General features: G+C 38.2%; 1 protein-coding gene across 1 annotated transcript; it reads left to right on the top strand.

Annotated features, from left to right (window-relative positions):
- The first annotated feature begins 11,733 nt into the window (after positions 1-11,733).
- On the top strand, positions 11,734-56,412 carry SI (sucrase-isomaltase). Its single transcript, XM_026045251.1, has 47 exons — positions 11,734-11,857; positions 13,199-13,275; positions 16,566-16,686; positions 16,772-16,881; positions 17,232-17,383; positions 20,338-20,509; positions 22,017-22,116; positions 22,465-22,577; positions 23,190-23,315; positions 23,997-24,128; positions 24,302-24,421; positions 25,294-25,407; positions 26,924-27,008; positions 27,598-27,715; positions 28,643-28,814; positions 29,661-29,777; positions 30,213-30,367; positions 30,958-31,042; positions 32,068-32,124; positions 32,601-32,725; positions 32,980-33,068; positions 35,676-35,725; positions 35,953-36,123; positions 36,997-37,146; positions 38,620-38,829; positions 39,922-40,076; positions 40,315-40,483; positions 41,449-41,545; positions 41,652-41,764; positions 41,868-41,993; positions 42,338-42,466; positions 42,581-42,688; positions 42,956-43,018; positions 43,182-43,316; positions 44,578-44,662; positions 45,711-45,849; positions 48,169-48,302; positions 48,512-48,546; positions 48,642-48,758; positions 49,941-50,089; positions 50,508-50,592; positions 50,706-50,762; positions 51,267-51,391; positions 51,826-51,914; positions 53,306-53,355; positions 55,250-55,420; positions 56,058-56,412. The coding sequence occupies exons 1-47, from the start codon at positions 11,734-11,736 to the stop codon at positions 56,118-56,120; spliced, it is 5,439 nt and encodes a 1,812-aa protein (XP_025901036.1). The 3' UTR covers positions 56,121-56,412.
- The last annotated feature ends 15,677 nt before the right edge of the window (positions 56,413-72,089 follow it).

Here is a 72,089-nt window from a genome sequence, read left to right as displayed (position 1 = left end):
AAAAAAAAAAGAAAAAAAGCCAAGATATTCTCCCATTTGTTAATAAAGCAGAAACACTTTTAGAATAAACTTGGAACATGCATTTATGTCCTTTATCATAATCAAGATACACATATCTTGAATTTTTAATTTGTTTCTAAGAAATTCTAGTAGACAGGTTTCCACCTTTAATTCAGTTGATTTTACTCCCAATACTTATTTCAAATGCCAACCCATCAAATAACTATTTTTCATGAAGTATTTCCTTGGGCTTTCCCCACTTTCTTGCTTAAAGAGCGAGCTTTAGAGGTGGAAATATATATCAAAAATGATTTTAAGATTTTCTTCTCCAAAGCTTTTCTTCCCAGTCTACGTAAGTCTTCTCCTAACCCCACTGCTTAAGTTGCATTATTTTCATGCCCCCCGTGTGAGTCACCAGCAAGTTCAAGCATCCCCAGCTCCAGGCCAATCAGGTTGCCCAGGCTTTGCATGTGGCCGGCCAATTAGAATTCAAATAAACAACCTCCTAATTAGGGTGGGATCTGGCTTGGCTCTTAGTGAGCAGAAGGAGGGCGTGTCAGGTCCTGAAGTTGAAAAACAGAACAGAAAAAGCAAAAGTCCTCCTAAGAAGTGTTCATTCTGAGGTGGCCACCAACAGAGCACAAGGATGGGCTTGTTTGGGATAGGTGATAGGATTGCTGTGAGTATCCTCAGACTCTTTTAAATTGCAGTGCTCACCACCCATGGGATAAAGTCCTCTGGGTATCCCCAATCACAGGATTACCAGTGGTGCCTTTTCTCTCAAAGCTCAGTTCTTGCGCTGCTTGTGTTCAACCTGCAGCTCAATTGAAGGCTCAAACATGGGAGGGATTCTTCCTTTCAGAACAAGGACTGTGTTGGCACTGTCTGAAATCCTTGCTTGCCATAAAAGCTGCCCCTATATCTCTTCAAGGGTAACTTTTTGGAATTAAAGTTCTGGAGAAGGATATTGGAGGGTTTACATCSAAGGTTTGGTTTAAGGGATGGGTCCCACTGGTCTGGTATGAGTTTTCTGATAGGTCCCACTGGTCTGGTGTGAGTTTTCTCTGGTTCTTCAATCTTATATTGACTAACATGAGGCAACTTAAATGATCATAGATTTTTTTTTTTTTTTTGATATTTTTCTTTACTAACAAAGCTGTCTCTTCAGAAGTTTCTTTGCATGCCAGTCCAAAGGCAGATGAGGGTAATCTCCAAGTTCATCAATAGCTATTACTCCTATGAGCTATTACTTTATGTCACACTGAGATATTTTTATTTTGAWTTTTTTTGGTAGGACTAGATTCTGACCTTCTTCATCTCACAGGTTTTCCAAATTTCGTGGCTACTTCTATACCATTGCAGAGAGCTGATTGTAACAGGAGGTGTAAAACTACTCCAGCATCGCACAAGAAGCAGAGGGTACATTTCTTTTCTTCCTAAATCTCCTTTCCAAAAGTAATTGTAGACATCCCATCAATTGTTTTTAAGTTGGAAGGTTATTCCGCTTTGGCATATTTTCTATAAATAAGCATAGCCAAACATGCTATCTATTTTTGTGTGCCAAATTATAGAAATTTCATATTAAGCACTCAAACCTCTGAAGATGCATAAAATACTGCTATTAAAAATATGTGAATTTAATGAATGAAAATTTGGGCAGTGTTTGGTTTTGATAAAGCTATAAATAGGCTAATTTACATGGTGATTTACTCATGTTTAATTATATATTTTTTCTTTTTTCTTTTTCTATTTTTTAATTTTTTTTTTTGGAATGATTGTAACTTGAAGGGATGCTGGGACATCTTGGAAGTTCTGCTGGAAATAGATAGCAGTTCAAAGAGAAAATGAACATACAGCTGTGTGTTTCCTCAAATACAGCCCTGGAGGAATTCAGCAATGTTCTCAGGTCATTTGTACAGAAGTGTACAGATATTAGCATAAAATTTGATAGGGAGCAGTGTGGTAGCTGGCACGCAAATGAACGTGTAGAGGAATGCCCTAGTTTGAACAAAGYACACTGTAATATTCTGTGCTTTTTAAAGGCAGTTCATGTTATCTGATAGTAACGGGAATGTCTCCACTTCATTCTCCACTTAGAGAAGCCTCTACTTCATTCCTGAGCGATATTTACCCTTTTCTGATCTGTTGCTCCAGCTTCTAGACCTTCAATTTTAAGGTTTATATAGCTAGTGAATAGTATGGACCTGGTGAAAACTTGAGCTTTTGACTCAGACCCAGGTACTTGTAGTGTGCAGTATCGTATCAAAAACGACAATTTTCCTCTCTATTGAGAGCATTTTCCTCTCTATTGCTTCAACTTGACACAGATTCATGTGTCATACGACCAATATGTTTTAAACTGGATGCTCTAAATAAATTAGAGCTTTCCTAGCTTCAGGGGATGGGAAAGTGGGTTATTTCTGAGTCATGATGGTCTAAAACTGGACCGTTGTCCTTTGCTTTTCAGCTTTCCGCTCTCACGGTGTTACGTACACCTCGGCATCAGCCCTTCCTTTTGAGGCATTTAAGCTTCTGTAGGACAGTGTTTACCACAGTAGTGTCTCTTCCTCTCCCACTCATCATCCTCACATCTCCACCTGAACATGTGTGACTCATTTGCAATGATCCCAAGACGTTCCCTTATGAATGGACAATCATTTTTTCCTATCAATAGGATATCATCAACTTTAGCTTTTTTTACTCCTTACTATGCTTCYGTTAAGACTTTTTTTGCACCCATCTCACCACCACATGCATCCTTTAAGATGTGTTGGGTACTTGATACCATTGCAGCTCCATCACGATTCCACTGCAGCTGCTTTTGGAAGGCGTTTTTATCCCCCCACATTCTCTGCTGCCTTCTGTGGTGGCCGTGGTGTATGTTTTGGGAGAACACCACCACAAAGAAGCACTGAGAGAGACATGAAAACTGACCCTACATACTTTGGAGTTTATATTTCATTCCCTGCTGTAGAAAATGATATATAACAAATACAAAGACTTAACTCACCATACATACATATATGTATGAACTAATATAGTCAACGTTTGCGAGCAAGGCTTACTTTCCTAGTGGTGTGGATGAAAAATGAATCTTTTCTGTTTTAATGCATTTCTGCTCAATGTGTTCTGCCAACAAGTGCTCTGGGGTTTGGGGCTCCAGCAATGAGGCAGTCTGGGAATATTCAGCAGTTAATTCCTTCTTTTTAGACCGCATCCCTTCCCTAAGCCTTTGTCTGGTCTATTTTTCATCTTAAAATTGAGCCAAAAAAAACTTGTGCTACTGTGCTTGGCTAAAAGTTAGTAATTGAATAACGAATAACTAGTGTTTGATCTGGAGACCTAAAGAGTAGTGTCTTGCATTGTGTGCTTTTGAGGGTGCAGCACAATATCTACTTTATGTATATAGGAAAAAAAAATGACTACACTTCTTAAGAGAGATTTTTGGTGATGCATCAGGCTGAAAAAGGTCACACTGCATTGTTACTCTTGAAAATTATTCTGGTAAAATTTCCTGTTTATGGGGTTCTGGATTACAGAAATGGCATTTCACTAACTATTACAAAATAGCCTTCTCAAACTAAAATTAAGTAAAATCACTCCTTTGTGAAAAGATGTTCATGTACTGAATTCATTAGCTTTCTTATTTCCTTCAATATAAATTAGGAATGTTATGCATCTTCTTAGCAGTAGTAACTGGTTAGGTTGCTTGAATTTCCCGTGCCTTTGTTTATTTTAAAGTGTAGTTAATTATGCACATTCACAAAGGTGCATGCAAATAGTGGGGCTGTTATCAACTGAAATGAAATCTGTTAGTCAAAAGTACTCAGCTTTATAGACAGTATTAAAGTTATCCTGTAACCAGGTCATTCCTTCCTGTTTTTCTGAGAATATTAGTAAATATTGCTCTGTAGTGTTAAAAGATTGAACCAGTTTATCTGGGAAAAGAAGTAATATCTGCCTCTTGCTTCAATAACTTTAGYGGCAATGGCTGCAGTCAAGGAATTTAATGTTAAAATGGTTTGCAATGCTAACAAGGAGGTTGSACTCTCAAGGAAGTGTTCATGGAGAGCACTTTGTATGAAAGAGTGTCTACAAAAGAAAATTAAGTGGCCACGGSATACTACACATGCTTTGAGATTTGTCATGTAGAGAGACAAACCTTAAGAATGAGGTTAAAAAGAAAGAATTTATATCAATGGGGCAGAGCTGAAATTCACAGAGCTAAACTCCGTGGTGGCAGTGGTAGTGGAGGACCTCAAATGAGCTGCAAAATGTTTTGCTGCTGATGAGCTTTTGCTTTGCTCAAAGCCAGATGGTATTACATATTTTTATCCATGGAACTATTTTGAATAGGATCTTTAAGGCTCTGTAAGGTTAAAATGTTTTTTTTTTTTTTTAAATAGGACATCTATGTTGATTATTATCACTCCAAGATTTTTATTTTTATTGCCAAAATTGGGAAGCTGAGCAATATACAAGAATCAAATACCTAACTAACTAACTAAAAAGCTGGCTAGGAGTCAGTTGGTGACAATGGTGGCCTTGCTTTTGTTTCCTGCTCGGTAGCAGCAAGAAGCACCGGTGCTGCCGGGAGGACCATCTGCAGCAAGGACAACGAAAGTCACAGGAGCAGCCAGCACACAGAAAATCCACAAAAGATGCAAAGGGTCAACGCAGCGATTTCATTAAGCAGGCGCTTTCAGAAATAGCTCTTCCTCGCTCCAAAAGCAGGGAGACAATCTGTCATTTCAGCTCTCGGTCAATAATGACCTGCAAAAATGCAATGGGTTAGAAATTATGGATGTCGAAATTAAGACTTAGTAAACCTGTTTGGAGTGTTATTTACTGACTCTAGGTTTTTGCTGCTCTTAGGTTACTTTCAGTATTTCAGCTTCACTATTTCTCCTTAAAGTATTTGGTATTCTTCCAATTAAGTAAAAATATCAACCCTCATTTTAAAAGAGTAACTAATGTTTCTGGTCTTCTGGGTTGCAGAATATAATAAAAAAAGATGTATATATGCAATTCTAAGGAAAGAGCCCCCATGTTCTTTGTTTCCTTTGGTTTTGCAATCAGCATTTCCAAATCTGGAAGCATTTTGGAAATAGTGAGCATTAATCATAGTTTTGGACCTGCTTCGCTTATGATTTAAGATGCTCGGAGTTGACCTCTTGTGGGCTTCCTGGTGGTATGTACATATGTGTCTTCAAACTGTCCCAAATAGGTAGTCATGAGAGTYTTATTTTACACTGATGAGCATTTGGGCTGCCAGTAAATATCGGAATACTGACTTAAGCTCTTAAAGGCCAGGCTCTGTTTTGCTTGTATTTGAATTATTTCACCATACTGAYGGTGAGGAGAGGTTTGAATACCACAGCATTGAGCTGTGACCCACCTCCTCCTTCCCCTGCGTCGTCCAAGGGTGAATTGTCTCCTCCCRTGACCTGCTTGAAAATTATGGGACAAATAGGGAAAACTCCCTCCTACAACTCCTATGGCATGTTATGAYCATTTTCCCTTGTTGCATGTGCTTGTGTCAACTCGGACAGTGCTTCTCATCCTTACCTTTTTGTTCTTTCTTCAGACGGTGCTTGGGGTGTTTCTGTAATCAATCCTTGAATCTCTTCTTTATATGACAACTAAATGTCATATGAAGAAATGATTTTTTTCCCCCCCCAAAAAAAAGAAAGATTTAATTGAATGTTGTCCTTGACGTGTCCATGTTCAGCTGATGTCTCTGAGGGCTTCAGATTTCTCAGCAGAAGTGACATTTTCTCTCCACCAGAATGAGCACAATAAATCACATGAGATTTGAGATCTCAAGAGAATTAAGATTTGAGAGTGGAACAGAACAGCCGTTGCCAATAAGACTCCTGAAACGGCACCCACAGCAGACTCAGTGTATCATCTTATGATGTTCYTCATGAAAACAATTAATATCCTTCATTTTACCAAGTTCCAGCTCTTCCTCTATGCTTGCATTTCCCGAGAAGTCAGCATGTTTCTTTCAGAAAAACCTCTGAACTGAGTTAAAATAGCTTTGGTTGCTGACTCACACTGTGCATTCAGGTGTTAGAAAAGGAATAAACATTATCAAATCAGGCTTCTCTCCAGCACGGTGACTCTTGGTCCTTACATGCCTGTGGATGCCTTCAGTAGGCTTCAGAGTGAACATGGAGCAGCTTCCGGAAGGATTCGGCCAGGGGGTGGACATTGCTGTCCCATATGGAGCATCCTTGGGAGTAGCAGAGCATCCATGAGGACGCAGATGTGAGTTACTGGTAGCAAGCTATAGAGCTAGCAATTAGCTGGAAGCAAATATTAATTATTTTCCCCTCCTTTTTATAGGCAGAGAGGCTTATCCTAAATTAAACACTAGCACGATCAGCTACAAATGACAGAGTGAAATCATTTGCTGGCAGGGCACTTCTTATATCTTCAAATATTCCTAACACTATCCTTTTACAGTTTTAAAAACAAAAAAGCAAACAATTGATTTTGGTCATGTAGCACTGTCAAATATATTCTGGTATTTCCATGCTTTTAAGCATGAATGGCTAGAGAAAATATGCTTTCTTTCAAGTAAGTTTTTAATTGTTTTTTTCAGCTGAAAGGGTAGATAATAAATTTTTGGCAATACATAAGATTTAGATCTGCTAAGACGTATCGCTCGGTTGTCTTGAATAACAGCAGTTATTAATTTACAGGCATAACCAAGTGATTTACATTCATGATTATGGTTCAAACCGTAGTAACACTCATTCCTTCTGCATCAGACACCTTCTCAGTTCCTGCTTCCTCTCACTAGGCAGGAAAAAAAATCCCCATTTTTTCCTCAGAAGCTTTATTATAACATTTGTGCTCTGATACTGCGCCTTACAACTATCACATCATCACAAACCCCCAAGAGATGTCTACTGTATTAAGTACAGAGAGGCTTTCAGCAATGATTGCTATCTGTATGGATTCACGGCAAGTCATTTCCTCATTTGCACTGAAAACTGCAGAATTTCTTCCTCTTTCACAGAGTGTAGGTTTGGTGGGGAAGGTTATCATGATACCTGCTATCAGGGTTTGTACAGGGCTATTACTCAAAGCAATAAAACGTCGTAAATAACACTTAGATTCAATTTTGAACTATGTTCGTTAGCTTTGCTGTGATGCGTCGTAGAAATGCTGGTTGAGCCAGGAGAAGGGGCTGGGTTTTGGGTGCACAGATAAATATCTGTTTAGAAATCCCCAAATCAGGTTTATACAATGCCTAATGCCTTCAGGGAACTATAAGTATTTTGGAAATAAACGTGTAGCTTTTCCCTGACAATGAAATTATTCAGTTGAAATTCTTTCTGTGTCTACCTCGAAAACAAAAATGAACCTCTTTTGGCTGACAATTGCTGTAWAATGAAAGCTATTTTTGTTTGCAACTGAGCTAGTGAGCTGCGAGGTACTTCAGGAAACATAGACAACTTTCAAGAAATATAATAGTGATGATGCAGATGTTAAGTCCTTTGCAGGCTGAATTCAGCCCAGTTCATCGGATTTCGCTAGGCTTCCTGCTGGTCTGCCAAGGTTGCTGGATTTATCGAGGCTTCCCCTTATTCATGTGATAGATAAAGTCTGTAAAAATAACAATAGTAAATAAATTCCCTTAAGGGGAACTTAAATTTTCCTTTGCCTCTCTTAAAAAACAGAGCCATGACAGATTAATAATTCAATACTGATGGAACCAGAGAGAACATCAGACCAGGAGCCTTTCCAAAAGGAGTCATCTTCTGCTTCAGGACTCCGTGTTTTATTCACCATTTATGTAAATAGAAAAATAATCCTGGAAGCACCCAGTCCTCACCCAGTGCTCCAGGTGAATATTGCCATGCTGGAAGTGTCACCTGAGTTTCTCTTTGCYTCCTCTGTGTGCTGGGCTCCTTTCAGTGGCATTTCCAATACGCAGTTGGTTCCCAATGATGAGGAGTTGTACTTTGGTCCTTTGTGAGTTTTTCTTTCAGTTGATCACTGGGAAAAGTCTCCTGTCATTTCCATGTCAAAGAGGAAAGCTTGGGCGGCAGGAATATCATCCATGTGCTCTGCTCCCTGTGGGAATGTGGATTTCTACCAAGGGGTTCAGGAGTGCTGCTGAATTTGACTCCTGGGATTCCTGAGCCCAAGTTCCTCACTGATAACAGCTAAACTGTGGGGCTTTTACAGGGCTACAGCAGGAACAGATTGGGTTTTGGCCACCTACTTCATATCATATGGCATAGAATYTGTGATGCTGACCAAAATTTGACCCAATTAGACAACTTTTGCCTAACTAAGATATTGGTTCTAATATGAGGTAAAGTAACTTATTACTCAACTTATCCAGAAAGTATCATGCTCTAATTTATAATCAAAACATAGTTCATTTATATAACCTCACAATGAAATATGTGTTTTGTGGAGGTCCTGCAGTCTTCTATTTCCACCAAATTCATGCAAATTCTTCCAACTCTGCACTATTCAAGTGCTTAAAGTAACTTTGGCCCACCCAGAATATTCCTGCAGCCCTCTCCGAAGCTACATTTTTGGTTTGGGTGCCAACTTCGTGCCCACAGCTTTGTTCTTCTGTGGTTTCCTTCACATAAGGACCTCAGAAGTGTCATAGCCAGCAGACGGTCCATGGGAAGCTCTGTGTATCCCTGACAGTCCCTGACACTTGTCCCTCTGCCTCCATTAATCATTATTTCTCCTGCATGAACTGACTGCTGCTTCTGGCAGAAATTAACGGCTCCTTGGTGTAGTATAAAGACRATGTTTGTTACTGGTGTAGTGAAATAACAGATCTTGTGAAGCTCTGAGAAAAGCCTGAGCTTAACCTGCTTAACCGAAAGCACAACTCYCTGAGCAAATAAAGCCATTGCAAGTTGTGAAGCTTTAAAAGTTGTTCAGTCTTGTATACAATGTAATTAAAAATGGACCTTTTAAAAGCTTATATATCTATACATATATATATTTTTAACAATGCCTTATTTCCTAACTTATTTTTATCAGACTCCCCTCTGCAGTCTGGTCTAAACTTGGGCATTTCTCACTGTTCTTGCCGATTTTCAGGAAGATTTGCTTTTTAATGTCTCAAAAACAGGTGAGGACACAGTAGAGACTGARTTAATTCAGCTCTACATTTAATTGAGCTCCATTCCTGATTCTCCGTGTTCGATGTTGCAGTTGAGATTCGAGATGTGTTCCTTTTGGGATTCTATGCAGACTAATGAAAATACACTCACCAAGGAAACCTGCTGCTTAACTCTCTTGCAAGGCCTTTTTTTTTGGTGTTTTTAGCCTCCCTGGCTACATGTGAGACTGTTGTGGCTCGGTACAGCCAGGCAGCCGTATTTTTAGCAATTTTAATAATATTRCATTTCCAGAGCTTGCTTGCACACCTGGGCAAATGCATAATCACGGAGAGGGCAAGATCATCAAATATCATCGTTCATTAAAAAAAAAAAGTCCTTGAGAGCGGTGACATTCATCCGTATAGAGATGGCTGGTGGCAGGAGAGCCATGGAGCTGCATATGGATGATTGATTTTCTATCTTTAAGGGCTGGCTAGGGAAAAAAAGAGCCATTCCCATTGTACTCATAGGACGCAGTAAACTTGACTAAATTTRCAAAGAGTTCTACAAATGCAAGCGGTGCTTCTGAGCCACCTCCAAATTACTGCAGTGCAACTTGGAAAGGCTTTCTTTTTAACAGTATGGATTGAAGTTTCTCCTTTGGAAAATAAAGATTGAATTTTAAGGTTAGATTTGTTATGAGGAAAATGCAAAACTCAATTACTTTTCTTATTATTAAAGGCAGATCCCTGTAAAACCCCRTCCATGTTAATCTTTTATATTTTTTCTTCTGCTTTTGACATCTTATGAGACCCGCACGTACTGGCATTGAAATGAATAATTTATGCTCAAGTCCTGGAAGAAAGTTGTAATCATCATGCATTGGTTTCCTTCTTACAATGGTTTTAACAGCCCCATTCCACGTTTGGGAGCATTTAATGTCATCTTTGCTAATTAAAGGAGGACAGACATGCCAGGCAGGTTCTCTTATAGCACCTGATGCTGAAGCAAAGCATTATTAATTAACTAGCCCTGCCTTGGCTGCAAGAACAGCACCAATTCTCAGCTCAAAGTGTCTCTGCAATCCGCCTGTAATTCCGGCCCTAGCTGCCATTGGTAGCTGGCCCTGATAAGGGCACACATAAAGCTTGGGCTGGAAGTCAAGCCTAGCGACCAGGACCTGCGGATGACGGGCACCACGGGCCTGTAAGGTACGTAATTTCTCTGGCTGGCTTCAAATAATATTCCACTTTTCCCAGAATGAGTATTACTCCTTCGARTTGCTGGGGAATGTTCAGTGTCTAAGGGAACTCCAGGGAGGAACAACTGGAGTGTCATTGAAAAGAGCACTGAGAAGAGCAGCATTTAAAACATATTCTTTTCAGTATAACAACGCGATTGCAGATTTTAAGTACCATATTTCCTAAGAGAGTAACAACAGTTACAGTGTTAAAAGGGGATACAAACCTTGCTATTTATGGGAAACATATGAATAGTATTATTTATTAATGTTGCTCTATTAGTCACCACAATGCAAAGTACTTTTGCCTAGTTACTAGCTTTACTCTTCTGTAGTCTATTTTTATTATTATTATTGCTGTTATTATTATTATTATTATTATTATTATTATTATTGCTATTATTATTGCTTTTACTATGCATTCATCCACTCTCTCTGCTGGCCATGGGATTTCTTGAAGGAGAGCACAGCAGGGGCAATAAGGAGATGAGGATGTGCAACAGATTTAAACCATTCTACTAAAACAAAGCTTTTTTAAAGGTTTTCTTTTTTCCCTTCTGGATTATTGTCACAACATATGAAAGTGTTTTGATATGCAGAAATTTTTTTTTCCCTCTAAATTTAAACTAATCAGCACTAAATTAGTCATGCTTAAGGCCATTCCACAAGAGTCCTTAACCCAATGAAAAGCGCAGCTATTGCTGCCTATATAGATTGACAGGGGCACTGGAGATGCCTTTTGATGAGTTTCACCCCTGGTGTCCTGTCAAACATTAACGGTGCCGCATTGCCCCGCTCCCGACTTGGCCGTCGCTCCGGGTCCTGCATGGGTGCCGGACACCCCAGCGGTGCCAAAGCACTCGCCGTGATGCTGAGCGTGGCCAGGGGGAACGTTTCTGAGGTCTGTGCCAACGGAGAAAAGACAATCAGAGCGGGAGTGCAGTAATGAAAGCACCAAAGAGGGAAAAACCATGAGTTTTGCACTGCTGGTTAAGGCACTAATTTGTCCCAAATAATTTTACCTGTGATCTGACTATCTGTATTTTTTTTTTATTTAAATCAACGTCCTGCTTTATAAAACAGGAGTTAGGTTTTAGTTGACTTGGAGGAGGAAGGAAAGCTTGCAAAACCACAAAATAGGGGATTTGTTTCAGTAAAATGTAAGAATCATCGTAACTGAACTTGGATGAATTCTCTTTTTTTTKTGTGTGTGTGTGCATGCATATCTACACAAAGTTAGCAGAGAGCAAAATAAATTCCTCAGTAGTTGGGCAGAGGCGAAATAACGTAGCATAACAAGCTAAGGATCATCCCAAATGTGGGAATTATGGTCCCAAAGGAGCTGTTTGATTTTTCGCTCTCCGGTATTGGAGGATATGCTTTAAAGCTGCCTGTTCCTAGATGGGGAAGAGGAAGTTCAGCGGCTTGGAGGTGACCCTCATCGCCCTGTTCTGCCTGGTGGTCATCGTGGCCTGCGTCCTCATCGCCCTGCTAGCCACCGGCCAGTCAGGAGTCAAAAGTCCCCGTAAGTACCATGAAATGGCCCTCAGTTCTCTAAAATAGCCACAAATCCACCCAGGAGCTGGTGGCATGGGACTTTGCAAGGGGCTGGATGTCCAGGCGTGGAGGACCGTAAAAGTTTCCCAGTAAAACCCAGGGTTTTGCTGTGGCTACCAGTGTCACGTACTCTACTTTTGCCATTAGCAAAGGGTGAGTGCGGTCACTAATGTGAGCAGTGCTATCTGGTATCAATAGGAGGAATAAACAGAGGGAGCCATAATTCAGGGTCATAAAATACTTCTTTCCCTTCCTCCCAACACTGCACTTCATTTCGGTCTGTTTTCTAAGCATAGGGCTAGTAGGATGGCAGTATTTCTTCCTAGAGGATAACTATCCAGAACTGGTCATATTGCATGGGAAAATAGCCCTGTGTCCATAAAAGCTGCAACCRTTTCCTGCTAATGCATTGGATGAAAAACCACTCGTCTTTCAGCAATGCTAATGCAGAGCACCCTGCTTTACATCCTGCTTCCTACGAGCAAACATCTGCATGTGGAGGTTGAAGCAAACAGCTCGCAGGTGAAAATAGTGGTAAAACTGGAAAAAAAAATGTTAATACAAAGCAAACACTTGGGCACAGAATTGCTCGTGTGAACTAACATCTGTGTGCTTGCTGCCTGTTTCAATCTTGGTGGCTGAGCAAAAAATAGATGTGCCTATAGCGTTTAAAATGCAAAGATGCTTGTATTTGTGTGCATCTCAGCCCAAGACAGGATTTTCAGGCATCATAGTTCTCCCATCATTGGAAGCAACAGCCCTCAGGCATCCTCGTGTGAGCCGAAGCTGCTAGGAGGTCACCTTAAATTTAGTCCTGCAAACCTGAAATAAAACGGAAAATCTTGCTGGCCTTTGGATGCTTTTATCCAATGCTCCGATGCAAATACCGGTGGGTGAACTGTGTTGCAGGAGGAGGGACACACGTAAAAACAATAGTTCAATACCATATAATAAAGAAAAAGACTTTCCAGTTTYCATTTGATGTACATAATTAGCAGAAAGTAAATTGAGTTAGAGGACTTACTTAGAACTAGCTTATTGCAATGTTCAAAAATAAAATGAAAAGCATCACCTGTATGCTTAAAAAAGTGAAGCTTTCCTATCTTTATCGGGATTAGTCATGTGCAGTCTTTAAAGGTAAGAGAAATTCCACAGCAATATTTTGGGCTTTTTTAAATTAGTATTAGTGGCTGCATGGCTTCAAGGTTGTGAGAGACAGGCTGCAAAAATAGCTAATGACTTAAAAACTAATGAAGATATTCCTATAATTTGGGGATACTGATGATAACCCATGAATTTACTTCCCCAGAGGAATTTACTCCACAATGTCCAGTCGTAGCATCGGCAGAGAGGATTGACTGCATCCCGGATCGAGTAGCAACAAAGGTCTGGAAACATTATAGACAGAATTATAAAATAGGCATTATCCCATAAAGCCTTGTATTTATTTATGAAAACATAACTCGTCTTTACCACATCTGCTTTATTTATTTATTTATTTATTTATTTATTTATTTAATCTCTGAATGCTTGAATATTTGCAGAGAAACATAGCCCATTATTACTAATTTCAGCCCATTAAGAAGAGATTTGCCTTTTTTTTTAATGTCTGCTGTAATCATTTGCCTTCAGAGGTTGAAGGCCACCACCAAAGTCCATCCCATCAATCCTCCCTTGAGATAAGTGGGAACCAAATTAAACGTTTTGAAAAATTCATTCTCTATTTTTGATAGCTTTACTAAAATGGGGCTTTGTGGAACTGCCAAATATTAACATTTATAGTGAGGAATATCCTAGACTTAGCAAGTCAGGATGCACGTTTACAAGCCGGAACATCTTGTGCAGCATGGTAAGGTGCATCCTTCTCATCTCCAGGATCTGGAGGGAGACATTGCTTTAGTGTGGCCATGCATCACTCATCTGGAGCAAAAGCTGCTCTGTGGSTGGAAATATGGTTCGTGCCTTTCCCTTTGCACTCCAGATTGATGGCCTACATGTGCCTAGCACCGAGAGTTATTCAGAAGTTTAATATTTTGGCCTGCTTTTGTTCCTCGATGTGTTTCCAGGCTCTTTCCATTCCAGTGTGGATTGCACATCAGTGGCTCTGCTGTAGCCCAGGATCCCACTCATTTCTCCACTCACTCCTATACACGTTTTCTCCTGCAAAMCTTTTGCTTGTCCCTCTTTAGGCTTATTTTTAATACTGCCTGAGGCAGGGCTATGAAAACAACAGATACCTGCTTAGGAAAGAAGATAACTCKTCTGCAGTGGTTTGCAGTGCAAACTTGCAGGATAAACAGCAGTTGGGAAAATTATGATTTACCTAAGCCCTTCTAGTAGGTCGGTTAGTGCTTGTCTAGACTATTTCTTTTCCCTTCATTCAAAACATCCTAAAATAAGCCAGAAAATGAGCTTTCATAAGTAGAATTGCACAGGGTGGAAGTGCAGGAGGAAAATAAATATTTATTAGCCATTTGCAGGTTTGCGGAAGATAGAAACTCTGAAAGAAAGGGGGCATTTATTAACTCTTCCCTACAGGGGCAAACTGTAGGAAACTTCGCTTAGACAGGAGGAACATGCCAATAAAAATTCCTTCAAAGGGTTTTTTTGTTTTCYTCCCTTTTTTTTTCCAGCAACGCTCTGCTGGAGCAGGTGTCTCTGGTTCACATAAAGGGAATATTGCAGTTAAGCGCAAGGACGAGCTGCAGCCCTAGCCCTGGGTGCCGCGAACAAAGTCCAGGAGCTGTCCCACCACGCGTGCTGCCATAAACCCTATCTCTAATCACGTTTCAGCCTTCTCTCTCTGACTTTATGGGTATCTATCACTCTGCTATTATAGCTCCGAGGCTGTGGCCAGCTTTCGTCTTTATTTATGTTACATGATAGCTTTTATAGTGGCCTCTCCAGCACTCTTGGGATGAACTCTAGTCCCTCCTCAGTGGTGAGGGGTCTCCCACCCTACGTGTGTGCATGTTCCTCTGCCTTGAGCTTAAMTGCGCTGTGGTGGCTTAGAAACCTCCTGGAAATGGGGATATCTGGAAAAACATGATTTCTGCTGAAAAATGTTCAGGGAGTATTCGTTTGAAATAGCTGGAAAATGGAAAAGCCTGCCTATGAAGCAGGATACTTCAAATCTCAGGCTTTGGGATATTAACTGTTGGTCAAACTGTTCTACTTTGCATGGGATATTTAGCTAGTTGCTGATCTAGGAAGAGGTGATAACGTTGCAGTTAGGATAATCCCCAGCATTTGAGGGAAAGGGAGGGAAGAGCTGAGTTGTGCAAGACCTAGTCATTAATGCAACAAGAGGACTTCAGGAGAGTGCCCCAGGAACGGGTGTTTCTTAAGCTCTCTGGAAGAGCTTATCGCTTAAGATACAGATTGTAGCCCAACTATATCTCTTCTAGTGGAAACTGGAAAGGTGGGGAGTGGGCATGGGTGTTTCACAGTGTACTGATCTGTGAATGTTTGAGGGGAAAAYGAGTCACTGGTATCTTCTGTACAACCATTCTGCAGCATCTCCACCCTGTGTCCCCCAGGCTGGAAGTGATTGTCGCCAGGGCCAAAGCCCCAGCTGTAATACCCTGCAATATATCTAAAAATAAACCAAAAATATTCCATTTCCATCACAGATGGACCAAGGCAAAAGCTTTGGCAAAAACATTTTTTTTTGCAAAAACTTCAAGAGCTGCTGTGAGCTGGCAGGTGAAGGCCAAGGTCCTGGAGATCTGCAGGTGGACTTGGCACCTGTGATCACCCATGGATGGAGACAGCCCTTTGCTCCCAGTGAAGCCTCTTACGTTGCTGCTGCCCCTTGACCCTGGTCACAAGTTATTTCTGTAACAAGTGACCATGTGGGGACATTTACAAGTGATATATTACCCTAAATCTTACCCGTAGAGGTAAAGCTCACACAAAGAATGTGTGAACCGGTTAATATCTAACCACAAAGCAAGGGCACTCTAGTTTACCAGCCATGGGGTAAAGGTTGGTCCCATTGCCCTGATATATGTTTTTTAAGCAATAGATGTCATTACTTGAAGGAAGTAGAAAAAAAAAATGAAAACATTGATTTATATTTGGTTGAAACTATGCTATTTGGAAGTGTTTTTAGCCTTTATGATATGGCAACATCAGGTTAAAATGTGTATTATACCTATACCTAAATGTGTATTATAGATAATCAATGGAGAACATTGAAGGAAATTATTGCTTTGCTTAATAATGCAAATTATTATTTTGTAACTACTGAACTATTTAAACTATGTTTTAAACTATTATTAAAGTGTAATAACCATAACTTCCATCTGCTCTGTGCTGGGTGACTCTGGGTCAGATTGTACCATATCTGCCACAGCTCACATGATTCAATGACTTTGTAAAGAGTTTCATTTTCCCTGCAGATCTTGTGATTTTGAGAAAGAACAAATGCCCCAAATCCTTACTTTTTCCCAGYGCCAATAAGGAAGCTTCTACTCTAAAACCAGAAAACAACTTTCTGTTTATTCTTTGCTGACACATTCATCTGATTGATAGACTTTTCACAGAAGGGGTTGATGTGACTGCAAAGATGACACAGATTCCTGGGGTAAAATGCTGCTCTTGTGCATTTGGATTATCATAATGGAAGGAATGATTTGTGTACGATGCTCTCCTTTGTCCCTTTCTCACCCCAGAGCCTCTGCACCCTGCGTGGCTGTTGTTGGAGCCCGCAGAGTGACACCAGCGTGCCCTGGTGCTACTTCTCTTCCAACCATGGGTACCGAGTGGACGGATCCATACGGACAACCCCGGCAGGTAAGGGCAAGCCCAGCTCCCAGCCCACGGCACCCGGTGTCCCATCCAACGCGCTGACGCTGCAACTGGTGGTTTTCTCCCCAAGGGTTTCAGGCTACATTGACAAGGTTGTCATCACCGTCCCTCTTTGGAAATGATATTAACACTGTGCTCCTCACCGGAGAGAATCAGACACAGAATCGCTTCCACTTCAAGGTTATTTTTGTTGTTGTTGTTTTGTGTTGTGTTGTGTATGTATATATATATATATATATATATATATATATATATAAAAGGTTTGGGAAATCAACTGTGCAAATTCTGGTTAATGCAGAACTCAATGGGAAAAATCCTCTCAGATCAAGTGATAAAGAAAATATCCTAATAGAGGGATAAACAAAGGGGCTGCATAGTTTTACAAAGTCTTAATTCCACCATTTATTGACTTTGACCCTTGGCTGTCTTAATGATGTTTTCACCWTTTTTTTTTTTTTTTTTTTTTTTTGGCTGTTCATGCTGAAAGACATAAGAACTAGATATTAATTTCTAATTTCTAATATGTGCAGATCACTGATCCTAATGCACAGAGATTTGAAGTCCCCCATGAGCACGTGAGACCTTTTGAAGGATCTGCGGCCTCCAACTTAAAGTACAAAGTTGACATTAAGCACAATCCCTTTGGCATCATGGTGACCAGAGTGAGCAATGGGAAAGTCCTGTAAGTAACTTTGGTGCTTTTGATGAATAACACTGGCATGATTTGTTTTCTCTAAGTTTTCCTGTTGAGCATGACTGATATATGGCCAAGAGAGCATATATGTGGACATGTAATCTGCCTCTTTTCTTCTGAATAGTGAACATTTTGGAAAAACTGTGTTGAGGGCCCCCAAAATATCTSTTGCGGCATAGAGAGCTCTGGCTAATTGGTTTTAGGCCAAATGTAGTCTGGCTCTGGCCATACTAGACCTTTGTCCTCTATCCTCTTAMTGCCAGGGAAAATCTCCACGGATGCTTTCTTCGATCAGTTCAGGAAATCCTTAAATATTGACTGATTTCATCCACTTCATTTCCTACCGATAACTAAGCAGGACATGTCTACTTTGCAACTCACTGTCCAGCTTTCTGACCTGCCTGAAGGGGGAAGAGCTGGAAGTAATATGTTCCTTCAATCAATCAAGGCAAGATTGCCCATCACACTGCTAGGAGGAGTGGGATTGACGTGAACTCGTCACATTCAATTAACTAGCAATTACTTTTGCACTGTTATTAGTATCGTTTACCTAAAACACTCTGTAATGATTGATTTGCAATTATAGAGTTCAGTCTATAGAAGAACTTGGTATTCAGCAGTCTATGACTGATTAAATAGGTGTATGGAGGAGAGAATAAGCAATCTGGTTCAATAGGACCAGCTTGACCAGGGCTCTGATAGACTGCTTATAATGTCCTTAGATCTTTATTTAATTTGATAAAAACAGATGCGTTTTATGCCTTAAAAGATAAAAAAAAAAACACAGATATGTTTGGCAGTAGCTTTGTGAGTATCTAAAAACAAGGTAAGAGGATAAAAGTAGGCCCTCATATGTAAACCCTTGATAAATTTATTTACACAGGATGAGCCCCCTTCCCCAACAACAAACACTTCCAAAGAAAAGGGAGATTCCTTGCACAAGAAAAATGAGAATCAATATGTTATTGTAATTAATTGCAGAAGTCATAATTATCCAAATAGCTGTAGAACCTAATTCCATCATCATATGTTACCCTAGAATCTTCCCCCAGATTTTAACACTCTGATACACATGTGACCATCAACATTTGAAAGTAAACAGCAAAAATTCACAGTTTCATAGAAAGTATAAATTCTTTTCTTCTTCCCCACCAAAAATATCTAGCCTTAGCTCTTCTGTGAGCAGATGGGCAAGACAGTTCTTGGAAACATTAAAACTGAGCAAAAGTACATTAGATGATTTGACCCCCAAAACTTCTTTTTTTCTTTAATTATGTAAAGAAAAACAAAGAAAAAGAAGTAAAATGGATGGATTATAATTTTAGAAAGCCCTAAATCCTCTGCTTTTGTGGCTTGTTTTTGCATTTTTTTGCAATTGCTAACACACTTGGTATTTGCTTTAAAGACTTATTCTAGTAATAATAATGTATTTATAGTGAGCAATATAGATATATATAATGCAGTAATGCAAATACAGATACAGTAAACTAATCCATTCAGAGTGATAAAATCTCATTAAAATTAACGCAGGTGTGTTTGTATAAATTTAGGAGAATTTATATGACTCTCTTTTGCAGAGCTAACGTCTTCTAGGTTGTTAAATTAGTCACAAATATTATACAAAACTCAAATTGTAAAAATGGTTTCAATTAAAAATGCACAAAATGAGTAGCATATTGCTTTGGAACTGTGCATGACATTGAAACATTCCAGGTAGCACTTGCTTGCCCACTCCTAGACAGTCATTTTCTCTGCTTTTGGTGAGAGACTGTGTTCCTCTAGATCCCCATAAGCCTTCAGCTTAATAAAGCTGAAGATAACCTTCAAATCTGAGGATCAGCTTCGTTCCAATTGCTTTGAGCTTTAAATCTGGTTTAACTCATAATTGCATTCTATTTATGACTGTTTCATTTTAAAAAATGATGATTGAGGGGAAAATAAAACTACTTCTGGGTAGGAGTCAATTTTAATGCATTTCTCAATGGGGAATGCTAAAATTCTTAGGGAAAAACAGAGGAAAACTAACATCGATAAGTTCAAAATTAATGTCATTAAGTGTTTGGATTGATAGGAACTTTTTTTCTGTAATTTGTCATTTTATAAGGAAAAACAGAATAAATATTTCAAACTTCTTTCTTTTTTTTTTTTTTTTTTAAGTAAAGTTCCTCTGCAGCTGGCGAAGCCAATAAGGAGAGCAGCTTGTCCCATGCTAACGTCTCCACCAGGTCTCTAGTTCTGTCTGAAAAAACAAAGAAGGAAATTAGCTTTTTTCTTAAGTATATAAAGTTCTCCTAATCCAGAAGATTAGGAACTTGTCAGTGATGAAAGGGATTGCTGAAAGGTACAAAATTAAATTAACAGAAGATGCTTTATTAATAAAATTGGCTTTTACTATGTGCTTCGCTAAGACATGGAAACGAGTAATATTGATTTCCCTCTTGTTCCGTTTGGACAAACATATATTGAAAAAGGCTCTATATCTGTTTTCAACACCACCAATTTCCTGTTCCTAAAGTTAAAACCTCAGCAGTTGATTTATGCAAAGTTTCCCATGTAAAATATGATAGCCGTCTCCTGGGATTGGGCATGCTAAGGATTAAATAATTGCTGTAATCCATCCTCAAAGAGGCTCTTACCTCCTCTCCTGGTTTGCTGCAGCAGGGAGAGAAGACCAGTATGAGGCCATTAAGTTGCCAGTAATTACGAAAAATCTGATGAAAAGTCTATTATTTCTCTATTTCTTTCCATACATGGAAATCTTCCATCTTTGCAGCTCTGGTGCCTGGAGTCATGGGGAGACAACCCTGAAAAAAGCTCAGCCAAGATGTTTCTGCCCAACTTGCACCCAACCCAGCTCCATCAAGAACCTACTCCGCTCTAACAAAGAGGAGCAATTATTGCTAAAATGTTTTTTTCTTTTTTGATTTTTATTTCTTGATCAGGTTTGATACCACCATCGGGCCACTGCAGTACGCCGACCAGTACTTGCAGCTCTCCATCAAACTGCCCAGCATCAACATCTACGGTGTGGGCGAGCACGTGCACAAGCAGTACCGGCACGACGTCAACTGGAAAACCTGGCCCATGTTCAGCAGGGACATCGGCACCTCCGGGGTAAGGGCTCCTGTCATCCCGTGCACATCAGTTTGGGAATCCAGAAACGCTGTGCAGCAGACACGTTAATAACATCCATTGAGTTTCTCCCCAAAGACTTGTCAGGCGCCGCATGTTCCTGCTAAAAGCTGGATGCTGCTGATGAAAGTTTCTCTGAGGAATACGTTTTTACAAATGTTTTGATTTTTTTCTTCCCGATGCTCGTGTAAAGTGTTGAAAATCASTTGATAAACACTAATATATGAGTTTCTTCGGTTCCCACCAACACATAAAATAAATAACAACACGTTTGAATGCATCGCTGTGCACAGCGCGCAGTACGTGCGCTTGCAGATAACAGCTCTGGAGTCCCACAAATAACAGCACAATTCCACTTAACAGCTGTTTCCCTACAAGATAAAATATGTCTGTCAGCAGGTATTTGTTTTGAGCCTTCATGACKGTCTTCTTCAAAAATGAATTCCTGGGTACCCACTTTCCAGTGCTTATAAAAGGAGTCTTGCATGTGTACAGAGACTTGCATAGGTTTTGATCCAAATTGCTCCCAAGCAAGCAAGCAGTGATAAACCACATGGAAAAAGAGCACTTTTCATTTTCATTCCCTCTGGGGATTTGATTTCCCCATGGGGATTTGGTAGGTAATTGTAGAGACGGCAACTCCATCCTATATGTAGAGATGGCAACTCAGGGTGCAACTTGGACCAGTGAAATGCTTGAAGCTCAGTTTTGTTTTCAGAACTGAAATCTAAATTAGCTCGCATTTGTCTTGCTATAAACAAGCACTATTGTAGAAATCATCGCCTTGATTTCCCATCTCTACTGAATTTTCAGCTTATAAATCCTTTCCTTTTAATAATTAGCATGGAGAGGACTGAAGATGGTTCTTTTCTGAGTGGCTCCATTGAATGTAGACTAATTAAGTTAAACTAACAGTGAACAAAATTAAGTTAGACTAATTTCAAATAGCTAAGGTTAAATTCCTCATTAATTTGTTCTGAGTTTTGTTTTTCATGCAAAATAAGCAACTATGACAACAGCTGTTATCATTTATAAGGTTTTTGTTGCAAATAACAAGAGGAAAAAGCAATAGAAATGAGATGAAAAGAGAAACCAGAGGCTCTTATTTATATAGTTTAAATGTAAAACTGATTGCCTTGTAGGATTAATCATATATATTAGATGCAAAATCTTGCACCACCTTTTGGGGTATATTGTTCACCTGATGTGCATACTTATTACCCATAAATATCATTGCAATATTTGCAAAGCCACTGTAAATTCCATCATATCTCTTTTACTTATCTGTATATTTCCAGAAATTTTTCATTTAATGGCAAACATTCATATAAAGGAGAAAAATGCCAGAAAAACAAACTGTAAGAAACTGTCAGTGTACTTATTTCTGTTGACTGGTGCATTTTGAGAAGCTTCAAGTTGTGTCTGTGATCTTTTGAAATACACAGAACACAGATATTTATTAGACTTTTTCTTTTTTTTTTTTTTTAAGGACATGAATAACTTATACGGAGTTCAGACTTTCTTCCTGTGCTTGGAAGACAACACTGGTGCCTCTTTTGGTGTCTTCTTAATGAACAGCAACGCCATGGGTAAGAAAGCTTTCCCCGTCACTCTGAGTAATCTAGTTAGATTTCTTTGAAAATGATCTTTAAAATTCTGATCTGATGTGGCTGAGCTGATGTGGGTGTCCTTTATTAATGACTTCTGAAAATTTATTGGGAAAAGACTGCCTTTAGGTTTCTTGTGATTCTCTTCTCTTTGTGAGATCAATGCAAACATGGACATGTAAGAGTGATCTGATTACACTTCCCCTCAAGTGCAGGTTGTGGTTTGATTTCCTTGGGCATTCGTGAGCTGTATTTTTCCCTAAGCAAATTTTCTTACAGTCACTCTCAGCCTGAGTCATGGTAGATTTAGTGGCTGTTCTTGTCTGGCAGAGTTCGCAGTGCAGCCCGCCCCAGCAGTGACTTACCGAACCATCGGAGGGATCCTTGACTTCTACGTCTTGTTGGGGGACACACCAGAGCAAGTGGTGCAGGAATACCTGCAGGTACGGTGCCCTAAGGGAAATGCACTGAGAATTTTCCATCATATTTGTAAAAGTGCTTTTTTATTTTATTTTATTTTATTTTATTTTATTTTATTTTATTTTATTTTATTTTATTTTATTTTATTTTATTTTATTTTATTTTATTTTATTTTATTCTCCTCTTTATATGGCTTTGTGTGTTATTTGTTAATGGGTGGTAAAACATACTATTTGCATAACTCTTGCCATGTCCCCAGTGTGACTTGTGTCACCAGGAATGGGTTGCAGTAGTCAAGCTGGGGCATGAAGGTGATCAGCTGGGCTTGCGCTTGCCCACTGGAGCTGACCTTGCTGCAAGGACAAGTTCTTGTCCTCATGGCAATATCACAGGGTGGGGACAGGTTGTAGGATGCTTATGGATGGGAGAAGAACAGCCAAGATATTCCTATTAGCACTCCTTGGAGTTGGAAGTTGGAAGTTCGAGATATCTGAAAGAGCATGCAAGTATTATACTTGGGGATGTAGGGATGGGGTCAAGTGAAGGAGGATAAAGTCATAAAACAAACGCCTCAGGAGAGCGCAGTCATATGCAGGCAGCTCCAGCATCTCCCAATATCTGCTCTTGCCCTGCAGCTGGTGGGGCTGCCGCTGCTGCCTCCGTACTGGAGCCTGGGCTTCCAGCTCAGCCGCTGGAACTACGGCTCACTGGACGAGGTCAAAGCCGTCGTGGAGAGGAACCGCGCCATCAACCTGCCCTACGTAAGCAAGGCCTGGCCAGGGCTGAGCCCGCAGGGTGTGTGGTTGGGCAGGGGCTGTGGAGGCATCTCAGGAGCTTTGCTTCTCACTGGACGTCTTCATGAGTCCAGCACAGTGAACATCCATGACGTGCAGGCATCTGCAGCTGAAAAATTTTATGAATTTTAACAGTAGACTTCTTGTTGCCAGAACGTGGGAGGCACTCAACCTCAGCAACTTTGCTTTGCCCCTTTTATCACAATGGTTTTTCAACAATCCTTTCAAGTACACCCATTTCTTTTTTTCTAATCTGTTACCTGAGGACAAGGAACTGTTAGTTACTTCTTAATTTTCAGTGAAACCTTATGATTAGATTTTAAGTTAAATCAGCCTAAAGTCTTCAAATGAGGAAAACAAAACCAATCCAAAATTAATTTTAAGCTGACTTTAAGAAGAAGAAGAAGAAATATTTTAAGGGGCTAGCTCTAGATATTGAACAACTCAACTTCTAGAGGCGACAAGAGTTGTGTAGCATATATGGCATGATGTTGGTGGCACCTTCTCTGCCAGGAGGAAGTAGAGTAGCAGCAATAAATTCCTTTCAGGATGTGAATTTACTTAGAATAAAATTGTAATATGGGAGTCATCACATAGAGCCTTTAAATACCACCTCCCACATCGAGGCTAAATTACCTTTTCCTTCAGGATGTTCAGTACACCGACATTGACTACATGGAGGAGAAGAAAGATTTCACTTACGACAAAGTAAAATTCAGAGATCTTCCTGATTTTGCAAATTATATGCATAACAGTAGTCAAAAATATGTTCTCATCTTGGTAAGCTCATTACTATTTTTTTCCCATTTTAAATGCTGTCATTATATTTTTATTATTATACTCTACATATTTTTATGCCATTATTACATTTGTTGCCTACCATGGTAGTACTAGACAGTTATTAGTAACGCATAGTGTGGTTTCTTTTTGCTTCTTGTTTTCTGTGCTTTTAGGATCCTGCTATTAGCACGACTAATCTCGTGGATGGGAGTATGTATGGAAGCTATGTCAGAGGAGAGGAAAAAAATATTTGGATTAATGAATCAGATGGAGTAACACCTCTGATTGGAGAGGTAACCACATTTTTATGACCATGAAACTCTAGCTCTTGCTACTGATGTGATTTAATATGGGGGGACTGACTGATGTCAAACTTCATTTTCAGAATACTTTTAGTAATATTCTTTCAATTGAGAACTAATAGTGATAAGAGCTCACATAACACATGACGTGTTTCCACTTTTTTTCTTAGAATTTTTTTGCATTCAATAAAAAGGAAAACTAGGTTAGTTTGAAGGCTCAAGGCTTGTTAGCCAGCTTGTTAGTTACTATTTATTTTCAGTAGTCACTGAAGAGCCAAATTCTACCCTATGCTTTTGGAAATTTCTCTGTAGTAACCTATGAGTTAAGCTAAGTATTGTAGTTTATAAAATTTAGACTTATAACCAAATGAAAACTCCAAAGTTGATGAAATGGTATTCTTTCTGCCTTCTTTTTAAATGCAAGTTATTACAGTTTATCCTTCAAAAGTTTTTTCCAGATCGTTATATTAACACTGTCCGAAATAGAATTTGAGTTGAAACTGTGCAAAGGCTCAGAATCAGAGTTTCTGACCTCCAAACACTTAGTAAGGGTTTAACTCAAACACATCTGACAAGCTACAGTATTTTTTTTACCTCTAGCAGACTTATTAGTGTCAATATACCCTACCGTGTATGCACACACCCATTTCTCAGCAGAGAATGAAGGTTTCTAAAGTGATATTGTTGAAAATGTTATGGGATTGGTTGTGTCCATGCATAAACCCAGCTGGTTTTGGATAGACTTCATTTTAATTATATTTTGGTTTAAAAAAAAAAAAAAAAAATAGAAGCCCAGAGAACTGCAATAACATGTAGTTCCAAAATCAGGACAAAGTAGTTAGCAGTTTGATTTTCCTTTACAGGTGTGGCCAGGAGTAACCGTATTCCCGGACTTCACCAATCCTGACTGCACCAGCTGGTGGGCGGAGGAATGCAGATTATTTTACAATACAGTGCCCTTTGATGGGATTTGGATTGTAAGTAACACAGAATTTCTGTTTTTCTTAAAAAAAATAGGTATGGCCAGAGGTTGCATTGAATTTGAAAGGGGATGTTCACTGCTACTAACCTGGGAATTGGTTTAGGACTTGCAAGTCTTTTGCTGTTGAATTTGGGGTCCAAATTTGCATATGAATTTTCAATCTGAATTTGAAACCTGCCTGCATGCTGAACGACTGCATCTTGAAGAGGTCCTGAGTATGGCTTATTATGCACAAAATCAATGGAGCTCTTCTCCAGGTAGCTCATAGAACTTCAGGTTAGTAAATAGCAATTGCTGCTCCAGACTAGGATTTGGATTAACCTCTGTTAAACAGGATCTCCCACCAAAAGCTTAGTAGGAAACGTGGCACAGTTATTTTTAGGCTCAGTTCATGGAAATCAGGTAAGATTATGGACTATTTGCCTCACTCAGATTAGTCTTTCACAAAAATATGCTGTAGAAAAGCTTTTAAAGGTGTGTGCCTGAAAGCAATCTGTATTTAAACTTCTTAATCCCCATTTAAGCACCTGAGCAGGGATTTAATTCCTTTTTCCTAGATACAGAGCACCTAAAGCTCATTTTGACTCAGAAAAAATTTACAGATACTCAGCCACTCTGGGAAAAAGCTCAAATCATATGGAGGCACCTATGTGTGGCTTCAGAAAGGCCTGTCTACATTCACATTTATTAAAGATCCTATAGCATTAAGGGTTTCTATATTGTTCTGCCTTTGTACTGAGATAGGTACCGGTGAACCTTAGCATTGAAGGTCTGTACCATATTTAATACAATATCTTATTTTCTTTCCTTATTCTGTGCCTGAAAGGATGGATGTCCTTAGACTCACAAAATCTGGATGAATACATTTTCATTTGGTATAAAATAGATTTTTAGAGTATTTTTATTCTTTTACGCGACATGTTGGTGACTGATCCCCCAAGAACCTGGTTGCATTCATCACAATGAGCTCCAGATTTACGTGTGCAATTTTAAACCCTGGGAATGGCTCTAATCTCACAAAGCAAATCACAAGTATATGCTTCGAATAGTTGGGATATAGCTGCATTTCAGCAAATTCAGTCTGATTTATGCTGATACAGTTTTCTGCCTTGGGGCAGAATCCTGTGTAACCATATTGCATACTTTGCCCTTATTGCTCCTAACCCTACAGCAAAACACCAGGCTAAGATGTCATTTTTTATTTAATAAAAGTTGAAACCAGAGAACTTGGAGAAAAAAAGAAGGAACAGCGAAATTTTATTTAGCAGCTATTTGCTAGTAGGACCAAAAGTCCTCACTGGCTTTTGTACTTGCAGTAGCAAATGCAACCTGGTACAGCGAGCTTTCAAATACGTTTTTAAGTTTATCACTTAGTTTATCACCAAATATTTATATTAAATATATACGTATTTGTAATTATTCCTTCAGGCATACAAGGAATAAACATAAAGTCCTGTAAGGAAAAGTTACTAGAGGCAATTTTATTATATGCTGTTTCTTGTGTTTTTCAGGATATGAATGAAGTTTCCAACTTTGTACAAGGCTCAAATAAAGGCTGTGAGCAGAACAACTTAAACTACCCACCCTTCACTCCTAGTAAGTCCCTTGTCTCAAACCACAAAAAACAACATGAAAAAAAATGTGGTTGTGAAGGATATGAACTGACGTTTTTATAGGTCTTATGGATGGGGTCTGCTTACTCCTATTGACAGAAAATGCAGGCATGCCTTGGCCCTGGTTAAAGGCATGGGTAGTATAACTCATGAGAAAAAATGGCTTTTTCTTACCCTTTCAAATTATTATTGAATGTTATCATTGCCTTAATTATGTCTAATAACATATTGATCTTCTTTCACCATCAATGRTTTCAGAGATGTATGCAGAGCTAAAATGGAAATCAGATTTTTATTAAGTAATAGCTTTAAGTAACCACTGCCAATAAGTTGTCAGATCAAATGTAGCAAAAATGGCATTTCCTTTGACCTCAGACATACAGATATGATTCGAATTAAATAGAGAAGTCCTAGTTCCCATCTGTTCTAGGTTGCGGCTGTCGTGTCTCCAGTTCTGTATTTAAGTTAGAAAATCAGAAAATAATTAACTCTTGGTTAACTGAAAGGTACAGCTTTAAATGTTTGGAATCAACATGCACTCAAAAACTGATATCTGTTTCTTTCTGTTGAAGGTATTCTTGATAGACTGATGTTTTCCAAGACGCTCTGTATGGATGCAGTGCAGAAGTGGGGGAAACAGTACGATGTCCACAGCCTTTTTGGCTACTCCATGACCCTCTCAACCCATCAGTAAGCAATTCCTCCCCCAATATCCTTACAAAAAACGGGTACAAAAGAGTGTATAGCTGCATTTTCAAAGACAGCAAGAGAAATCCATTCTCTCTGTCTGCAATTCCAAAATTCACTGAAGCTGGGYGTCCAAAATAAATAAATAAAWAAAWAAAACCTCATTATATATCTGGCACGTTATTGCAAAGTTCAAAAAAATACCAAGCTTTATTATTTAAACTCCAACTGCATTGAAGTCTTAAAGGATAGTAAGTTATTCGTTAGAAAATTATTAGAAAAAAATGCATAAAAGTATGGTGAGCTGCGAGCTATATTTTGATAATTTTGAACTAGTCAAACTACTTGAAAACCTGTGTAAATCAATTTTACTGCAAATTGAAGAACAACTAAGCAGTGGATCTGAGCTCTGCTAGCACAATGCTATGGACCACTATTATAGCATTTAAAATGCCTTCATCTCATTTTGCATCTCAAGTTTCAGCTAAGTTAACCATCTCACCCACTGCATGCTGTTTTGTGTGTTGATGGAGAAGGAATAACTCCTTTCACTGTTTCCTTAGGCTGATTTTTAAATTTTTTATATTTTTTATTTTTTATTATTTTTTATTTTTTATTTTTTTATGACCTAGTGTTATGCCTTCTTCTAGTTTAGACTGGCATAAAAGCTTAGGTTGAATGAGCAAAAATCTCTGTTAATTCATGTAAGCCAATGCAGCTATGGCAAAATATAACAACTACAGTCCTAATCAAAAATATTTAGAAAAGTAAAACAAAATTAAAATTATGAACATAATAGGTAAAGGAGTCCCTGTCCCTTGGGCTGTCTATTAATATACATTAGTCAATATCAATTTCCCTTATATAAAAGCACTCATGTCTGAGGCTTCCCTTCCGCTTTGCCTAATTCCAGCCTTGCTTCCTTCTCAGAGCCATCCAAACGGTGTTTCCAGGCAAGCGGGGCTTCCTTCTTTCACGATCCACCTTCATCGGATCAGGGAAGTACACAGGGCACTGGCTGGGGGACAACGCAGCGCTGTGGGACCACCTGAGATGGACCACACCTGCCATTCTGGAGTTCAACCTCTTTGGGATTCCCTACGTAAGAAATGACACACAGAGAACATTAATGTCTGCAAAATCTGATTGCCGACTTAAGCACTATCTGTATAATCATATTGTCTTCTTAACCATAAATTAATATTCTTTAAGAATCTGTTTGTAACAGTTTTCTCCCCAATAATTGTTGACTTTTTTTGGTTTAGGACTCTTTCTTTGATTTCTCTGAGTGTGGAGGTGTCTGCACGATGGGATACACGTGTGCATCAATCATACTTCTTTATATATTCCAGGCTGCCTGTTACCACTAGTATTTTTTATTCATTGGTGGTCAAGGTGGAACGTTTCCATATGTTCCTCTGCATTTCAGATAAAATAAGAGCACTTGTGTATAAATGAAAGAAATGGGTTTCTTTCCATATTGGCATTCTTAGGACATAGAATAGTTTTCCTGATGTAGGTACATTAGCATATACAGGAGAGTAAAGACTCTAAAGAAAAAGAGTAATGAGCAGTGTTAGGTAGTAATTACTTATCTTTCCTGTGCAAGCCATACTAGAATTAACTCAATTGTATAGTGCAGGTGGAGGAATTTAAATGTCCRTAGACCTTTGACACTATGAAAAATAGGTATTTGCATGGCTAATTCTACTTCATATAATAGATTCAAAACTTCAGTAATTCTGGTAGAGGTTCAATCAAAGACAAAGATAACAGGCAAATTTACTTATAGATGAGAAATTTGAAAGAAGGCAGAAATGCATGGAATAGTTCTGTTCGCCTGGATGAATGAAATAGTCTATCTCTRGAAAACAATACTTGAAGATTTGTATAGAGCTTAGAGGATCTATATATTGTCCTCCAATGTTTTTTCTGTTTTTACTTTAAGATTGGAGCAGACATTTGCGGTTTCTTTGATGACACCACGGAAGAACTTTGCCGAAGGTGGATGCAAGTAGGAGCATTTTATCCGTTTTCCAGGAATCACAATGCTGAGTTATAYATAGTAAGTTGTTCCTGCTCTTACAAAATTTGGCTTGTGTCACATATTACTATAATAATTACATAACTGAATAGCTGGAAATTGGTAAAAACTTACGCTCTCTTTCCAAAATTGTAGCTTCATGAGGGTTAAAGTTGAGAGTATATTTTTGTACCTACATTGGTTGTGTCTACAGCGACAGTGAGGTGACCCACTAGACCAGTCCTTGGGAACGTCCAAGATGAGACGTGAGAGAAGCCTTGACCTACATGTGGGCAGGGAAGAACCTGTACCCACATGGACCACACAGTCCATGTCCATTGGCCATGGCCATGTAGATGTGCACCACCACTGTCCAGCTCTCTGGAGACTGCAGCCACTTTCTACATGCTAGACATATCTAGCACCCTCCAAACTTTCTCTGCTTGGTGGCAATAACAATCTACTATTTATTTTCAGCCTCAGGATCCAGCCATCTTCGGGGCTGATTCAGTYTTGGTGAAAACTTCGAAGCATTACTTGAACATCCGCTATACCCTGCTGCCTTACCTGTATACGCTCTTCTACAAAGCTCACACTCGAGGAGACACTGTTGTACGGCCAGTTTTACATGAGTAAGTTTATTGATCTGGCTTCAGAATAATTTTATTGTGAAAAAAGAAATTCAGAATGRTTACATGTTGGTAGGAACTATCCAAAGACATACATAATTTACGTCAGGGAAAATWGGCATATATAAACACAAATTCTAAGTTTACGAAATACAATTTTTCAGAGTAATCAGAAGTATTCAGAAGAGAAATCATATACAATTTCAGCAAGTATGCATGCATTCATGTCAGCTACTTCGAGGCCTGCTATTAAGCATCTTTGTCAGTTAATGAAATTATTCCCCACCATGACAAGAGTTTTAGGTGTTTTTTTTTCCTGGAAACTCTGGGATAAATCTGTGCTAAAGGCACACACCCACAAACATATGCATGTGCAGGCACACTGACATATATTTATAATACAGCTAACTGCACTCATAAGCCTATGAACTTACAGTCTCAACAGAAGGCTGCTTCAGACAAAAATAGACCCATGCAGTTTTGCTGTGACGCTTTCTGCTAGTCATTCCAGACTGTCAGAAATATGAGGATTGCTCATGACGGCAGCATAGTTAATAAAAACTACTGGTGTCATTTCTTTTCCATTTCTTTAGGTTTTATTCCGACGAAGCAACTTGGAGTGTTGACAGGCAGTTCCTGTGGGGTCCCGGGCTGCTCATCACTGCTGTGCTCGATCCGGTAGCTATTCCTGTCCTGATATTTCTCTTTTTCATAGCAAAGTTGCAGGGAGCAAGGCCATTGCAGTTCTGTCCTCTCTTGGGGGGCTGCRGCTCAACGCTCCAGCAAACTGCATTTATTGGTCCCTCTTCCCACCATCCCTTTATTGCTTTGATTGAAAGCACCTGAATTTTAGCTTCAGTCTTGCGATAGTTTTCTTGTTCATCTTAAAGGCTACAGCTCCTCTACTTTCTATCCATCTCTTGTGCTTCATCTCCTTTTCTATGCTAAATGACAAAAATAGGATAATTTGCCTTCCCTGATGAGCCGAGTAAATTCTCCCTGGTCCTGGAGATACTGCTCATTAGCATTAACATAGCACTGTCTCCAGTGGAAGTATTTCTCTCAATATAGCCTCAGATTATATTTATTTTTCATGGATGCAACAAATTTATTGACTTACAGCTATCTCGGGGTTCCCCTTGAGTCTCTTTCTTTTCTTCCTTCATTTGTTGCTTCCAGTGAGGGAGACCACGACATATGTTTATCACCATCTAAATGGAAAATCTCACACCTTGTGCTATTAAGTACGTTCCATTTCTATTTTTGCATCCTTTAGGGAATCTACTTCTTCCTGCAGGATATTTTGATTCACTCTACTTCATATCAGCTCTGAATTTCATTCAGAAGCAGCTTCGCTCACTTCATTTCACTTTATCTCCAGTGCAGCAGAAAAACAAAAACAAATAAATCATGGTTTTTCTCTGTCGCAAAAACACATATGCTAGGTGGAAACATAAAATGTTTGTTAAATAATTGAGTGAAATGTAAAAGTGGAGATGACTTTGTGATGTTTGAGAATATCCTCTGTGAGTGAACAGGAAGTGTTGAGATGTTGGGCTTCACACATGGCAGAAAGCCAGTAAAGTAAATCAGGATGAGAGGTATCAGTAATTATTCTTTYGCGAACGATGATTTTTGACATTTTCCATTATTTCATTGACTTTCCTTCTCATGTGGAAGTTGTTCCTTTGCCTGCCTTTCAGGGCGTGGATGTGATCCAGGCATACATCCCTGACGCAGTTTGGTACGAGTATGAGACGGTAAGAAAACGTCAAGGACCTGCTGATGTAAAGGGAACAGACAGAGCCACATCRGGGTGAGGGTGGGGATCCCAGTTGCAAGGAAAGTCCCAAGGGCTGGAGCTACGCAGGTTGCACAGAAACTTGAGCAAAGATCATGTTTGTAGCAGTAAAATGCAATAATAATAATAATTAATAATATTAATAATAATGTATGAGAATTTGCAATAATCTTTTGCTGACCCCCCTGCTTGTTCTCTGTAGTGCCAGAACTGAAATTAAGCCCTGATGGGCATTGATTCACAGTGTTGTTGATATTGACCYGGGGTTGGTTTATCTTCATGTAACTAGATTATAAATAGTTATATGGAGAGCAGGATAACAGATCCTTACCTGACTTAAACAGAAGATTTAAGAAGAATCTCTGGCATTAAGAGTGTACCCATGGTAGTGAATAATGCCACAATCCAGTTTTCTTTTTCTTTCCTCTTCATAAGGGGACAAAACTTTCCTGGCGAAAAGAGTGGGTTGACATGTACCTACCAGCAGACARGATGGGACTTCACTTGCGGGGAGGCTACGTGTTCCCATTCCAACAGCCAGCCACCACAACAGTAGATAGGTGAGCTCCAGATCACTTCCATGACTTCTTGCATATTATATTTCATGATTAACTGCAGGCTCATCTACACATTCGTAAATTCCCCCTGTATTATAAAAATTTACATGAAAATGAAAGACAATCGAAGGCTTAATCTGCTTCTTCAGGTATTAGAACTCATTGGAGCTCCAGATTTTTGATGTGAATGTGAAAGATATATTAAGACAGTCTAGTTATTTTTACACACCAAGGACAAATTGTCTTTCTTCTCACAGCCGCAAGAATCCTCTGGGACTTCTCATTGCCCTGGATGACAATAACAATGCAATTGGGGACTTCTTCTGGGATGATGGAGAATCCGCAGGTGAGATATCCGTAAGGGGCTTGGCATGACAGACAAATTGCTCATACTCACAGATTTTAATCTTCAAGGGGACTTAAGGGAGGAAGATTAAGCCATTGGGAATGTTAAATTTTAATTTGTAACAAGTTGTTAGAACTTGTACATGTGTCRTCATAATTCCTTCACTTTTAAGTGTAGAAATGTAACAGTTCTTAATTTGGTGATCTAAGGTTAAATTCCTTTTAGTTATGAGGAAAATTAATGCTTTTGGAAGCAGAGTTCTTCTTCTGCTAAGAAGAGCAGAGTTAGTTCTAGAGCCATGGAAGTAACTTGCAAACAAAAATAGTGTAATTCATCCTTTAAATCTTGAGATGAAGGAAACTTTAAAAAATAGAGAACCTTGAAGTGTGGGATTTTCTGAAGTATCTGAGGAATTAGTTAGGCATCCAGGTCCTGTTAAATTAAAAGGATTTGAGGTACTTAAATCCTTTAGGCAGCTTTGAGAGCCTTTGTTCTTTGCTTCATATTTTTTAGAAATCCTACAAGCAGTTTAAACATTTATTTTGAAATGATTTTTTCGAGGAACTTTTATAAAACACTCAAGCTTGTATAAAAATGATTTAAGAACTTGCATTTGACAGATTTTATTGTTTTATTTGCAACCAACCATAACTTTAAGAGCTGAGGACTTTGGTTTATGGCATATGCCTGTTAGTACCATTACAATTCAAGTAGACACAGTTTTCTCTAATTCATACCCTATCATGTCCATAGTTTGCTATGTATCATTATGTAAACTGAGGTTTATTTGGCTATACTGGGATAAAATGTAGGTTAGAAAATTGGAAAAAACTGCAGCAGCAAAAAGAAGAAAAAGGTCAAAATAAATATTGGGGATCACAAGATGATAGGTGTTTTCCATGTGAGCTAATCTGATCCCTGTCCCTGGTTAAGTGATACCTGAACTTAGTAATTTATACCTCTCTGTCCTGAAACACAACAGCTTTCGGCTGAAAATACATTTTTCAGATGGAGATTTCAGATGCGTTTTTCAGATAGAGAATCTTGAACAAATTAAAATGCTAATTGCCTATGAAACCTTGCCACTGCCCTGGCACTTGCCAGCTGATGAACATCTAGATGTGTCACCACTTTGACACCTCTGCCAAATCCTCAGCATCCCTTGGCACAAGGTGCCAGACTCCCAGGGAGATATTTCTTGCTAGGATGTTTATGGCAGTTCAAAACTCAAATTTGAAGGGCTACTGCACCCTGGTGCTGCATAGCAAGGCCCTGGTGCTGGGAACCGGGCAATCTGTTAGGAAGACAATTACACAAAATGCCAAAATATGAGGCAATTTGTGCTCGAGAGGTAATGTGATGAGAATATTACACTTAATGGAAAAGAAAAGCTTAGAAAAAATTATGCATTCTGCCTGTAGTAATCTCTTTTCTAATTCTACCTCTACCAATCATATCCCAGGCAAGAACTTCCAAAGTTCTACTTTTTAAATTTTGTGAGACTTGGGAATGCTTTAAAGAAATAGAGTTGTGATTTGGCTGATTATTGCAGCAGTAAATATTGAAGGCCTTGGGTGGTTGCTGATATGACAGGTATATGTACTCCTTTGTCAAGGCCTACAATAACTAAGCCATTATTGTACTCACTTCTGTAGAGAAACAAAACAATAAAACATCTTAGGATTTTATTTCCTGCTCAAAACTTACAGCTCGTAGTTTTCTCAAAGAAATAGTTTACAATTTGCTTGCAATGGCAATATTTTTCTTTTCTTACACGGAAAAAAATAACAGGCTGTTTATGAGTCAACTTTTATGTTTCCTTTTCCAGGTGGTGAGTTTATTTCCTCTTTTATAGTTCCATGATGTAGTTTATTAATATTTTATTCATTTTTTTTTGCACTAGGAAACTTCCTTAATAGGTTTTAAAAGATTAACTTCACTGCATGTGCATTTACATTTAAGAAATAATGAGATAGAAAAAYAATAAAATGAAAATTAATGTATTTTGCAAAGGGGAATTTCAGTAAATTTGGAAGATATTTGAACATTAGACTGGGGAAAGAGACCTAAATAAAAAATAAGTGTACGAGGAGTTTAACGAAGAGTCCTCTGTATAAGAGATGATTAATTAAAAGAAATCAGCAAGAAAAAAGAAAAGAGAAAGAACTGGGAAAGCCTATCAAAAGTACCAAGGAATAGTTTTTTAACTATGTGGTTAATAGCAGAAAAGAAATATATTGGTTGGTCATCCAAATAGGAAATCCAGTTACTCACTTTTGGGAGGTCTTAGGGACTAGCAAAGTCATTGCAAAGCAATGGATGCTGTGGTTGATCCCAGAGGCAGGAATGTGCGAGCAAAACTTTGGAATAAATAAATACAGAAAGTAATTTTTTTCACTCATCAAAAGATTACTAGAATTTCATACTTTTTGATGTTTGTGCAGCACCTGCAAGATTACTCAGGGCAATCTTGATTGCAGCTTCTGAATGTAATAATGATAATAATTAGCAATTTATTGATCTTGATAGGGACACAGTCCTGCCAGTCTCGCTTTTAATGCCATTGGGTTCTGTACTGCCAGCGTCATTTTTTTCTTTGCATTTTAGGCACAATCGAAAGCAATCTCTACATCTACTATGAGTTTATTGTTTCTAATGTAAGTACTTTTTTAAAGGATATTATTTTTATTTCCAATCTTAATCTATCTCTTCTCTGCCCTTACTCTTCTGTAATACTTACTGAGAATCAAAGTATTTGGCAAAGGGAAAGAAGTACCTGTTTGAAAATATTGTCATTTGACAATGCTGTCATTTAACTGTGGTGTACATCTTTCATTTGGCTCTTCTCCTAATTATTAACAGAAGACTGCATTATGTTTTTCAGAATAGCTTACAAATGAATGTCATAAACAACGGCTACACTGATCCAAACAACCTGAGGTTTGAAGAAATTAAAATATTTGGGCTGCCCCTGGAGCCAACACAAGTCACCGTAACTCAGAACAACGTTGAGCAAAGTCCTCCTCCCAATATCACCTACGATGCTTCAGCCAAGGTACGTTCAAAGACAAAGCCTGAAGCAGAACATTTTTGGAATTATATCATCTTTATTTTATATATTGCAAAGGAGAATATTCATCCCTATCGTTGATCCCAGAGCATCTAGATGTGTACGATTGCATTGCCCTCATCTGTACAGATTTCAGTTGTATAGACCATAGCTCAGTTTTGCTCTGAGAYGCTCAGCACAACACGAGGTTTGGTTACACACTTATCCATGTAGCTGCACTTGCCTTCCAAGGGAAGCAACAGCTTTAAGATTTTATTTGATATCAAAGCTGGGTAAATATTTACATTTCCGATGATACTTTAGGCATTGATTGGAAAACAAAATTGAGCGTGGGTTTTTGAACCTCATTTCTTGGTTTGTAACRCGTTTCTGAGGATGCATATAGAGCAGCAGCAGCCTTGTGGCTGTGTGTGCTAAGCAGGCAAAGGCACTGCTGCAGGCAGAGAATTTTCATAAACCGCTCTGAGGACAGTGCTGGGAGCTTGTACTATATCCTGCCTTTAATTAATGAAATACCCAAGTTACCTGTTATCTCAGTTACTGAATCAGCACCAAAGTTACATTTACATTTATGGTTAAAAAAGCTAAGGAGTAATGTGCTTATCCTCATTCCTTGCAAGGGAATCATGGTATTTGCTTCATTTTTTATCTTCTTCATTTTTTAGATCTTACAAGGATTTCAGGGCATGAATTGCTAAAAAGCTTAAAAATTAGAATCCATGAAATGTCCCAGAATATTTTTTGTGAGTTTCCACATGAGGAAAATGTTATTGCTCCCGAGAACCTGCATTTCTACTGGCTGAAGAAAGACCGATGGAAGTTGGGACTGAATAACAATGTATTGTCTAATATTTAMAGGTTGCCCATATAACAGGACTCCAGCTCGAGCTGGGAAGATCCTACAGACTGCAGTGGAACCAAGAATCCAGCGTCAATGAACGATACGACTGCTACCCCAGCCCTAATGCCACCAGGGAGAAGTGTGAGCAGCTCGGCTGTGTCTGGAACGTAAGCCAAAGTGATGTCTCGGAGCCAAGGAGATAGCAGGAGAATCGGAGCTTTCTCTGGGATTAGTTACAGTGAGAAAAAAATACAGGTAGTCTGGCAGACTTGTCCGTCTGCCAGACTCCTTTAAAGAAAGGGGGAGGATAGTCATTGGCTGGCCCATATTAGCAGATTTTATTTATTTCATTGAAATTAGGGCAGTTTGTAACTGCTTAAGTTCTTCCCAAGTGCATTAAAGTTRGAGAGGAAATGAGTAATTTTTTGGAAGACGGTAGTAGATAATATTACAGTTATAAAAAGTAGAATAGACTTGAGCTCGCTGTCTTCAAGCAACYCTTCTGCTTCTCTGGACTTCTCCAGGGCTTTGCCACTTCCCCTCATATTCACACTCACTGAAACACATCTTTAATAAAGCTGAGTCCTCAGTTGGAGAAGAAATCCTTGAATTCCAGGGATATTTTCATCCATATATGATCTTAATTTTTTGCATCTCTGTCTATGAGCTATATGCAGATCAAGAGATCTGACATAAAGTTCTTTATAACATATTTTTATTTGTGGATATCATAGAGCTATAAAAGATATCAAAAAGAGGTATGAAAGGCATGACCTTTAGAGGGCCTCACCCTCCACGTTACATTACTTCTTGGTTATAGAAATCTATATTTCAAAGCTGGAATCTGGATAAGAAATCCAAAGTCCTCTACTAGTAGAGCTGAAATAGGAGCTGGACTTTGCTAAATTTCTTGCGGTATTAGAAATATTGCGGTATTAGAAATATTTTTTGCAGTTTTGGATATTTGTAAATATTTCTTCACATGAAATCAAATCCTGGTCGAGTTGTGGCCTGGATGTATTTCAAACACTTGCTCGAGTCAAAAGGTGCTTCGAATTTGGTGATAACAGATGAATAAATATTCATTAGGAATTAAGAAGTGATTAGCAGGCATAGTTTCATGTGAACAACTAGACRCGATTGATGGTGAGTATCCAGAGGTGGAAGACAAATACATTAACCTACATCAGCTCGTCTAACCTCAGAATCTCCAGTTGGGGTGTTTATGTTCAGTTACAGCAGGAAGCTGAAAGTAATTTTGATCTTACTGTCAGGAGATCCTAGATAAATAGGATGTAAGTCTCAATGGATATTTTAAACCCATCTCAATGGATATTTTAAACCCATGTTTAAATGGGTATATCCATATTCATATGAATAGAGACATATAAAATCTGATGAAAAGCTCTCATCTGATACTGCCTGAATATCTAAAGAGCTTTGGGCACATCCTCAYGAAGGCATCCAAAAGACCAGAGACATCTGTGGGTTCAGTATTGTTTCTTTATTGTTCACAAATAGCATTAAGATGTTTCCACAAAAACGCAACCCTAAATAGCTGTAAAATAAGAACTGGAAACTGTGGAATTCTTGATGATAATTGAAGGCAACACAAGGCTGAATCCGATGTCCCTTTGCAGGAAGCCGTCTCGGAYGTGGATATTCCATCCTGTTACTACAGTGCAGACAACCCCTACTCCGTTGATAAAGTTGAATACTCTGCAGATGGCCTGGCAGCCAACCTCACCCTCAACAACATCAACACCAAAGYGTATGAGAACTCAACCCAACCGATCAGTACGCTGCGCTTGGAGGTGAAATACCACGACAACAACCTGCTGCAATTTAAGGTAGGGTCACACTGCATTTCTGTGGGTTTGTATCACCATATTCATCAAAATAGTTTTATTTATGGAAATAATATGGTTTTAGTTAAGTTTTAGTTACGTTTTAGTTAAGTTTTAGTTAATTTGGACTACTAGCTCAAATAAAAACTATTCAGAATCTTCCAGAAAAGCTGTTTTCTTCTTCTAACCAAACAAGCTATTTCTTCGAACCAAACAAGAAAGAAAGAAGAAAACAGGTTTCTTCTGCTAACTAAGTAGCTGCTATCGCTCTTTGGCCATATCTTTCTCATCCTAGGATTTTGTCCTGGGTTTTACAATGTAATGACTTGAATTAAAGGTCAATGTATGCATGTAACACCAATCACACCACGGAACTAAAAGCACTTTAATAGTATTCAGGTATACTGTAAGTGTTATTATGATCATAATGTTATTTTTGTCTTAATCATTCTACGTATGTAATAAAAGTTTAATAAGTTATTGTTTAGACTATATTATTATGTATTTAATAATATTATGATTTGGATGGATCATTAAAATCATCAGGCAACAAGTCTTGAATTACCTTGTCAGCAGAATATAGAAAACCTTTAACTAATTTTCAGAGAGAGTTTCTAAAGATGAATCAAAAAATTAAATACATATCCTGCATATGTGCACGCGCACGCGCACGCACACATATACATATATATATATATATATATATAAAAGAGCAAATTTAAATAATTAAAATATTCCTGAGCCAGAATAAGCTCATAAGTTTTTTTCTTTTATACAACCCAAATATTTTGAAGGAATTCAAGAACAACTGCATATTGAAAGAAAACACTCATCAGCAACTTTATTTAATGATTTTCTGTATTCATTTTAATCAAATCGTGTTTCCGTCACTATTGGGAAGATTTCAAGCAATTCTCTTTCAGACTAGGGAGTCTGCTAGACTACAGGAGTGTTTCTGTCAGTCTAAAACAAGCGTGAGAAATGGTGCTTGAACTATTATCATCGTGTAGTCTTGAAAATGTCACTATTGATGTGTGCTACAAGCTGTGTGCTTGCATACACACCTGAAATGAATGATTGTTTTTTCACTCATAGATCTACGATTACCAAAACAAACGGTATGAGGTTCCAGTGCCACTAAACCTCCCCAGCACCCCCTCGAGCACCGCTGAGGGTCGCCTCTACGACGTGTCCATCCAAAGAAAACCTTTTGGGATACAGATTCGGCGCAAAAGCACAGGCACAGTAATGTAAGCCCCGTTCCACTGATTTGTTAACTATTTTCAACCATTTTCTTGTAAATTATATTTAAATGTCATGAGTTTTTTGCATCCTGATAGGGCCTGCTTGGCCCTTACATGACAACATTGACCCAGGGGAAAGTCAGAGAAGAGAAAGAGTAGCCTCAAGAAGGGGGCTGTCAGATAAACATGGTAATGAAAACCTGTATATCRCTATTTTCATTTCCCTCTTTCCATTTACATTTAGCTGGGACTCTCAGCTCCCTACCTTCACGTTCAGTGACATGTTCATTCAGATTTCTACCCGCTTGGCATCGCAATACATATATGGCTTCGGYGAGACTGAACATACCATGTTCCGGCGTAACATGAGCTGGCATACCTGGGGTTTATTCACCAGAGACCAGGCTCCCACGGTCAGTGAAGCTGAATCTGGATTTTTTTTTCTCCATTAATGTTTCCGTACTATGAAAATTTCATATAACTCTTGTGGATCTTTTGTCCTGTCTTAGGAGTGCAGCAACCAGTACTAATGATCAATGAACCTAGTGAATGGAGGTGTCTGGCAGGGCTTTAAAGTCAACTGGCACTGGACATGTTTATTGGTTTTGGTCATATTTATTGAGGCTCAAAATTTATCCAAATTGTCCATTGTTTCTTAACAGCAATGGTCTTCTCTACGCCTACTTTTAATTTGTGACCCTCAAGTAGAGAGTGGAGCTCAGGGCTTGAGCTGTATGGCAACAAATGGCTCAGGAAAAAAAAAAATGCTGCTTTTTTATACTTCTCTGTCATTTTTTTTTTCTGAAAGCTAGATGTGAGTCAGGAAAACTCACAACTTTGGGATCAAATTGGCACTTAAAGAGGCAAATCAGCTATTTAAATCCATATGCATGCTTATGCTACTTTCTATAAGATAATGCAATGTTTGCAATTTGCAGGGGATTGTCAGTAAAATGGCAGTTGTTTATTACAGCTATAATTTCTGGTTTTGGGKTTGGAAGGTCTTTGAGAAAGTGAAAAAAAAGAAAGGATGTCACCAGTGTGTCACCTCAGGTGTACTGACACTGTTAACTGTTTGACAAGAAGGGAAGTTKTCTCCCGAAGAAGCTACTTGACATGAACAATTTTCCAAGGCCATGGTGCACTTACTTTCCTAACCCGTTGATCAGTCTGAGCAGGACAGACCCCAAAATAGCAGCCAAAATTGATCCTTGGTGGGACTGTTAGCATCTACCCACAGCATGACATTGAAGTTTTTGCCGTATGTTTGGCAGTTGCCTCTGATCATTTTTTTAACTTATAGGATGCTCATGAAGTATTCTTCTCTTTTATACRTCTTTCATGATGTATTCTTATTCTTTTGTATTTGTTTTTGCAGTACAAGTTGAATTCCTATGGCTTTCAACCATTCTACATGGCCCTGGAAGAAGACAGCAATGCCCACGGCGTTCTCTTGCTGAACAGCAATGCGATGGGTAAAACCCCTTTCATTTTCTCAACCACTTTCCATTTTACGTTCAGTTTGGGGCAGAAGCAGCGTATCTGGGCGCTCATTTCCTCGCTTCCCTTCCCGTTTTACAGATGTGACATTCCAGCCCACTCCAGCTCTGACCTACCGCACCATCGGAGGCATCCTGGACTTCTACATGGTTTTGGGCCCAACACCAGAGCTCGTGGTTCAGGAATACACTGCAGTAGGCTTCTTATTCCGTTACCAACTGAAACTGTTGATTTTTTTTAGTTGTATTTTTTTAATTTTATTTTGCATTTGCTACAAATATTCCTTCTTATTTCCAGCTGATCAGCCGGCCGGTCATGCCACCCTACTGGTCCTTGGGATTCCAACTGTGCCGCTATGGGTACAATAACGACTCAGAAATTGCTCAGCTGGTGGCTGAAATGAAGAGAGCCGGCATTCCCCATGTACGTGGGTAGCACATACACTTGCACTCCTACCTTAGTCTCCACCTCCAGAGGATTAATTAAGAACAGTAAAAAAAGTATGCAGTTTCTGTGTGCTTTATATGCATACATATGCATACAAGTCAAAGACTTCGTTTTTTTCTCTAGCATTTGCACTTGCTGATAGGTTGAGTGAGGATATAGTAAGCTTAGCTTAAAGTTTCATCTGATTCTAGTTCCACATTTTGAAAATGTAGTAGTTAGCTTTATTTTTATTATATTTCTATATGCTCTGTCAGCATATATTTAGGGAACAAAAAAAGGAGGTTGGACCTTGAACATTCTTTTTTTTATTTTAATTGCAGGATGTTCAGTATGCGGATATTGACTATATGGAGCGGCAAATGGACTTCACCATCAGTCCAAAATTTGCTGGATTGCCAGCTCTAGTTAACAAAATAAAACAAGAAGGAATGAGATTCATCCCTATCCTGGTCAGTTTTGAATTTCAGTTTTAAAGTAGAACACATAATTGCTGAAAGCAGAATGTATTTAATAGCATTTCTAATTTTCTTTTAAGGGTAAAAATGTGTTCCCTTTAATTCTAGGATCCAACTATCTCTGGAAATGAATCAAATTACCTCACCTTCTCAAGAGGTGTGCAGATGGATGTCTTCATAAAATGGCCCAACACCAATGACATTATATTTTCAAAGGTACTGCTCTTGACATGTTGGTAACAGCAGAGGTATTTTGTACACAAGCAAGCAAGACGCCAAGCTAGACTTCATTGCTCTCTACAGGAGGAAGGACTTCTAATTTAATTTTCATTACTGAATGTAGTTATTAAATTAATGCTGCAAACTGAATTGTCTTCAGTTTGTGCTGTCTTTGGTGTATGCAGCARCAATGTATTCACACAGGTAGTATTCACTTTCTATTTAATCTKGTTGCTTATATTACAATATCTTTTGTCCCTGTAGGTCTGGCCATTTCTTCCCAATGTAGAAATAAATCAGACACTGCCTGAGCAAACCCAAATACAGGTAAACATCGGTGCAGTTTGATTATTGGCACAAATGTAAAGATAGAAGTACATTAATTAAGGAAATGGTAAAATATTTATTTTATTTTATTTTACAAATTCCAGCATTTAAATACTGGCATGCCTTCAGTGCCCTGTGTTCTACTTTCCTCCTTCTTGTACAGCTGTATGGAGCACACGCCGCTTTCCCGGATTTCCTCCGCAATTCCACAGCTGAATGGTGGAAGCAGGAAATCGCAGACTGCTACAACAACCCCACCAATGCCTCCATGAGCCTCAAGTTCGATGGCCTGTGGATCGTAAGTATGAAAATGTATTCTGTTTCTGAGAAACTTTTGCCTCTATTCATCGTAAGATTTTTTTTCGAAACATCTTGAAATTTCAATTTTAATGCCTCTAAGTCAATAAGCACACAGGTTAATATATTATGAATGGTCTACCAAAGAGTAATTCATTTTTTTTTAAATAGCATCATCATTTTCTCCATATTAAACATCTCACTTTCTATGTCTACAAAATCTTTTTTYCTTATTTTTGACTTTCATAATACTTACTTGGCAATGTCACTCTTCTGTTAGCTCCTGAAAAGMATAATTTTTGCACAACACATGACAACTATTTTTTACAAGTACTACATCTACAGGAGAGAAGGAGTTAGATAGGAAAATTAACATATTAATTAGATAAAATGAACTTGCAGAAGCTCCTAAATAATAATGGTTTTCTATGTAAATCCCAGAAACATSTAAACAGCTATCAAAATGTTTAACATTTTTCTATAGTGCGAACTCTGGTTTCCTATTGCAACCAGAGGACCACAGGCACTGAGGATACAAGTAATAATTACAAAGTTCAGAAATTCAGCAGTTTTTGCATCAATATTTAGCTCTATCTTCTTTAATTAAATTTTATACATACGAAAAGCTGTCCTTTTTAGTGAATATGATGGATAAAGACAAGAGTTTGTAAAACTGAATCCCARTACCTTTAAATAATCCCATGGGATAAGGCACTCTGCTCTCTAGGAAATGAGGTAGTCAGAATCTGCCTGTTCAGGGAGTTTCTTATCAGAAAAATTATTCGTTAAACAGTAGTTTTACACTGATTGAAGAAGAAAAGCAGTACGTGGCTCTGAAAATCAGAGTTCTCCAGTTCAGTTAATTTACTTGTTCAACCTGCTGAAAGAGAAAATTAAATATTTAGGGCACAATTTGAAATAGCTGAAAGGAGCTCATTGCCCAGATTTCTGCAGAATTTGTTCATCCAGCACCGGAGGGCTCCTTCCGAAAGAAAAAAATCCCAACCTTCTGCTGTATTGCTGCTAAATGAGCTCAGTGCCAAAAGCTGCCAGCTCCTGTTGGGTTTGCCCTGCTACTCTTGCATATCCACTCCCTGGGAGCAAAATCAACGGAGAAGAGCCTGGTTCCAACTGCTTCTCTGCTAAACACACTAGCAGAGACAGCACAGGGCTRTTTGTGGCTGTTAGTATTTAAGTGAGCGTTTTAACTCATTTCATCGTGATTGAAACAAATGCAGTCAGGTTTTGCTTTGTGTTTTTAGGACATGAATGAACCTGCRGCCTTCATGAATGGTGCCATCGGYGGGTGTAGAGACGATGTTCTAAATTACCCACCGTATATGCCTCGTAAGTCTGATCCCTACCTCAAACGGTCTGTGGGCATTCTGGTTAATCTCTTAGCATCTCTTTCATGGTGTGTGTGGCAGAAATACCTAAAGTTTAGAAAGAAATAATGGAATTCTCAACAAAAACTCAAGCCTTTTTCAGACAGCGTGAGGGCACTTTTTAACTTCCATCTAGTTCAGAAGGAACAGTGACTACTCTGCGTTTTTAAAAAATAAATTTATCATCTTTAGCTAGTWGCCTGCATTAGGATTTTGACACTTATCTAGATGCTGTGCTCTAGACAGGGTAAAGAACGTAATTTTCAGTGTTTTGGAGACTTTTCTGAGATGAGGAATGTAATCAATGATTAAAAAATCACAAAATACCCAATTGCTTTCCCTCATTAGAAGTTATCTATTCATAAAAATATAAGGTCTAATTTGAAGAATGCCCTTGAAATACTTAACTTTTTTGGCTTGGCTTGGCTTAAGGATGAGTACGTAGTAGTACCATCAGATAATGATTCATGAATGTTTCGCTGCAGTAACTCTTGTTGCTCAATTCTGTCTTCAGTTAGTGTGGATCATTTCTCAGCATTTGTCAGAAGGTTAATATTCAGTGAGAGACCTTTTCTCCCAATTTTCTGTTTCTATGGACAATACGACATTGTTTATAAAGCTCTGCAAAGTTTTTTGAATTAGGATATGCTCTGTTTGCTATTTAAGCCTTGTCAGTAAGAGCACCTATAACCGAGTTATTAATGTACTTGCAGATCCAGATATCTACTCAGGAGTATTAGGAAAAGTCCATTTCAGAAAGCTTGGTATAATATTTTTATAATAATATATAAATGGCTGTATACATACATAAAAGAAAGTGAATGACAAAACAGATTATGTTTTGTCAGACAGACTAACAAAGAGCAGCTCATTGAAATTATTACTGAATGTTACTYGTCAAAATTGGACTCGTTAAGGTTGGACTTGATGATCTCTAGAGGTCCTTGCCAACCTTGAATATTCTGTGATATTCTGTGAAAATACAAGTGTTCTCATTCTCTTTCCAATAGATTTAGGATATCGTTCAGATGGATTAATTGTCAAAACGCCATGCATGGAAGGGCAGCAGTATCTCGCCGATGGTACCCCAGTGAGACACTACGATGTCCATAGCTTGTATGGATGGTCCCAAACAAGACCTACCTTGGAGTGAGTTTTTACACCTGTTTGCTATTTCCAAAATATGTCATCAATACACAGCCCATGTCTCGATGACCAAATATTTCATCATTTCAGTTGCCTGATAAATCTGTCTTCTCACCCCAATGCCTCTAGTTCTCGAGTCCAGTGGGCATTAGAGGTTGAGCCTTCATCCATGTAACTTCTGTGTTGTGTGAGCTTCGTCACTGACCTATTTTGTGAAATGAGGTGGTCATGGTGCTATTTTGATTGCAATTTAATTTAGATGTAATTACCTGCCTTTGGCAATTTTCTTGTCCCTGCATATTCAGATACAACGTGTGGATTTTCAGCAGAGGTTTCTATTACAAGAACACAAGTGAGGCTGTCTAGGGCAGTGCTTTTCCTGTTAAACAGCATCAGCCCATCAACAGAAACCATTCTGCTATGCAGTTCTGAATGCTTTGATTGGCTGTTAGGAAAATTACTTAATGATAGTCTCAAGTAATTACTGTAATTAAAACATAAAACACTTAGTGTTTCTAGGTATTGCTCTCATAACCTGCTTTATTTACAGCAATGATATTGTTTTAGACTCACATCAAGCGCAGAAAAATGTGGTTTTTAAATATAGAATACAATGCAGGCATTCTTAAATTACTGTTTTTAAATTAAATTGAGTAGCACTGAAAAGGGAGAAGAGTGAGTTTTTAAATGCAAATTATATGCTCATGCACACAAGCCTTATGGTTTTCCCTATAAGAAATTAATTTTGCAGTTCCAAGGCAAACTTCATTACATGATCCTCACCAAGAGCAGCCTACCAGCCTATTTCAGATAACACCTCATCTAAGGATGATGTATTTATGTTGTTTCATTTCCAATTCAATGAGTACAGAAGGCATAGTATTTCTTTATAGGTCTTAATGCCCTTAAAGCCCTTAGTAACTTTGATATTAGCAAAAAGAAAGAATATCCCAAGACAACTTGAGTCAATGAGGGAGTGGATGAAGTAGGAAGACCCTTTGCACACCGACCTGCATGCAAACTAGCACATCCCCTACATGTGCACGACCACCCTCTACAGAGCTTGACATCATCTCAATTCTTTTCAGCATATCAGTATTGGCTTTATGTCACTCTTTGTCAATGAGGCTTTTGCAAAGACTTGAAAGCTAGAAATCTTTAAAAAATAATGTAGGATTTTTGTGGTAAAAAAGGGCTTTGGGATGCAGGTAGCTGCTATTGCCTTGGGATCCTGCATCAGTAAAACACATAGGCCACGCTCATCCTTGAGCAGCTTGATGCAGGACCTGCTCTTTCTTTACATTTCATACATTAGCTGCAATTTCCAAAGTGTTGTTTCAGCAGAGTAAACCAGCCAGCGGCGGAAAGCGCTCAATAGTATATGACAAAGAAATAAAAGATACTCGAAAACTTACCGTTTATCTTGGAAGAACTAATTACAGTACATTAGTCTAGTTTAATTACTATGGTAATTTAAGAGACTTGTGTATTTTTGCCGTAATTATAGTGTCACTTAAGCTGCAAATCCTGTAGAAAAAATAAATAAATAGCACCGTATTGGAGCAGTTGTTAAAGCAATTATTGTGGAGATATTGTTAGAGAGCGGTGCAATTTAATCAGTGTAGCTTTTAAACTAGTATTTCAGTCTAGTATCTCTCTACAGTGATTCACAGGGTGTGTGCACAGGAGTTCTAGGAAATCAGCCTGGGAGAGCGTCCGCTGTGGTCACAGAGCTCGGAGCAACGAGAGATGCCTGTGGGAAGGGCACAGAGCACTTAGCTGAGCAAGGAAGCAGCAGTTCCTCCTGTCTCTATTTTTCCTTTTTCTTTTTTTTTTTTTTTAAATTTTGGCTTGAAGATCCTTTCTCTACCTTTTTAGGTATTTTGGGGCAACGACTGAGGCTTTACTTGAGAAAACAATTAGAAATCTATGGTTTATTTCTTTGATCCAGCATTTTTGGCAGCTATAGCTGTGCTGACAGCTCTCACATCTTTGGTAGCCTATTTCCCCCTTTAGTAGCTTCTTCACCTGAATTTTGTTCAGACTATTTCCAACCATTGCTGCAAGTTTTCAGGCATAGCCTGGACCACCTCACATCATTACCCGTAAAAAAAAAAATGCAAATTGCTCTACATTCCAATTTTCCTACCCTGCAATTCACCTACATAGGAAGCTTCTATTTTGGCACCTCCTGTTTTCACACTTCTCGTATTATTTCTCTTCCTATACCCATTTTATTTGCTTGCGGAGAAAACTTCATGCAATGATGTTTTAAGATGTCATTTCCCTGCCGTTGATTTCCTTGTGGGTTCTCACCACCAGGGCCGTGCAGAGTGTCACCAAAGAGCGGGGCATCATCATCACCCGCTCCACGTACCCCAGCAGCGGCCACTGGGCAGGACACTGGCTCGGGGACAACACAGCCGCGTGGGACCAGCTCACCAAGTCCATCATCGGTGCGTAGGAGGGAACTGCAAAAAAAAACAAGTGAAAAGTGCAAAAAAGTGATGTGTTGAAGAAACTGTGAAACTTTTTTCCCATTCTTGTATAATCTATGTAGTTGTTAAGCATACTAAAGAGAAAAAATAGGAGAAAAAAAAAAAAGAAAGAGAATCGTTAATTCTCTAATTATTCAAAATAATGTTGGATTATTTTTTCCTTACAGGTATGATGGAGTTCAGTCTCTTTGGCATCTCTTATGTAAGTTCCTGAGTTTATGCCTTGCATTTACCTACCCTTATGGTGTACAAGAATTTACACTTCTCCCCCTGGATTATCGTTTTTGTGCCTTTCAGACTGGAGCAGATATCTGTGGCTTCTTCAACGACGCAGACTACGAGATGTGTGTCCGCTGGATGCAGCTGGGCGCCTTCTACCCCTACTCCCGGAACCACAACCAGAAAGGCACGCGGGTGAGCGCCGCGTCCACGACGCTTGCACCCCTTCCAGCATCCTCTGCTGCCAGATCCAACGTGTCTTCCCTCAGGAACCATTTTTTTTCTTGGAAAAAAGAACAGTGAAAACAGCCCCTTTTGGTGGCAACATGCCCTGCAAGTAGCTCCGCTGACCTTGGGGCTCACAGCCCTAATTGTGGGCTAAAAGTGTCCCTAATTACACATTGAAGCAGCATGTGGCCCTGGGTAATGAGGCTCTCCAGGGAGCACCTGAAATTCCYGTGCTTTGCACATTTGCCACCATCAGATATTGTATTTCTTTTAGGGAAAAAAGGGAAATAATTACCTAAATGTAGGGCTGTGCTGGCTAAGGACTATATTATAGAAAGCTGTAAAACAAGATAACTAGAAAAACTAAAAAAAAAATWAAAAAAATTGAAACAGCACTTATACTCCAGTTAGAGCTTTGGGTCTAGCAGGGTAGAGCTATTTATATGACATATACCTAATGGATTAAAGTCTCCTTTTAAAAACCAGTGCGCTTTATCTTGCAGCAGCACACCTTTCGATAGGACTTTTAAAGCCTTTAAAAATGCAGATTCAGGGTTATCACGTTGCTTCCAGTCTTACCCAATTTGCCAAGGTATTGTTCAATACCTTTAATAAAGACTGGAAGTGCTCCCTGACATCAGTCATTAGCGCTTTGCTCTCTTCTTGCAAGTCCTGAGTGCTGCCCTGCAGAAAAGAAGGATAATAAATTATGTACACCCAAATGTGTCATCCCTTGGGGAGAGTTTGCACTAAACATTTTTTGCAGCACTCACCCTAGTTTTTTCTCACCTTCTTCCTTCCTAGCTCCCCTGCTTAGCGCTGCTGGTGACTCCTACTCTTTGCATTGTCCCTTAGTTGTTAATTGAGAAACAAATAAAAGAGCTCTTGGAAGAAATGGAATTTGCAAGAGCCTGTGGAGATTTCTCCAGCAATGTTCTGAGGATGATGATTTTGAGGCACATTTGAACACTCCTGCAATTATCAGCAAAACTTTTTAAAAATAAATAAATAAATAAATAAAAGATGCTAAACAAGGTTTATCATAACCATTAGAAAATTCTTTGACCTCTCTTTTTTTTTTTCCCCTCCAACTCTTCAAAACAAAATAATGCAGTTTGAATAACAGCAGTGCCTTCTTTTTTTTTTAAGAGGCAAGATCCCGTGTCCTGGAACTCAACGTTTGAGGACATTTCCAGGCACGTGCTGAATATCAGATACACTCTGTTGCCCTATTTCTACACACTAATGCATGAAGCCCATGCCCACGGAAGCACTGTGATCCGACCCATGCTCCACGAGTAAGTGCGATTCATGAATTTCCACTAAATCCAAGTTTCCATAATCAAAAAAATTATAAAAAAAAAATGTTTATAAAGTTTTCCATTCTTACACCAATTTGCTTGAGATGATTGAGAATGCGAGTTTTCACTATCAAATCACATTTTCATAGCAGGGGTTTACCATTTCATACTATGTAAAAAATGAGCATTATGTTATCTGGGGTTAATACATCTTAAAGCTCCTCTTTGGAGGTAAGCAACATCAAAGCACAAGCTGGTGCTGGAAATGTGCAGAATCAAACAGCAAACTTTGCAAAAAGTAGCAGAAATAAAAACAAAGAAATAGTAGATTCCGTTACTGCCAAAAACTCTTAAGTAAGAGCAGTTTGGAAAAGGTTAATCCTCAGGGTCTAATCATGGCTTGGTGACCTTGCAGGTTTGTGGAGGACAGAACAACATGGGAAGTATACAAACAGTTTCTCTGGGGACCTGCACTGCTCATCAGCCCTGTGCTGGAGCCAGTAAGTCTCTAAATACTTTGAGTGCATATGAAATATTAGATGTAAACATGAGAAGTCACTTTTGCTTTGCTTTTTACTTTTTCTGTGCCTAAAGTGTCTATGTCTAATTCCAGAACGCTGTAACAGTGCATGCTTATTTCCCCAATGCCCGCTGGTATGACTACCACACGGTAAGTCACATAAAGAAGTATGCATTACATAATTCTTCAGAATATATTTATTATATACGTTCTTCTTTACACTGCTTGGGGACAYGGGATGTGCTGGGAGCAGTGGTGAGACAACAACCCATGTGTTCTTTTTTTGCAAAGAGGTGGAAGACAAGACTTGGAAGGAGGAAGAGCTGGCATGTAAAGTCATTTAGCTTGTTCCTAGTATCCCTGTGGTTCAGTCACAGTCAGCTCGAGTTAGGTCATTCTTTTGCATGGATGGAATTTCATATTTTTGTCTTTAAAAGTATTACGTAGATACTCTTACATTAAAAAAAAAGGGGGGGGGGATTCACAATAATGTATGTTTTATAAAAGAATTAATTAGCCTTGAAAAAAAATAGGTAGTATATTTCAAAGTTGATGAGCACATCAGTCTAAAAGTGTAAAATGAGCACGRTTTAAAATGAGCACGTTAACAGACTTTAACGAAGTCTGTTTTCCATTTTATTTTTTCATAATTAGGATGAACTTTCTAGCATCAGGGGACAATTCACAACATTAGCAGCTCCTTTGGAACACATCAACCTGCATATCCGGGGAGGTTACATCCTTGCCAGGCAAAGCCCTGCTAATACAACTTTCTACAGGTATGATAAGATTAATTGAAAATTTAAAATGAGTTTTTTCTCCTTTTTTTTTTCTTTTTTTTTTTTTTAAAAGGTATATCTTTAGTTCCTAGCATAACAAAATACACATTAACTATATGTGACAACACTGGTTTTGATTTCTGGGTTCAAAATGTGAAAACTGTAATTTTATGGTTTAATGCATACTATGCTGAGATGTAGCTCCCATTTCATAAAAATTAGCAGCTGTGAGAAAAGCTAGGTGTATGATAGCACATTAWCTTTCCATCTTCTGGACCATTTTAAATTTAATATTATGGACCGGGGAAGGCCATTGTTAGAGAGAAACTGAGTTGCGATCACTATTTGTAAAATAAATGATAATATTTGAGCAAGATAAAATGCAATTGCCTGAGGAAATCCAGGAAAAAATAGTTCTTTTTCTTTTTTAATAGCCGACAAAACCCACTGGGACTTACAGTTGCTCTGAATGACAGCCAGCTTGCCCAAGGGCAGCTCTACTGGGACGACGGGGTTCGCATCAGTAAGTATCATGGATGGTTCTCGCTTTCCTGTTCTTCTCACTGCGAGGATGTCTAAGTCCTGGTCCAAGCTGCCCACACTAGTTACAGAGTCTCCACTCTTGGAGCTACCCAACAGGCAGGACATTGTCCAGGACAACCTGCTTGGACCAGGCAACTTCCAGGGGCCTTTCTGACCTCGGTGATTATGCAAATCTATGATTTTTTTTTCTTTTTTTCTTTTTTTCTTTTTTTCTTTTACTTTTTTTTCAAAAAGCTTCAATCCTCTCTTCTGGATTCATCTACTATTCTTGCGAGGGTTCTCCAAGCCCTGCTACCGCCTTATACACTGTGGTGGCACATACACATGGATGCTCGAAAGAAACAGTCTGATTTTAAAACCTTCGGGTTAAAAGTAAAGCAAATAAGACTAGAAACTGGTAACTAGAGTGCTGGAACAAATTACAGTAGCCAATGAAAGATAAATAATGTCAAATAGATAATTAAGGAACTTTTCTAGAGCCCTACGTTCTGTGCTTTCTTATAGTAACGCCCATGGTGGTGTGAGGTGTCTCATGAGAAATATTAGGAGCAAGTGCAAGTGATGGACCCTGCTGGCCAAAGCAATCATGTTTGGGGAAACTCTGTGTGAACAGGCCGTCAAATATCAAATTCAAATTAAATTTTTAGGCTAACATTATATTAAAATGATTTTCTTCTGTTWTAAAAAACCATAATGTTATTTATAGAATTTATATTTTGCATAAGTTAAATTGATCCTGGACCTATGACAACATATATAACAAAATTTGTTTCCAAAGCTATGGAGTCACAACCTAGATTATGTGGGAAGCTTTAATTAATTTCCTCAACAATAATAAACTTAAATTATCTTCTGATAAGCCGTACTTAGATGTCTCTTATCCTTTTTATCCAGAGCATATTATCCTTGTAATAACTATACGTTACCACCTGAGATGACCGCAAGTAATACACGAAATTTGCTTTATTTAGCATAACGATGCACAGGAAAGTTTCCAGGATGCTATTAGTGTATTTTGARGTGCTTCACATACATCACGGCCCATTATCACTGGAATTGAGAAGTGATGGCTCTGTTTTTAGAGTTTCAATGATAAATGAAGCCAGCATCAATTACAAGGTGCTTCCCACCAGGATGTCTGCGATCTACTTTGTACGGAGCAGAAAGGCAAGAACCACAAATGCCTCTGGTTATCAGAACTCCTTGGGTTCAAAAGCAGATTTGGGCAAACACGGAGCCGTGCTTTATCTGTACGTCGCTATATGATATGCACGTATATAGTAAAGGCACGATTCTTGGATTGAAATTATAAAAACATATTAACTGAGATGAATAGCAAATGTATTTTAATTTATTCTTCCTTTTTAACAGATGCCTATGAAGACGGGGCATACCTGCTAACAACATTTACTGCTAATCAGGTACACAACATCCACAGGTTTGGAAAAATCATGTTGTGTGATTATTGTTCCTTTTTTAACTGTAGGAATTTTAATTTTGTTCTTTTAATGTTTTGAAATCTCATCATAACACTAACTCTTGGTGCTAGGCCAGTTCTTATCCAGGCATGTGAAGACTGTAGTGGGTCTATAACTGATTTGAAAATGTCTTTGGGATGGCAATCACATATACTAGCAAATACTAGAAAAGCAAACTCATTTTGCATTATTCATGCTCATATATACCTGGGCCACTTCATTTACTTCAGCGGGGCTCTTCCATAGCTGTGCACGTTGACATGAGGTGTTCAGCCCAGACCGAAACCTCCAGGGCAGGTACCAGTTCACAGACTCTGTGTGATGAGAATCTCAGACATTTACATTTTTTTTTCTGGTATATATGAAGAAAATGAGAAGGAGTGCTTGGTATTCACGACTGAATACAATATAACAAATACGACTGCATTAAGAACTATTTGAAAATGGTTCCTAGAAGATCTGCTTTAGCATATTGTTAAATATGGTATATATTTGTGGTAGTACTTCTGATATAATCCTGAAAAATTTATTTCACGAAAGATTTTTATGAAATGAAAGCACATATCAATGCCAAAAGCAGATAAATGTAAGACTAATTGCATTATTTTGCCAGCTGCATATTCAGTGTCACTTTTGCACATTATTTAGTGGCATCTGTTTAAACAAATACATTCTATCTCGATCATCAGCTCATTCATATTTTAAAGCTATGCAGTTAAACACACATATATATCAAAAAGCTAACTGTTGCTGACTAGAAAGGGATTAATATATTAAAAACAAGTATACTGAGCCTGTAACTCCAGCTAGATTCAGGGAAAGGCTTTTAACATTCCAGAGAAAAGCAGGCAAGTGGCCCTTGCATCTGTGGAACGCATAGGTAGACAGAGGCAGAGGCAGCCCTGGCTGAGCAAGGAAGAAGTTGGAATTATTCTTTTAAAATGCGGAAGTTTGGTAAAGAGTAGTTAGTCATCTACCAAGCTTTGCACAAAAATACTTAGGCAGGCCCCTGAGTCGATGAAAAGCAGGTTTTGTTGCAAGAATTGGCATTTCTAAGATGTCAGTTTTTAACAGGACCAGCTGAATATTCAGAATTAAATTAGACTATAATTATATGGACTATCAATTTTAAAGAGGAGCTTTTTATATTGTAATAGAAAATACACTTTGTTTCTTTAGTTTTCCAGGGTGCCACAATATGTTATCTCCTCTCTTCTTTTCTAATTTTGTCTTTGTCAAATAATTGGATGCTAATTGCTGAGGAAGAGAAGCTCGTTTTGCTAATATTCACTATTAGCAGTTACAAGGAGATTATAAAATAAATACACATTTTTCTGTTCTTACAGAAAGCTGGTAAGGAAAAATCTAATTAAAGAGGTCCTAAATCAACCAGTAATGAAAAGCAGGCACACTAAAATAAATACCCTCACTACGAGTGCATTAATTATGCATAATTCTATTGTTCACATTTCCACGGAAGCTCCCRTGGGATCTGAACCAGCAAACACCATTTTGGGGTGACACTAGCATGGCACTGTCCCCATGGTGAATATGTATATATGTATATATGCATACATGTGTGTTCCCTCAAGAAGCAATGGGGACCATGCATTGCCCAAGCATCAGGCAGAGACATGGTTACCAATGGGAAGGGAAGGCGATTTTTCAACTTTGGTCAAATAAATAACACACAAATTAAAAATAAATAAATAAATAAATAAATAAATAAATAGATAAAGAAAGAATGAGTGGCTGAAAGAAACTTGCTCCACTGTTTGACCATGTCATGGCAACCTCTGACTGCTTGCTGCTTGTGCTTGTCTCCTGGTCTCTTCAGAATGGTTTGGAGATCAGCGTGGAGCACCGGGGCTACGCTGACCCCAATAACTTGCTGTTTGAGGATGTCAAGGTGCTGGGGCTGAGCACAGCAGTGCAGCAGGTGACGGTGGTGCAGAACGGGGAGGTCATCGCCTCTGGGCACAATGCCATCTACAATGGCACRAGCCAGGTGAGCAGAGCTCTGCACATCCCATCCCACACACAGGAGATCCCAGGAGAAAGTGTGTCATGATGGAAGGGACACTGCAAAGGCAGATGCTCAAGGGAGGTTACAATCAAGAGCTTGTGTGTGCATTTCAGTGTAGAAACACGTTTACGGTTGGACTTGATGATCTTGAAGGTCKTTTCCTATCATAATGATTCTACGAGTCTTAAGTATGGAAGAGCCCAAACCTTCCCTGGTCATGAAGAACGGGTGGGTTTTGTTTCTTGCTTGGTGCTGCCAGCTTGTTGATGGAATCATCTCACCTGCCTCTGGGATCTTATGACCCTTTCTATAAAAGTCAGTTTTCCAAATGCACAGCTGAATTAAAACATCTTCCACATTTTAACTATTTATTTATTTATATATTTAATAAAAGGAAACTCTGCTCTAAAAGGGCCTCTGAATTTAAAGGAAGGGAAGGTACCAGAGCATCATGATCTGTAATCCAAAATCTGTTAAACTTAACTTCACAGAGGTATCATTCTAGAGGAACACATTCTTTTAGTTTGAGAATCCACTATATTTGCTAGCAAGTGTAGAAAAGCAGTGTGTTGGGATGTACAGAGTTGTTCACAGCTTCTTTATTTGCTTTTTTCCCAAGGTCCTGTCAATCACCAATCTTCAGCTTGCATTAGGCGAGGACTACACACTGCACTGGAGCTAAAATGCTGCGAGATGATGTCAGCCACATCTCTGCATTTTTTTCATTGTTTTTAGAACCATTTTTCAATTTTCGTATTGTTYCTTTGACATACTAAAGTACTTTTTATTGTAAAAAACTTTAGCCATAGTCAGTTCATATTAAAGTATTGTGCTAAAARGGGAAAAGTCATGTTTTAGTATTGTTCAAGGCTAACTACAAGATCTCCATGGGATGCAGAATTTGCGTTTTATGACGCTTCAATATGACTTCATCTGTCAAAACTAAAAACTGAATGCCAAACACTGTTTTCCCGAAGTTCTGGATGCCTTCATGATCATTAAATTTTATATATATAAAAAAAAAAGTTACACTTGTCATTTACTGCTTGTGTTTGGGGATATAATTCTACCCATATATATTTAGCTTCCATCTTATTTTAATTGTGCCATATAAACCACTACTACTAAGAAGTATTTAAGGTCAGACAAATGGGAGTGTTTTCAGATAGGTGATTTAGCATAAAGTACTTTTGCGTTGATCTATACAACACAAAGTTACTTGCAAAAGTCACTTGAATTTTTTTGTATGGCCTTAGTAGGTATTTGTGTTCTCTGATATTTTGCTCTGATGTTGTAAAATTAGACTTGAAGTTTCAAGGTTAATAAATTTGAGGCTCCAAGTTTTTAATTTTAGTGAAGGAAATACTGTTATATGCTTAGTATAATAGTAAATCATGTTAAAGTTTTTTTTTGTATCCCAAGAGAGCAGCAGACGATCCAAACAGCTTGGTAAAGCATATTTTCAATTAAATTTGATGGGAAMAACCTCCTGTCAGAAGTAGTAGTAATCTCTAGTGACTGTGCTTAAAAACCATTTAAATGTTTCCTCTCCGCTTTAAAATTTTATAGTAAAACAGTTAAGTAGCCAACATCTCATAGATGGCTCACTCTAATTATAGGGCAGAATTTATTAAAACCGCATAGCAAAGTCAGGACGTACAGATTACTGAGATGGTTGGCCCTCCTTTATGTTATGTCCTATCCCCTTGTGCCCACCTGATGGTAGCAGGAAATATTTAGCAAAGCTGAAAGCTTCCAGGGGCTTTTTTATTATTATTTTATTATTTTATTATTTTATTATTTTATTTATTTATTCTTTTTTTTTTTTCTTTTTTAAATGTAGTTTAATTTGAGGGAAGTCATCATTCCATTATCTTGGTGTTGTTGTGTCACAAAGCTCAGCACATTGGTGATCTAGGCTCATTTCGACCACATAAGAAGGTTTCTGATGAATCCTCAATTTAATAATTCATGAAGAAGTCATTCAGGCTCTGAAGCTGTGATTGCTTAAACATGCATGCTCCACCCTGCAGCTCTTCAAAAATGCCCCTAAAATGAGCATCCCTCCTCATAGTTTTCACCACCACAAGGAGTTCAGCAGAGCATGGTCTACAGCTTCCTCCTTATATATTTATGCAACATGATCATCCTTGGCTGGAGAGAAAGGAAGTTGCATGCTGAACTAGCTGACATTCTTCTCAGGTGGAGTGATATTTCTCTACGCAGCTCTTCTCTTTGGGTCAGATCCTGACGTGTTGTATAGCATCTCACTCTGCGAGAAGTCCCATTAAAGTTCAATGAGCCTTGTTGAGCAGTGAGATAGCTTTCAGCAGAGTTAAATGAGCAGCAAAATAACATACTACATGTGTTCAGGATGTGATCTTGCGAGGGTCTTATTTCAGCCATATCAAAAACATCTGTTTCTGGAACATACAAGATCACTTTTGCTCCTGGTAAAGGCTGTTCCTCTTCTCCATGGCATCATTTTTTCCCTCATCCTTATATTTCAGTCACAGAGTAAGCCGAAAATGAGCAGATTTCAAGTCCTCAGTAAAAAAAAGTAAATATGTCCTTTTTCAATACAGACCTATTTTTCCTACACTTCATAGAACTCCTGTTACATGGTGTCTTGGCTCTCACAACTGGTCAAGCTGAGACCAGTGAGCACAAGGAAGTGACCTTGTTCCAGCTTTTTGTTCCAAGTTCCCAAGGGAAAGTCTWTACCATTTCTTCTTATCTTGACCTCTCTATTGTGAGGCTGATAAGCCAGTCTGACAACACTGTACTTGTTTATTCTTCTCACTGAAAGGCCACACAAACTGATGCTTTAGCCAAGCTCCGCTGTCAAACAGAACTTCCTGATGATCTCCTATTTGCACACAGATAACACTGGAACAGTTGGTACTTCTCAGAAAGCTGTGGTATGAGAGCAAAAACTGAACAAATTTGTAACAGGTCGTCTCCATGCCAGAGAGCACGTCTATACACAGACCTTAATGGACTACAAGGTTGGCTGTGCATGACAGGGAGGAAACTGTAGGAGTTTTCTTTCTTTTTTTTTCATTTTTAAGCTAGGATTTAAAAACTAATCACTGACTCCTTTATTCAGTTTAAACAAAAATATGTTTTTCTTTTCAACAATCTAAAACTGACTTCAGAATGATTGCTTACTCAAGACTCATTACAGAGATCACCAAAGGTCTATCAAGTTTTCAGCATAACGGTCTGGTGTGGGTGTACATTTACATTCTGGATTTTGAAAGATATTTTGACTTCTTTTCTATGTTTTTTTTCACTCTTCCTTTTTAATTGGTTTAACTAGCATGCATAGCATCCCATGACAGGAGGTCAGCAACACAATTACTCCATGTGAAGCAGCTGGACACCCACCTCCTCCTTTTCCATTCAGTGCCACTTAGTTCTCATGTTGAACAGAAGCAGATCTATTAGTGCATTAGTTTTATGATAAGAAAAATAATCTGCCTTGTTTTCATTGTTGTTTTTCTTCATTAGTTAAGAAGAGAAAATGAAATAACAGAATTAAAGTCCTCTGTGTTGGTCCCCATGTGTAGCCATGCTCCTGTGACGGTTCATCTACGAGAGAAGAACACTAAACAACAGCAGCTGATAAACAAGAACTGTTTCTGTTTAAGCAGAAGAGCCATAAATCTTCTCCACCTCAGCAAGGTGAATGTGTTGGCATTAATAAGCCATCATACCACATAGAAAAGTAATGCAGTAGTAGGTAGAAATCGTATGGAGTTAATAGTCCCTATATTGGTTAACAAGGAATAATGCTCTTCCTATCGTTTCTGCCAGCATATCAAATTCTTAATATCATTCTCTGGATAGTCTGACTTTCTAACCTTTAGAAAAAAATATCYATTTTAGATAAAATAGCACAGTGAGCCCCAGAGATTGGGTGCAATTCAGCTGCCAGCACCAGTTTCCACTGCAGAAATTCTCATGGAAGACACAGCATTTTCCTGTAGAGATATTAAGTTCTGCTTTCAATATTTTCCTACACTAAATGCTGCTTTGGTCACACTTTACAAGTAAGCTGAGAGAAAACAGTACTTACTATACTATACTATGCCATACTATACAATTCATTTGATACATTAAATTTTTTTGCTAGCTTATTCCTAGCATTAAAATACCAGAGTTACACTATGAATAGCATATGAGAACCAAATTTTAATTACCAATAGAGACACAATGATTGACCAAAAAAAAAAAAAAAAAAAAAAAAAAGCAAACGTCTGGAAATTAGGACGGCATAAAAATACCACTCCACATACATCCCATTTTTAACTGCCACCAAGCTTTGTCAGAGATAGGCTATAGGAGGCTCTCTGATCTGACCCAATAACTAGTTTTAGGTTATTGTGTAGGTCATTTGCATGGATGGACAACACAAAAGGTCATTTATTAAGGAGACTTTTTGTATTTTTAATTATTTTAAAAAACAGTCTTAATTGTACATGTAAACTCTATGTTCAGCAGATTTCTTGGGGCCTGATACACAGCTGAAATTGGCCTTTAATAGAACAGATATATAGCTAGATATTTAATTTCATCCTTAGTAAATGAGATTCCTGCTATAAAGACTTTACTTTCCATAGCCTTAGAGGGATTTGTCCACAGAGAGATGAGAGAGCAATCATCAGAGTCCAAGAGGGCCTTGTGAGCAGAGTTACGATATTTTTTTTTTAAAAAAAGTACAAGTTTTCACTCATCCCAGGGCCACTCCAGACCTCACTGACATTGGTTTCTGACAGCTCCACTTGGCTCTGGCCTGACTCCTAAAACATTAGGTCTGTTTTTTAATCCTTCTGCCTCACACCTCTGGCAAGGGTCCCAGGATGGGTAAGCTCCATTTACCAGAGCAAAAATGGCCTTTGAATCTGTTGTTGCAGACCAAAAGCACAGCTTGGAGATTAAATCAGGCTCCAGTAACAGTTTAATGGACTTGGTAAAACTGTCTCTCTTAGTTGTGTGCTGGAAGGTGTGGAGCTGCTTCACACCAAACAGAAACTTTGCACTTGAAGCTTTAACCTTGGCATGCAAGGAACTCAGCAAGCTGCTTGTGCACAATTTGAGTAGAACAGCTAGGTATAGTTTTCACAGTGGTCTAGTATTACATGTATAAACCATGAAGTCAGGGTGGTAAATAAGAAAATGTGGACATACAAGCTAGCCTGCCAAATTGAAAGGAAGATTAAAAATAATAGAGAAAAAAGGTCAATGAATTCCATCACAGCATTCTGCTTTAATCAGTGTTTTTGGTTGCACACCTAGTGCTTGCCCTTAGAAGGGATTAAGAAGGTATACATAGGCCCTCAAATACAAAACCTGTGGATTTCTCATGCTGTTCACATGGCCTTGTCTCCTTTTTCCCTGGGTAGCAGATTTTTTTTTTTTCCAGCAGACCTTCATACATGTAAGTATGTACGTGGCTGGTGTCATCACCATAACTTTGGTTTTAGGRAAGTGTTAAAAACCCATCGACTGAAGCTACAGAGAGGGGTTGCCTCCATCCCTGATTATTTTTTTTTCTGTATCTCTCCATTTCACAATTGAAATACTTTGTAAAAAGTGATGTTCTATCTCCTACACAAATATTCTTATATTTATGTATTTCCTATTACTCTCCGTGCACATTAAAGGCGGATGTGGAATCATTATACCCATTCAGACTCTCGCTAATGGCTAATGGGCAGAGACCTGAGCCGATGTGAGCTAGACAGGATGGGGACAGTTTCCAAAATCCATTACTGGCGCTATGCAATTTAATGGCATGCGCCTTGGAATCGAATACAGTAGAAAGAGAAAGAGAGAGAGAGAAAAAAGAAAACTTAGCAAAGTACAGCAATTGCACTTAAAAATTAATAGTGCTGCTGCAGTTCTCTGTAGATTTAGCTGCTTTTCATGGCTCAAAAGACCATGGCTCTGGTGAATGTCCTACATTTGGTCCTGGAGAACATGGAGAAGCTCTCCTGCCTCACTCACCAAGCAGCCCAAACCACCACCACTGAGACGGAAGCTGGTGGTTTACCTTTTTTATTTTAAATATAGTCACATGGTTCTGGTAATGTGCAGCACTCAGACCTAATTAATGCATTTAATGTGGAGGAATCCACGGTTTGTTTAATAAGATGGGTGTGAAATTCAAGCTTGGATGCCTTCTGCAGTTGGCCACTCTTTGAGGAGGGCCCTGCAATAATCTGACACCAAAATACCTGAAACAGATTCAGACTCAAAACCTGTGGAATTGGCAGCAAAGTAATGGTGTTTGCAGGGATATTTCTGGGGCAGAATACAGGTTTCCCAGCTGCAGAGCCAATTCCTGCAGCACCACACCTGATATTTTTTAATTTTCTGGGAAGATGACAGGAGCTGTGGATTTTAGTTATGGCCCTGGTTTAACCTTGCTTATGTAGCCTTGCTCCAAAAATATTGGCTTTTATAGATATTTATGTTGCTATTGTTTAAAAACTGTAGTTCCAGCGCATGCAGCGAGTGAAGAGACAGCAGCCTTAGGAAAATCCTTGGAGCRGGGAGCTGCGAGCAGAGCCTCTCTGCCAAACCAGAGCAGACACCACTGCACTAGGAGGCACTGATGCCCCTGGAATTGCTGTTCCCTTAATGCTGCAGACACAAGCAGGTCACACTTGGCTGTGCTCGCTCCAATGGAACCACTGCGCACACGCAGTTAATGGGATTTTCCTGCGGGTTCCCTAGCTAACAGCTGGATGGCAACATCTGGCACCGCAGCAGGAGTGTGTGCGCCCAACAGATAGATACAGCAGGTCACATAGACAGATCCTGTGCAAAGCAAGTGATGGTTCCCATTCCGGTTAACACTGCTTCCCAAATCTCTTCACCCTCCGGCACAGGGAATTCAACTCTCTCTTAAGGAAGGGCTACTTTTTCTTTCCACTTTCTTATATTTTATGCACCTTGATATGGTGAAAAAAGGTACATACATTTTTTCATATATTTTAAAGCTTCTCCCAACTCCTTTGGCAGTATTTTAATTCTATTCTTATAAAAAATCAATGTTTTTTGACATATCAATTGAAGAACTTCTGGGGGCTTGTAAAGCTGCAAAATGAAGTTTTATTAACCAGCTATTCCAGTGCTGTCTGTATCTAGCTCAGTTTCCTGAAAACACTCATCTCATAGTGTTTGCAGAATTAAGCCATGTTGGGTGGTGTTTTAACTACAATTATGTCTTTGCAATATGAAATGCTAGAAATAAATCTGATGGGATACAACACTTCAGATTATCTGGCGTGGAAAGCTCAAGGGTTTAAAAATATTCAGCAGATACTGAATATACAGAATTCATGTGTCTGTATACACACACATTCGTATGTGTGTGTATTAAAATTATTCTTTAACTTAGTAGTATTTGTAACATGATTTTCTATTTCATTTATTATATGTCTACTCTCAAATTCAGACCTTTATTTGGTTGAAAGTTAACGCATGAGGCATTATGCACATTACAATAATTATGTAATAAGTAATTTAGAAATACTCTCTGACCAGCTGCTCCTTTCTAATAATCTCATGAGGCCTTTCAGGTGGATATTGTGCTCCATTTGCTCCCAAGGTGATAATTCCTGTTTTCAGGGTCAGGCCATAAAGCAGTTGATACTAACATATTCCAGTTATTTTTAATATTGAAGCAATTTGCATTGAGCACTCTGGGTGCAGGAGAGGCAAATAGACGTGACRTTCATATGGGATGGCCAAAAGTTATTTGCTAAAAACTTGACAGGCTTTCAGGTGCAAAGCTAAGCCTAGCCATGGGAGAGGGGATTAAATCAGGTRGATGTTGGAGCCAGTCACAACCCTCTGATTCCTTGTGGTTTATTCCTATGCTGGGCTCTGTGAGGACTGTGCAAGACATCTTTAAACAGAGAATTAAGAAAATAACCTAAAATTTGGTTTGGGTATTTGGATARATGTCCAGGATGGAGGACCACAATCTTATATTTTGAATCTGGAAGAGTTGCTACCTCAAAATTTAGAAGTTTGATTGCTTATTTTCATAAATATGAATCTAAGGTGGAGCAACAGATTATGATTCATGATTCATGATTGCAATGCTTGATATTATGGCAGGAAGTAGTAATATATTTTATATAACAGTTCTGCAATCTTTCCAGAGGAGGTAGACGACGTCATTAATTTTCAAAGGAATTTTTTGAAATATAGTCAGTAGAACGAAATATGCTATATTAATGAAAGCAAAATTAAAGTTACACAAAAAGCATGAGCTCAACTCTTTCTGACAGATTGTGAGTCATGATTGCAATGCTTGCTGTTAAACCAGCAAATACAATGAGGAAAGAATAGCGCTCATGTGTTTTGCTTTTTCTTCCTGTAAAAGAGAGCTATCATTTCTTAACAGTGTTTACAGTAGGTCAGATATACATTTACTGAATGTTATCATTAATGACACCTTCTACCGCCTCTGGAAAGATTGTGGTATTTACAGTGGGTCAGATAGACATTACTGAAGTTAATCACAGCTAGGAACAGCAAAAGATTTTTCTCCTATCTTAATACCACTAAAGAATATTGCTTGCATAATGAAACTGTAACAGTGTTTGCAAATCCTACGAGATGCAGTAACTCACGACTAAATGATCTTCTAGGTGCTCACAATGAGTTTGGAAACCACTTTTTTTTTTTGCCAGTTTTTGTGCCTTGCTCATATTTAGATACATTATGAGGTCACTCCCATCCTCTCTGGCAAAAGTACTGAAGTCAAAGGGCTAAAACATAGTTGAATACTGTCTTACATGAGGGCTTAAGTCAATTAAAGCTTTTTCTGATGTTCCCAAATTATGCATTTTCCTCATATTAAAAGATGAATGGCAAAGGAATTTTCTGAGATGAATTTGTTGCTATTCAATATTCACAGAATTCTTTTCTGTCGAAGCAAGSAGTGACTCCTAGGAAGCATGTTTTGTTATTTTTCATACCAGGCAGCTTCCTCTAGGCGTTTTCATCTGATTCCTTTAATGAAATACCTCTCCCAATTGAGCTAATCTCTCTCTCAGCTCCTCCTTTTCTCATTTTCACTGCAGACTTTACCTTCTTCTGTTCACTCTCTGCTATGAGTCTTCAGAAAACGCTTTTAAGGGTTCTACCTATTCCGTCTGTACCTTTAGAAAGCGAAATATTTTTGTGACACATCTTACACTATAATTTTAAATGGATCTAATCAGTTCTGTCCTCTACTTATTATAACTAGAAACATTTTCAAATGAAAATTGAGATATCTCATCCTTTAGAGATAGCCTAACCTCTCTTTTTCCCTATAATATGTCAAGTAGTTAGAAAAGTTTTCCTGACTTTGAGAACTTATCCACAGCACAAAAGCCTTTTTCAAAGAGTTTTAATTGAAGCTAAACATCTATTTGGGTTACAATGTCCTACCTTGGACTTGAATAGAGTAATTCCTTTTCTTGTGATTAACCTTTGATCAKCTATCTACTTTTGAACTTTTGGATAACTACCCCTTCTTGCTATCCTTGTCTCATTTCTCTTGTAACTCTTACATAATTTCACCTTGCAAAACACAAAGGGATTTTTCATAAGTGAGATATATATTTATTATTATTATTTTCATGAGGACGTATTCATTCACTTTGTTTATTCTTTTGTTAATATATATAGCCACTGCATACAGCTCTGAAATATAACAGTGTGTAACATCTGTACAATTATAAATTAAAACCAGCATAAGGACAAGTATCTACATGCCCCAAATCCAGTTTTGATACACCAGATTACTTGGGAGAAGTCAGTCTGCTGTTATGGACCGTGAGTACACACAGCCCACCCATGGACTGCACAAATGGTTCCTTGGGCCACTGACTACATTTGTCAGCTCTTTTTTGGAAGTCCAATTGGCAAGGATTAAATGATTTTTTTTTGCTTCAGGATAGAGACAGGTAACGGACTCTTCTTTATTAACATGTCTCTAGATAAATTCCAAACAATGTCTTTGATTCCTTTGAATTTGTATATTCATAATGCATGGACTATTAAACAGTTACCAATCACCTTTTCCCAAAATAGTTTCTAACTACGCACTATAGAGATTTAAGTGATTTATAATTAATGCCACTTGCAGACTTGGCACACATACAAAGCTGTTTTTTTTTTCTTTTCTTCCAAAACAACCTGTTAAATCCCAAATCTCACCCATTTCATTCACTATCATCTTCCAAATGAAAATCAAATGTTTCCTTACGTAGGGTGCATGCAAAAATAAACAAAAATCTGATAATAAAACTCATGGTAAATCCTCCCACTTTGCAAAGTTTTATTTGCAAAGTTCAAATAAATCATCTTTATGATTTAAACCAGCACGCGTATGCTGATTGCACAGTACACATAAAACTTACAAGACCGCTAATTCACACGCTGTATTTCATGGGGCAATACCCAGGRCTTTGTACCTGGGCCAGTGTTTTATAGAGCGCTGTAAATATGAGCCAAGCGCCCAAACACTCCGAGTTTTGCAGCACAAGGTGACATTTCAGCAGGAGAAATCTGCCCGTTTAACCAAGAGCTCCACCAAGCACAGAGCAGTGCAAGCCACGCTGATTTGCATTTATAAAAACATCTCCAGCTAAAATATTTTGCCTCATCTAGTTGTTTTTACACCTGCAGGTTTGCTTATAAATATAGYTTAGACAGGCTCGCTTTAAACAGAAATTACATGATATGGTGAACAAGGCYATGAGTCTCTGTAATCTATTTTATTGAGAGCTTGAATAACATGTTAGATTTTTTTTTCTTTTTTAATCTGTAAGAACAAAAATAGTCCGTTTACCACTATTTCTCCCAACTGTGTGAACTCCTTAGGGAGACAACTACCCAGGCACTACATGACATACCTGCTGCCGCAGCGATTGCCTGGATTGCACTGACACAGTTTCCCTGATCTTCTGCTCAGTACCTTAGGAGAAGAATTTTGGGGGTAGTTCTTGTCTCTCRTAATGCATTTTAATCTATTTCTTATAGAATCTTCCCTGGCAGCTCCAGAGATGTAATTTATAATTTTCTTCAAGTAAATACAGTCTTGCAAAAGAAGAACAAAAACTGGGCTTACCTACTTGCTACCTATAATTCTTAAGACTACGAATAATATCTRTAATTCTTAAGAGCATTTTTTATTTATTACTGATAGATGTAGTGAATATACTTTCCAACATTCTATAAAGAACATATGTAGGTATAAACACACATATATGGGTCAAAAAGAGATTATTTTTTCCTTAAATAAAGGGGGCACAAAAGCAAGAACAGCTTTTCTTTAATAAACGGGCATCAAAAATGTCAAAATTCAAGGCTACATATTTCCGATATAGATTGAATGAAAGTTCCTTTTCAGATTGAGTCATGAATCCTAATAATCTATTACTTTTTTACCATGTGTAGAAGAAACACAGAAGAAAACATTTCAGCTGCTGAAATTGTGAATTTCATAGTCATATGTACATTAAAAAATGCATATTATGATAAATATTTATACACATAGATATGCAGCAGCATAGTCTGCAAAATGATTATGTCAGCAGGAAAATATGACAAAGCAAATCTTTTTTTTCCTGCTTTTTAAATATATAACACATAGATTAAAAAAATATAATATCATGTGCCCTGCAGCAGGTAGGAAGATACTATTTTCATATTATAGTTTCTCTGCATGAAAGTTATTACGGTARATATTTGTTTTTATGAATATTTATGTTTAGAAACAAAACAGATGATAGGCATATTCACATGCTCCCATATCTTTCTCTGGAGCTATCAGTTCTGCAGGATGGGGGTATGGATTCATGCAGTGTCAATTCTTTGTTTGAAGAGATCATGTTAAATAATGACCAAATTTAGTATGTCTATTCCTTTGCAGTATAGGCTTAATGTAGCATATTCTTAATATTTCCTTAATCATGTTCACAAAGAGTGAGAAAAATAGATACCRTGAGAAAATTGCTAAGTCACTTCAGTCCCACAGCCCCTTGACTACAAGTATTAGGCTTTATTCTTATTTATTTTACAGGTCCTTTATAACTATTTAATTTTTACAGGATAAAGTGTCCCTTCCATTCACTCAGCAGCCCTTGGGAAACTGATAGTTAGAAATCTCCCAAATTGTGCCCCCCAAATTGCTATGCACAAGGCAAAACGAGTGCCTTTCTCTCCAATAGCCCACACATTAGAAGCAAGCCTACAACAAAACACTGCAAATGTTACACTTGCAATATTTCTAGACATATTTATCATTAGAAGTTTTACCATAAGCACATTTGCTGGTTCTGAAAGTCCTCCCACTCCAGCCATTTTTAAAAATAAAATTAAAGAGTGAGGGAAAATGGAAGAGAATGTAATAAATGTGACATCCCAGAACATATGGATAAATTATTATTACAAGACAGAAATAGGAAGGAGGAGAGAGAATTTAATAAAGTCCTTTCAGAACGTAGACAGGAAAATATTGCAGTCTAACTTACAGCCTGAGAAATTAAGAGTTGCACCTGCAGTCCAAAATGCAGATTTCAAGGCATTCACCCCCAAATTAGCTTCACTCCTAAGAGTTAATCCCGTTAACCAGTTGGTTTTCAGTCTCCTGCTACACTGGTCTAGGGTACTCTAAAACTCTAATCGTGTTAGCTGTGTCTCTTACATAGTTGACAGCATTTTTATAAAAAAGTACAGAAAGATGAAAAAACGTACATTGCTTTTCACACCCTCAGAATGGCTCTGATCAAAGTAGTTGGTGCTTAGCTTGCAGTTTTGAAGTGATTCTTCCTCACAGTTTGGAGAATTCACATCCATAGACTGATAATCTGCCAGAGGGCAAAGGAACCCTTCTGAGGTGGGAGGCCCTAAGGACAGAAGGATTTTCTACGAGCATCTCCATCCAAGGGCACTTTGCTGCAAATAGGCACTGGACAAAAACAAGGTGAACAAATTAGCAATATAAACCTAAATTCAATCTCACAAAAACATCCGTCTTGCAATTTTAAGCAGCATGGTGAGAAATGTAGGGCTCAGAGCGCGTATTTACTTACAGCAATATTAGGTTATGTGATCAGGAGATCTATGCAAGCTCATTATGCTGAGCCACTGTTTTCAGGCAAAATAAATCCTATTGTCTTTCTCCTAAATGTTGTTGATTTTTCTTCTCTGTATTGTGAATTCAGCAGTTATTTGATATGCTTGCTACAGAAGGTAGAGCTCCTTAATCATTCCTGATTATAGCTGCCAAAAGCTTTTATTTCGTAAATGACACAACATCTGAAAAATATTTGTTAGCCCTTCTTCTAACATATCCTCTGGGCAACCATAAAATATCCTTGTATTTTATACAAACATTTTACATAGGCAATTTTTGCTAAGATGACTATGAATCAGACTAGAAGGAATTGAAGATTAAAGGCAGCCTCTGACTAGATATTTTTAAACAATAAGCAGCCAAAAAGGTGGGACTGGAAAACCAAATTATGTAAGAAAATAAAACTTTCTTTCAAGAAAATGTGAATTTTTATGTTTTCACTTTTTTTTACCAGCAGGGAAGTAGCAAATTTGTAAAGATACATGCAAATACAATCAGGCTGTAACTTTTGTACTGGCTCTCCTCCAAGTTTTTAAGGAGGTAGATTTGTATAACTTTATCTTGGCAATGTCCATGTGCTCCATTCCTGTTTTTAACTTTTTTTCTCTTGGATTTAACATTAATATTTCCTCTGTATGTATAAGCAGCAGAGATCAGATGACTGTCCTTTGTAGCTTCAGCAACTCTGCATAAAATATTAAGTTACTGTTTCGCAGTCATAAAACACTAAGTATTTCACTGTTTTCCATCATTCTAATAAACTTCTCTGAAATGAAGCACTTATAAATTGTCTCATATGATGAAGCAATATTACATTCACAGGAGAAAACTAAGTTTCTCTTCTGGAAAGCACAACAGACACAAAGTCTACCTGATGGATGCAGAAATTTTAGGACTCGCAATGTACTAACACAATTTGTCAAATTTGTATTTATTTATTTTTAGACACCAGAACACTTCAGATGATATTCTTGTGTTTTCCTGAAACAATCCCAAACCTCCCTGAATTTCTGTGGGAGGGAATTAGCAGCAGTGAATGCTACCTTCAGCTTTCAGGACTCACGCAAGTAATTCCTTTCAGAAACATAATAAACAAATATTAGAGTGAGAAAGAAAAGAAAACAAAACATAAAAGCAAAAAGGAAAGAATTCTTTGTACAATATTTTCAACCAAACTCATGAATCTTCATTACATGGGACTATCACTGTTATTACACTTCTGCAGCATTTGGAGAAAAGGTTTTGGCTAGAAAAATGTAAAGAGTTTTGCAAAGGTGTGGCAGACTGCATTTCTAGCTCTTGCCAAGTGAAAAGGCAATAATTAAGGTTTGAAAAACAAACCGTACACATGTGCATATGTATGTTTAGCACTTTTTTTTTTTTTTGCAAAAAATATTTTGCACTTTTGCAAAACTATCATTCTACTTTTTGCTTATCTACTTTAGAACCAATAATTGTGGGGCCAGAAGGGTGTGCTGGCTCCACAAGCAGATATCATAGGGCAAATCTGCAGTAGATTTAGCTTGAGATACCCCATCTTTTATCAGTTCGAATCATGCAGCTATTTTGTTTGGGCTGTTTTGCTGAAACCATTTTTTAAAAACTTTTTGCCTATATAGAAAAAAAAAAAAAAAAAAACAGCAGCTCAGAATGTTCTGATGTGATCAGTGACAGGTTAAAAATATGCTTTGTGTGGTGACTAGGGAGCAAGTAGAAGATCTACCCTATCGAAAGGCAGATTTTTGTAAGTTGATTTCGTTCTTAATAATAAAACCCCGTAAATCATCAGAACACCAAAGTGCACTCAGTTCACAACAGGCAAGGCAAGGAAAAAGCTTTGCAAATAGTGTGAGGATAGGATTGCTGTAAATGAAAAGAAAACTTTGGTTTAYGCACATTTTCCAACGTTTACTCAGATCATATACCTGAAATAAAAATGTCTGCCTTTCCCAGGCTCAGCTGGGAATGTCAGACACGTAGACTATATAAAACCAAGAGAAAAGAATATTAAAAAGCAAAAGTTAGCAAAGAAAAAAAATAGAAAGGAAGCAAATGTCTTGCTTTGAAATAAGAGATTCACTTTCATATACATAAATGCAGATGATTCTTTTATCATGGCATGTATATCCCTAATTAGATGTCTACTCGCAGGATTCTCTGCAGCTACAGGGGGTCTGTCAATACAGTTCACAATATAGCTGCAAAATTACACTGCATCAAATTACTGTGTGCAGCAAATCCTTTTGCAGAACAGTGCAGAGGCCTGTTTACGGCAATTATTTATACAGATATTTAAGTCAACTCTAAAAATCAAAAGCAATCACTGCCACACTAAATATTTGCCTGTAGGGACTACCTAAAATGAATATTTTGACTATTTGGTATTTTTCCCATAAACTTCTTTCTGCATTTACCTAAAATCTTTGTGAAATCTATCTGACTTTGTGCAGCATATAAGTAGAATAAGTTTATACCGTCTTTGCACACTCATTTGCTTGGCTTTAAATGAAGTTGGTTGGTTCTCCAGGGCAAACTCACRGTGATCTCATAGAAAGAAAAGAAAAGGAAACAGGAAAGATACAAAACATAAAGAAAAGTTATCTACTTTTGAGAACCCAGTCTTACAAGAAGACCAGAAAAAAACCCAGCAAAATCTTAGAGTACTGCAGAAATTCAGAGTTAGGGTACCTTGAGTTTCACCTACAGTGGGATTTGAGAAGATCCAAAACCAAACCAACAAATATAAAAGAAAAACCCACACAACTTCCCTGGTTAACAAGCAGATTGCTCAAAGTTACCATGATTCCAATTCACAAGATAGAAAGGATTCACTGCAGGTCAGCAAAGGAACCACAAGGGCATAAAAAGCCCCAAGTTGGTGGGACGTTTGTTGCAATGTCCCATTAACAGTTTTCTGCATTTTGACCCGTTTTTGTTGTTTTTGTTGTTGTTTCTTTGTTTTAAAGAGAACTATACATCTCAAAATACATGTCTACTGGCAATTTTTAAAACTCACATTAAACTTAATGATTATGTAATGATCACTGGCCAGCAAAACACTGAGGTTTTCCCTGCAAAATCACTAAGAACTGCTGCTAAGGTTTAGTGGATGGCTTTACACAGACATTACAGAAGGAGGCATGGAAAGAAATCAATAGCAATAAGAAGAAAATGTTTGGACATAAAATAGAAAGGAACATTATTTTCTTGAATGTATTATGTTAGAAATCCAAGGTTTTGCTTGTATTTATTAGATTGTAGATACAAATGGAAAAAAAAATGCCATTATATTCCACAACAATATTGGGAAAGAAGAATATTTATTTGGACTTCTAAAAGTTTTCAGAGTCCGGTTTGCCTTATGATGGCTTGAAAATATCTTCTAAAGCAAATTGATCAGAAATAAATGGCAGCAAAACCAATTCTCTAGTAGTGGCTGTGAGGATACAGTGGTTCAGCTATATTTAAAAATATATATATATATATTGAAGGCCTTGA

The sequence above is a fragment of the Nothoprocta perdicaria genome, unplaced genomic scaffold, assembly GCF_003342845.1.
Source record: "Nothoprocta perdicaria isolate Ctin4 unplaced genomic scaffold, notPer1 scaffold_4, whole genome shotgun sequence".
Taxonomy (NCBI): domain Eukaryota; kingdom Metazoa; phylum Chordata; class Aves; order Tinamiformes; family Tinamidae; genus Nothoprocta; species Nothoprocta perdicaria.
The sequence above is the reverse complement of the archived record's forward strand: the minus strand, read 5'-3'. Positions and strand labels throughout refer to the sequence as shown.